We start from the raw sequence: 72,089 nt of genomic DNA on the forward strand, positions 1-72,089 counted from the left end.
TGGACAATGATCCCACACTTTCACAGGCCTTGGGTGGCAGGCCAGTCCTCGCCCACAGACAACCTGCCAACCTGAAGCATATTCTCACCAACAACTGCACACCGCACCATAGTAACTCTAGCTCAGGAACCAACCCATGCAACAAACCTCGATGCCAACTCTGCCCACATATCTACACCAGCAACACCATCACAGGACCTAACCAGATCAGCCACACCATCACCGGTTCATTCACCTGCACGTCCACCAATGTAATATATGCCATCATATGCCAGCAATGCCCCTCTGCTATGTACATCGGCCAAACTGGACAGTCTCTAAGGAAAAGGATAAATGGACACAAATCAGACATTAGGAATGGCAATATACAAAAACCTGTAGGAGAACACTTCAACCTCCCTGGCCACACAATAGCAGATTTTAAGGTGGCCATCCTACAACAAAAAAACTTTAGGACCAGACTTCAAAGAGAAACTGCTGAGCTCCAGTTCATCTGCAAATTTAACACCATCAGCTTAGGACTAAACAAAGACTGTGAATGGCTTGCCAATTACAGAACCAGTTTCTCCTCCCTTGGTTTTCACACCTCAGCTGCTGGAACAGGGCCCCATCCTCCCTGATTGATCTAACCTCGTTATCTCTAGCTTGCTTCTTGCTTGCTTATATATACACACCTGTCCCTGGAAATTTCCACTGCTTGCATCCGAAGAAGTGGGTATTCACCCACGAAAGCTCATGCTGCAAAACTTCTGTTAGTCTATAAGGTGCCACAGGATTCTTTGCTGCTTAGGCCAATGGACAAATTCTTCTGTTAGCCTAGCTATGGCCACAGTGGGATTTAGGTTGACCTAACTACTCACAGGCCATGAAATTTTTCCACAGTCCTGAGCTATGTAGCTAGGTCAATCTAATTTTATGTGTACACCAAGCCTCTATCAGGTCTATCTTAAACAAAGGAATGTGTTTCCCTCAGTGTACATATAAGTAGTAAACAGGGTCCTTGAGACAGCAAGAAGGAGACAAGGCAAATCTGCATTTCAGCAAACACAAAGGAGAGGAAAGAGCATGGCAGCACCTTCACCCCCAGACTCCACATAGCCGCATTTACTGTTTGAATAAAACTTTCCTCTGAAGGCTCATCCTCAGAAAAATCCACTGCAAAGGGGGACAGGACTATAAAAGTGAGGCGCAAAAACACACCAGGGGATCTCTCTCTCTCTCTCTCTCTTGTTCACTAAGAAGACAAAGCAACTAGCCTTGGGACTTTGTGAGAGATCCTAACTTGAAAATTTGGTCAGCAGTGTTGCTGGAGCCTGTGCTATAGGATTTCACCTTGAATGAAGTCTAGTTTGTTACATTTTCATTACTAGAAAGCGCTTTGTCTTTGTTTCTCTTGTAACCATTTCTGACTTTAATGCCTTATACTTGTACTCACTTAAAATCTCTCTCTTTGTAGTTACATAAACTTGTGTTATTCTTTAATCAAAACTATTCCAGCGTTATGTTTAAACTGAATTGTTTGGCAACTCCAATTAGAGTAGCAAACTATAATACATTGACCCTGTTCATGGGCAACAGATTTATAATATCTGAACTGCCCAGGAGAGATCTGGATACTGCAGAACATGGAGACTATTTTGGGGGGAAATGCAGGATTGGAAGTATATTGGGGTCACCCTGCTGGAAGCCAGAGTGTGGCTTGTGTGTTGCTGACAGGCTCTGGGGTCAGAGTTGCTGGACCAGGGCTTCAGCTATTCACAGACACTCAGAGTGTGACCTGCATGCTGTTTGGCTGTTTGTGAGAGGCCCAGGTTGGGAGCTACAGCAGCAAAGGATTGAGAGGCACCCAAGGTTGCAGGGCAGGTGGTGACACAACCCCTCACTGGTCTGGATTTCACCCCAGAATGTGATAACAACTAAAGGGAGATATGATAGAGGTCTATAAAATCATGACAGGTGTGGAGAAAATGAACAAGGCAGTGTTATTTACTCCTTCTCATAGCACAAGGGCTAAGGGGTCACCCAATGAAATGAATATGCAACAGGTTTGAAACAAGCATGAGGGAGTACTTCTTCACACAATGCACAGTCAATCTGTGGACCTTGTTGCCAGGAGATGCTGCAACAGTCAAAAGTTTAACTGGGCTCAAAAAAGAGTTACATAAGTTCATGCAGGATATTAGCCAAGATGGTCAGGGACACAACCGCATGCTCTGGGTGTCCCTAAAACTCTGACTGCCAAAAACTGGGACTGGACAACAGGGGTGGGGTCTCGGGGTGGTGGTTGGAGGTTCTCGGGGGGCGCTCAGGGGACAAGGAGCAGGATGATTCAGGGATTCTGAGGGAGGCAGTCGGGGGGCAGGAAGTGGGTGGGGGTCAGATAGGGGGCAGGGCCAGGCTGTTTGGGGAGGCACAGCCTTCCCTACCCTAAAGCTCATTCAGCAGTTTGAGGCTTGCAGACAGCTATTTAACACAAAGAGCCAAGCTGTTATCTTTTCCCTTAGGGCTACCATCCCTTTTACTTCTCAAATGTCAAATTATAGTCTACATTTAATTTCAGTGCCATAGGGAAATTCATGTCAGGAAAGGGTAGCTTCATTAAAATTAGCCACTTTAGATTAACAGTGATAGAGCCAAGAGAGCCTTGGGGGAGGGATCACATGAGAAGAGCAATATCCTACACCACCTACCTCCTTCCCAACCCTACCAAGGGAGACCCCCCCCCTCCCCTGCATTCCCTGAAGCTCCAGAGGGGTTAATTCAGTGGTATCAAACTTTTGTACTGGTGACCCCTTTCACATAGCAAGCCTCTGAGTGCGACACCCCCTTATAAATTAAAAACACTTTTTTATATATTTAACACTATTATAAATGCAGGAGGCAAAGCAGGGTTTGAGGTGGAGGCTGACAGCTTGCGACCCCCAGTAATAACCTCCTGACCCCCTGAGGGGTCCCAACCCCCAGTTGAGACCCCCTGGGTTAATTTAATTTTAGCATCCTGTGTCCATTCACATGCATGTGCTATTTTGAGCATTTCAGTTTTCACAACATAGGCTCATCCCAGATTCTGGAACAAGCTCAAATGCTCAGTTTGTGGAGTATGTACATAAGCTATACTAAAGACAAACCCACAGCAACCGTCTCCAGTTTGTGAGGAACCCCATGGAGCCAGTCTCTAGGAAACAGATAAATTAATGGAGGTTAAGTCCATTAATGGCTATTAGCCAGGATGGGTAAGGAATGGTGTCCCTAGCCTCTGTTTGTCAGAGGGTAGAGATGGATGGCTGGAGAGAGATCACTTGATCATTACCTGTTAGGTTTACTGCCTCTGGGGCACTTGGCATTGGCCACTGTCGGTAGATAGGATACTGGGCTGGATGGACCTTTGGTCTGACCCAGTAGGGCCGTTCTTATGTTCTAAGCTAAATGAACCCAAAGTTATGGAGACAGATATGAGTCAAGGAAGCCAGCAGAGTATCAGAAACCTGGAAAAATCTCTGGCTGGATGGGCTCAGGCGTTTGGTCACAAGCTGAGGTGGTTCAAAAGTTTTGGATTTTTTTTAAGCAGAATTTTTTTATTGTTTCTTTAAACAATCAAACACAGCAAGCAGCAGATATTTGGCCACACACTTCCGAAACCCCAAACCATGTTCAGGTTTTGGCAGACTAATTTCAGCTTTTCAATCAAAAAAACTGCAACAAATTTTGAAGGAAAGCAGACATTGTCCGTGATTTTTTCTGCTTTTTAAAAACCCCTTGTTTTCAATCCAAAAAAAGTTGTGATGGAAAATATTTGTCCAACCCTTTTAATGAGCTTTAGTGCCTTTTAGCGCTAGCTGATGATGAGAGCCAGTGATACCTTGTAAAGGTGACTTGAAAAAAAGTTTTCTCAAAACTGGGTTTGTGCCGAGATGTGGAAGGTTTAAAAACGTTTATTTTTCCCAGGGCTGCCTGGGGGATGGGGCAAGTGGGGCCCCCACGAGAATATAGTATTCTATAGTATTGCATTTTTTTTATGGACGGGGCCCCTGAAATTGCTTTGCCCCAGGCCCCCTGAATCCTCTGGGTGGCCCTGTGTACACTTTCAGCTGGCCCTCTGTACAGGGGTGAATTTCACCTACAAACAGCCTCATCAAAGTCAATGGTGCTACTCCGATGAGTAATAATTTGCAGAATCAGGCCCTAATCGTGCATGTAATTGAACAAGTGTGCATTCCCCATAGTCCTGTTACTGCTCTAGGATCCTTTTTACATTCACTAAGTAGTAAATAAAGCTTTCATATCCATCCAACTCTAGCATTGGAGCTCTATGCTGAAAAAAACCCCAAGGAAGTCATAATGTTCCTTTGAAAAATTAGTACTGGATCCACAGCAGTGGTTCTACACATTAAAAATGTACTCCAGTATTTTAAAGGAGTGATCCAAAGCAATGGTCTTACAGAAGTGTTATTGTAAGTGCTATCAGGCAACTACTGTAGAAGACAATATGTGGTTTAGATGGGTTAAAAGGCAGCATTTTTAAGTACTGATAGAAAGTATTACTAGTTATTGCATATTTACGGTAAGGCATTGACAGCAGGGAGGCTTTAGAGTCTCCTGTCTCCTACCATATTGTTGTTTTCTGCTTTGCTGCTTTATGAGTAAGAGTGTGAGAACATCAAACCACAAGGCAGGCAACTGACTTTTTCAAAGTCAAATTACAGGGCAAGGCATTTCAGAAAGGGCCAGGTTTTGAGATTTTTCTCCCAGGCAAACACCAGCTGAACTCAACCCAAGAACTCAGATTTGGCTTATAATGCTGTCCACATCATGCCCTGCAGCCAGTCAGGCTGCCTGAACTTCGGTTCTGCTACAGCATGTCTGTTTCAAGACATCTAACCACTGGCCTTTTAACCACTGTGTCGTCTCTCTAGACTGCTTTGAGCGGGGTTAGATGACAGGGTGGTTAAAACACCAGTGACCAACTGGAGACCTCTCTATGCTAGCACCTCCCTGCACTGCTACCACTAATGGAACTGCCTTGGTTATAGCGGTGATGGAAAGCATTAAGGAAAAAAGCCTACTGTAGACACAGCCTAAGTTTCACCCTATGAACCAGGCAGCTGTGAACTTCAGAGTTCAGTGAACATTGGTGTTACTCAGAAGGAAAGTTCGCACATTTAGGCTTTCCTTTTTAACCCTTCACAAGGGTTCTTGTCCTAGAGCTGACCGAGAAACGGAAATTCCCTCCCATGAGAACTTTTGATACTTCGATATTTCTTTTCATCCCAAATCAGTGTGAAAACTCAAAATACTAAATCTTTCCATGGAACTAAGAGTTCAGAAAAAAATGATTTGGAAATATTGAAACACATTGTTTTGGGTTGACATTAATCTGCATCTACTTGAACTTCCATGGTGCCTCATGGGAGTTGTATTTCCAGATCTCTCAAGGCCCCATTCTCTCCTCTTTGACCCTCCCCTGCCAGACCACATCTCCCACAATGCAACACAATCATTTCTGTGGTACAGTGCAGTCCCTCTTTCTTTCTTTCTTTCTTTCTTTCTTGCCCCTACCAGTTTCTACCATTTATTTCAGTCTTGTGCTGGCTTGTTCAGGCTACTGATTGTCATGTTGTTGTATTTGGCTTCTTTTTCACATTTCAAAATCTGATTTTCATTACTGATCTAGCCTTGAGCAAGGGACTTTTTGACACGTGGGCTTCGTTATGGGTTTTATCAACGACTGTTATGTTCTTCACATGAAGCTGATCTCTTGTTTGAGCCTGCTGCACACCGAGATGGCTTCTGGTGTTCGTTTCTGTAGCAAATCTGGTCTGACATGATAGGTTTACCAGCCTCATGCACAACTTTAGCTCCACAGCTACTTATTCATTATTCAGAGTTGTCCACATGTGGACACTCCTCTGTCTGGCACCTGGGGGATGCTGTTGGTAGCTTCAGATGCCCCAAGAGTCCCACTCTACATTGCTCATATTGCTAATTGGGATCAGGGATCCCAACCAGAACCTAGTTAGAAGGTGGAGAGGTGGGAGGGCTGGATCCTGGAGGGGTCCTGCTGTGGAAAATGTTAAGAATCTCTGGCTTAGAACACTGTATAGTTTCCAAGTGATAGACACTTGGGAATCGCATGTGGGGATCAGATGGGAAGCTGGTTAGCCTGGGACTTTGCATTGATTGCATTAGGAAACCTACTGTTAGGTTAGGAATGGGGTTGGATCACAGGTTTAGTCCAGGGAAAACATCTAATGAACACTCTATGATGGCTTCCTGATTGGATAGTGTATTCAGAGTAAGATTCATGCATAAAGCCCCACTCATAAATTTACTGAAAAAATTAATTTTGAAAGTTAATTCCAACCCTCCAGAGATGTACTTTTTTTGCTTCTATTCCTTGATGTTGTACTTCATGGGCCATATCCTCAAGTGGTGTAATTCCATGTTGCTCTGCTGAAATCAGTAGCATTCTACTCATTTTCACCAGCTGAGGGTCGAGCTCCATATGTTGTATATGTGCGGTTTACTATGTACTTCTATAGATTATTTTCATAGCCTCTGCCAGGCAGACAGAGAGTAGTGCACAATACTACAATATGTTGAACACATGTGTCTATGGGGTCAATCATATGCTATTGCATTGTGAGAAATAGTGTGCGTGCATGTAATTCAAGATGACTGTAATGCATATGTACATAGGGACACATTGTTTTCTTTATCCCCTGGACTCTTCACGTCTCTTCCAAGACCCTGGCCATCCAGGTCCCCTACTGCTGCAGAAGGCCTAAGATCCAAAGGATGGAAGCTCCACTTTAAGATGGGTGCAGAAGGGGAGTTCTATTCCTGTGGAGCTTCTGAGCGCTGGGGCTAGCTGGTGGAAGTGTAACCCACACACCTTCTGAGTGTGGTGTTCTGTCCCATCTAGTGGCACCGAGACTACTAAGAGAGTGAGTTAAATGAGTCTGCTCTACAGCCTTAGAGCTTATAGCTTTTAGCTCATGTGATAAAGGCCCATGCTTTAAGCTCCAGAGGCCCTAGGTTCAATCTTACCTGCCAATGACCTTAGTCTGTTGGCGTTAAAGGCACGTGCCCTGTGGAGCTTCTAAGTGTCATCAGAGCAGTCACCCTGGTGTAATGGAGCTTGGATCTCAACCAGGTAGTTGGCTTTTCCAGCAAGTCCAGTCCACTCACTGCAGCAGGTCTGCTTAATCATGAATTCTGGGAACAGCAGCAGATGGGGAGGGAGGTGCATGGATGTTTTTAGATCTGCATGATATGCAGTGAATGGGCAGGGAGGGACACGTGGGGATCTTTGTCATTTGGATCCTCTCACTTGCAGACTAAGGTGGCTCTGCAGGCAGTGATTCTGGAGCCAGTTCACTATGAAGTCAGCTTAGGCACCCATGCCCCCAGTGCATAATTCCTTAGTGCTCTGATTCAGGAAAGCCTTTAGGCACGTGATTAACCTTAAACTCATGCTTAAGCCTCGTTGACTTCTATGAGACTTAAGCACATACTTAAAGTAAAACCGGTGCTTAAGTGGTTTCCTGAATGGGGATGGTTTCCCGAATCAGGCCCTAGGAGTCCACTTAATGACCTTAGCAACAGTATCTGCTGAACGCGCGGCATATATCATTTTCAAATGCTCTTAATTCAGTCATAGCAAAATCACTTTCCTCTTGAAACAGCTTGTGCTCTGCTCCTCAGTGAGGGCCATTCCAATGCTAGATCAGGACAATCAACTGTCAGTCATTTGGGCTCCAAAAAGTCTAAAAGATATGTTTATAATGGGAAAAGTATATTTTTCCCCATTCTCTTCTCACTCAAAAATACACCTCTACCTCTATATAGCGCTGTCCTCGGGAGCCAAAAAATCTTACCGCGTTATAGGTGAAACCACATTATATTGAACTTGCTTTGATCCACCGGAGTGCACAGCCCCGCTCCCCTGGAGCACTGCTTTACCGTGTTATATCCAAATTTGTATTATATCGGGTGGCGTTATATCGAGGCAGTGGTGTAATAGAACCATTTTTGTTCAAGATGAAAAAGATAGACAAATGCCAAGAATGGAAAATTGCAACCTAAAGATCAACACTTCACCAAGTTCTGCCCATGTGTAATAGAGCTTGAATTTCAAATGAAACTGTTTTTCAACCTTAACTATTGCACAATGGGTTGCTGAAGCTTATGTATTATCTATGTGTGATGTTTATATACAGCCTTTATAGATAGTAGTTTTACAGTAAGGGATTGGAGAAGGTTCACACTCCTGGGAAACCCCAGTTCCTATGCTCCTAAGCACTACTATTCTTGCAGAGTTCCACCTTAAGAGTAATTGCAAGTGTCTGTAGCCAATATTTTAGGTCAGAGAACTTTTGCTAAACAATGACACATTGCACTTGGATCTAGATATGAAACATCTGGAAGCCACATGTTAGAGGCAATATAAAAGGGCCAGCACAACAAACCAGTGGGGCATTTCTAAGCCAGAAACATATTCAACATGGACCTTGTTATTCTCTGTGTGTTCCTGCCACTGGTGACAGTGGCTTGGGGCCAGTATGGGGATTATAACTATCAACACTATGACTACGGGGGTAATGATGGGTGGGTCAATGTGTATCGTCAGGGCTTCAACTTCCAGTGCCCCCATGGCCAGGTGATAGTGGCAGTAAGGAGCACTTTCAGCAAGAAGGAAGGCTCTGACAGACTGTGGAACTATGCATGCATGCCTACGCCCCAGAGTCTTGGGGAACCAACAGAATGCTGGTGGGAAGAGATCAACAGAGCTGGAATGCAATGGTAGGATACTGTTAAACTATCTTTTGAAAGAGAAACTGCAATGCTCAAAGTTGGAGGGTGCATATTAGCACAGTAGTGATAGTACAAGTGCACATTCATTATCTGCTTAGCCATTACAAATGACTGTCTTAGTCATATTAGTAATGATGCATACTGATGTGATAATGATCCTATGTTACACTTCTATAGCACTTTCCCACTGGAGGAGTCCAATGCTCCTCTGCGGCAGCTCGGTATTGTTGCTGCTGATTTTACAGATGGGGAAAGTGAGGCACAGAGAGGGTCTGTGACTTGCCCAGGGCTAAACGAGGAAACAGTGACCGAGCTGGGAACAGAACCCAAAATTCCTGACTACCAATCTCCAACCCTAATCATTAGAAAAAGCTCCTTCCCAGCATAGCGTTGTTTTTTCTCTATATCTTTCTGTTGCTGAAGACTTTGGCTTGTGCCCAGTATGGGACTGTTTACTACTCACATCGGTATTACAGGGGCCCAAAATGCATGCTAATCTATGATGATGACAGTGAATATTAATTATATGGGAAAGCCTAATATGATCAGCTGTAATTCATATTTAACATGCATATATGCTACTCTGCTTCTGAAAAGGACTTGACAGAAATGATCAGATTTTAGGCGGGGGATGGCAAAGTTTCATGGGATGATATATGGCATTTCATTCTGGGGCATTACATGTTCCCCAAATTTCATTTTCTCATGATGTTTTCATGAAAAGGAAAACAGACACATGTTGAAAATGTTCATGGATTCAGTTCAAAAAATTCACACATTTTAGATTGGCTCCAAAAAATTCAGTAAAGAACACAAACTTTTTCAGATTTTGCATGAAACAGGAAATTTTTCAAAAATTCAAAATGAAATGTGAAAGCCTTGATTTTCAAGGGGTTTGAGTCGTGTTCTGAATGATTCATGCTCCTCAGTTCACCCTGTGATAAGTTCCTATGGCTGATGCAATTGCTAAGAAAAAAATTGACTCTTTATGCTCACTTTGGAATAAGACTGAAAAGAAAAAGGGAGGGGTAGGAAGGAGATAGAGATGTGAAGATAAGCAAGAGATTTAGATCATTCTGGTAATGTATTATGCAGTCCTTTTCATACTTTGATGCAATTTGCATTTATTGCATAATAATTTTGAAAGAGTTCTTTCTATTGTTTAAAAATAAAGAAAACTTTTTTTCTTCTCAAACAACCCTTGACAGTAATTGCTAAAGTCATTTCTCACAATCAGGATATTGTGTAATTCTATACAAAATGTTTTCTTATGCCATCGGAACCCTCTAGAAACATTCATCATCAGAACTATATGTACCTAGGAAGTCTATATCCTCTGCATGTCATCTATGCCTTATTTCTTTCTCATCTCTTAGATCTTTCTACCTTGTCTCTTGCACGTTCTTTCTCTTCTCTTTCTTTTCTCTCTCTCCTCTCTTTTTTTCTATCAAATACCTATCTTAGATATTTCTCTCTCTCTTTTTCTGTGTTTACCTATCTTATCTCTCCAGCATTTATTTATCTTGGATATTTTATTTAACTGTCTTTTCTGTCGGCCTTATCTATTTTGGATGTTACTCTCTTAACTAACCTGTCCTGTCTAACTCTTTTATCTGTCTGTTCTATTTATCTTATCTCTATATTGAGCATTTTCTCTTTTCCTATATGGATCTAATTCAGGTGGGATTTTCAAAAGCACCTAAGTGACCAGTGAAAGTCCTTGGGACTTGTGCTCCTATGTCACTTTCTTAGGGCTTTTGAAAATCCAATCCTTCTGTCTTCTCTTAATTTATCTATCTGCCTCTCTTTTCCAGCTCTCTATCAAGCTCATCACTGTGGTATTTGTGTGCCTGACAGTATTCTGAAAATACTTCCATTCAGGAACTGTGTAGGAACACAAATATGAATAATAATCTGTAGTTAATCTGTAGTACAGTGAGTCTCTTTCTGGCCATCTCTGTGTCCCTTTTGGACTCCTGATTGATCAGTTCTGCTTGTGAGGGACAAATTAGATGAACTTCAGTTGGCAAAGATCTCTGCTGGATTATCTAACCCATTTCTCATTGTGGTGAGATGGATTTTATTATCCTTACATCATCCCTGACTGATGGGTGTCTGGCCTCACTTGGCATATCACCAACAACAGAGATTCCACAGCCTCCATTGGCAGCCTGCTCCATTCACAAACATAAAGCTGCAAAATTCTTCCTAATATTTAATCTACATTTTCCCTGATGCAGTTGATGCCTGTTACTTCTTGTCCTGCCTTCAGTGACTAATGAGAATAAATGTATTGTTGTCTGCATGACATCCCTTTAGCATATTAGCAGGTGGTTGTTGTCACAGTTTCAGGGTAACTATACATGTATTCCCCTCTGTGGTCCTTTGAGGCCACCACTTCAGGTTTCTGGCTCCCAGTCATCACCTCTCTTGGGCAGAGACCCACGTCTCTTTCCCTTCGGAGCAGGGGTTTTAAGGCTGCAGAGCTCCCTGCCTTGTACTGAGATATCTCAAGCAAGCCAGTCTGCCTAAAGGCCAGCATCTGTGCACTGCTTTCTTGCCAAAGGCTATGAACAGTGTTTTTCAAACTGTTACACATTACCACACAGCTCTTTCTAAGCAAGCATATTTATTCTTAGAGTAAAAGCATCACAGAGAAAACAGATCAAAACAGTAAAAATTCCTATGCAAATGCTAAAAGCTTACCAGAGGTCACCCATCAGTCTTCCCAAAGTCTTTCCAATTCTTCTGCAAGGTTTGGGGCCCTTAGAGAGAAGGTCCTGCCCATTTGCTAGATTCGAAGGAAAGCCCCGAGTCAGTTTAAATGCAGCCTTTTTATGCCAAAAGCCCTCTCTTTGTCTGTTGGTCTCTGGAAAACCCAGTTTGAACCAGTATATGCAGGCCTACCCATGGTTGGTACTTCTCTGGAGGTGTTTACTAATCACCCCTCACTGTTTTTGGTTCTGGAGGAGCTGTGATAACCCGCCCCTCCCCACACCTTGCCCCCCAGAGTGGCACACAATCCCTGCCTCACGGTGATACATAAAGGTAATACAACATGGTCCCCACAGATATTAATGTGCAGTTGCAATATCTGTCACAGTTACCATGCCCTCTCTCTGTCTCTTTGCTTTCAGCCTGAACATGTTCTCCATTTGCTTAACTTTTCCTTAGAGGTCTAATTTTCCCAGCTCTTTAATCAACCTTTGATCAATTTTGCTGCTCTCCTTTGAATTCTCTCCAGTTGCTGGCTATCTTGTCTAAAACATGCATCAGAAACCCCATTCTGGTTGACACACCAAAAAGAGACCTTTGACCAATAACTCGGTATTGTCTAGTTGTGTTTTTTTAAGTAATTACCATCTCTGTACGTTGTGCAGATTTCAAAGCAGAAATGAACCCAAGAGACAGTCTTTTGAAAAAACACATGAGAGAGAAAATGGAGTGGGGATGTAAAGCTCAGAGAGGAAGAAATATTATGACTTTTCACCGTTATGACCCTGATTCAGCATGGGTTCACTTAAGTACAGGCTTAACTTTAAGTGCTTTGCTGATTAGGGGATGAGCATAAGCATGTGCTTAAAGTTAGGTATATATTACGCGCTCAGATGAATAGAGATGGGCTTAAACACGTTGCTGAATGGGGCCAGACATAAGCACGTGAGTAACTGGATGAAATTCTGCGGCCTGTGATATATAAGAGGTCAGACTGGATGATCTAATGGTCCCTTCTGACCTTTGAATCTATGAATGTGTTTAAAGTTAAGCACATGTTTAAGGACTTTGCTGAATGGGGGCCTATTTTTGAAGGGAGAGATTCTGACACCTTTAGTCACGCTGAGTAGCACCCTTTCTTCACAAGTGTCTCCACTGGCTTCTCGGAGACTGTGTGGGGAACAAGATACTACTCAATGTTAGGGCAGCAGAATCTGGCCCTTAATGACTGGTGGGTAAGCAGTGGCGGGGGATTGGAACAGTGAGAGGTCTGGGGGACAGTGTCAGTTTCTAATAATTTATAAGATAAGCCCTGGTAATGATGGCTTCGTTGTGGCAGCTCCACAGTGACCCGTTTTGAACAGGGATGTGTAAGCCAAGGAAGGGTAATGGATGTCTATCCCATTCCCTTTACAATGGAGGGGGCCTGGGAGTTCAGTTTCAAACTTTTCCACCCGAATGAAGGGAGAGTTTGGGTGATTTCTCTGCCTCTGGTGAAGTTCATTTCTTCTGTGGCCGCTGCTCAATTATCTATGCCAGAGACGATTTAAAAATATATATTTAGGAAGAACAACTGTGGATGGAATGAACCAAATTGCACCAAATGGAAGGGATTAAATAACCAAACAAACAACTCTTGTCCAAAAAAGGATGTCCCTTTATGACAGGGGTGGCCAACCTGAGCCAGAGAAGGAGCCAGAATTTATCAATGTACATTACCAAAGAGACACAGTAATACGTCAGCAGCCCCCCATCAGCTCCCCCGCCCCTTGCGCCTCCTGCCCATCGGCTGCCACCGCTGATCAGCACCTCCTCATCCCTCCCCGCACCTCCTGATCAGCTGTTTTGTGGTGTGCAGGGAGCTGGGAGGGAGGGGGCCGAGCGAGGGCATGGCAGGCTCAGGGGAGGGGGCCGGAAGGGGTGGAGTGGGGGCAGGGCCTATGGCAGAGCCAGAGGTTGAGCAGTGAGCCCCCCGTCCTCCCCCAGCACATTGGAAAATTGGCGCCTGTAGCTCCAGCCCTGGAGTCGGTCCTATACAAGAGTCGCATATTAACTTCTGAAGAGCCGCATGTGGCTTCAGAACCACAGGTTGGCCACCCCTGCTTTATGAGGTCTTCATCCCCCAGGCCCTCTTCATATTAGATAGACTAATGCTGTGCCCTACCCTCAACAAACTGTTTATTTTTCAGACACAATGTATAAACTTTTCTAACAAAGTGCGGCTTAATGTAAATTTATTGTCTCTTTTCCTTGGCTAGGATTCTGAGAAAGTGCTTTGCTGGAAGTGAGGAAAACAGATTCTGCAGTCTCTGAATCATTCTTTCCCTCTCTCTCTCTCTCTCTCTCACACACACACACACACACAACCCTGGGACACAGATTACATCATGGGCTAAGGAAGCAAATGTGTGTGGGAGTTACCTGTTCACATGTTGGAAACACAGCCCAGTACATTTGTGGAGGACTGTTCTTGTGCAGACTCTATGACCAACACTGGGAAAGCATTACACAAACCTAGGAATCAGGCTGACTGCTTTTTAGACTGCCCTTTCCACATGTTCCCATTTGTGCTAGCTGCCATAAACAAGCTGGTTTTCCTTGCAGTTGTAGGTTTATTTTAAAGGGACAGCAGGGTGCATTTTTACACAGATCCACTGTATTGAATCTAGTGCATAGATGGAAATGGAAGCAGGGCTGCTTAGGTTGGTGTATAGTCCTCACCAGTCAACCTCAAGAAGAAGTGAGACCCTGGGGAAGAGGAGCTAGCCTCCTGCAAGGACAGAGAGGTTGTGTGGGAGAGGAATGGGTCACTGCCAGTGACTCGTGTGAGGGAAACAGGGTTGCTAGTGGCATGAGCCAGATTGGACAGCAGGGTTGCCTATGGCCACAGGGAAGTGGGTGACAGGATTCCTAAGGCCCTGGAGTAAATGGATGGTGGAGTTTCCTGCAGCCCTGGCAGAAGCAGATGACAGGAAGTTGCATGACCTCAGTGGAGCTGGACATTGTGAGAGCCTCCCTTGGCCTGAGCTGAAGTGCTTTAACTGCTTTCAGCTTTGCCTCAAGCACTTACCCTTCCCTTCTTGTCCTTAATGGGCTGATAAAGAATGATGTTGGGCTGTATCGCTCAGGTAATGGCATTCTGTAAAACAAGGACGCCATCAGCAAAACCAGCGGGCACGCACTTCTGTCTTGCTGCTGCACTTGGAGGAAATTTTGCATGGAATATTAAAAATAATAGATCTTTGTGCAGCGCCACTGCAGGAAAGAGTTTTACAGGAAAACAAAATTACCTAGGACAGTCCTTTTTTTTCCTGGGAAAATATTGTGCTTGATGTTTCATTAGCAAAGCTCTGAAGAGAGAGCTTTGTGGTGGTATCATACCATAGGCTTTTCAGGCATTATTTGCCCTAGAAGGAAAACTGAGTTTTTTGTAACCCCAGGTTGTTGGTGGAGGACCTCCCTCATAACTTTTAGCCTAGTGGTTCAGTAAATTTAGCAAGCATTTCATTTTGCAAATCCAAATTCAAAACCTTGGGCAAGTCTTTTAATCTGCCTCCAAAGAATGTCTCCGTTTCCCCAAGTACAAAATAATATTGTAATGCTGTTACCAACTCTTGGGACTTTATCCCACAGTATTTGATGTTTTTATTAAAGCCCCAGCTCCTGGATTCAGGTGATTACATGAGAAACTCAACTTTCATTTTCATCAAATCAGTTTCTAGCTCACAGGATTGCAGAGAAAAGCTTGAAAATGTGACCCTAGTGAACCCTAAATGCTCAAATACCAGAGGGCAAAGAAAAAGAAGTGTTAATATAACATTTTAAAGCCAATCTTTGCCCAATTCATGATTTTTGAATATTTGGGGTTGGCAACACTGTATCATTTCCTTGCCCAGTGCTTTGAAGATGTAAATTGCTATATAAGTGCTGCTTTCTTCTTTAAAATAATACTTAATAATGTGTTTTATTTTTCCCTCCCTTTTCTCAGGTATCAGACCTGTTCAAATAATGGACTAGTGGCAGGGTTCCAGAGCCAGTATTTTCCATCTGTGCTTGATCGGGAGTGGCAATTTTACTGCTGCCGCTACAGCCGGAGATGCCCATACTCCTGTAGGTGAGTTCCACAAGATTTACTACAGCCCAAATCTACTCAGTTCTTGCTGCAAAGTGTTCAGAATTGTTATCCTCCCAATGTAGCATAACTGACCATTGGGCCTGAGAAGTTCAGTGCCCTATTGTCTTATGCATTGAGAAGAAGTTAGTCCTGTGTACTGAGGTGAAGCATGTATATTTCTGTTCTGGCCAAGCAGTATCACCTGGCGGTTGCCTGGCTTAGGGGATTTGGGAACAGAGTAGGGAACTTTTCACCTCTAGTCATCTCACACAAATCATTCTCCAATTTTTTTGTAGTACATAGGCTGTTTGGGGGCCTCTGTGGAAATGAATTAGTGATCATAGTCCAAGGCCTGGTGAAGAGATGTCTGCATCTCAGAAAAGATCATCACAGTTGGCACTTGTTGGTCTCCTTGTTGGCAGTCTCATCAGGGAGGCTAAGGACTAACTGGGCCATGGGTACTGAGCTCCTCTGCTGCCCTAGATGTGGTCCTTCTAAATCAAGGAGAAAGTTTATTAGCAGGATATTAGAAGGCAAGCTTGCATTGCTCCTGCCTGCTCTGAGGTGAAACAGGGGACTTCAGTCTCCATGGTTGTTAATCCAGCATTTTTTTCACTGGCACACTAAATAATTCTCTTACACATTTTTAAGGAAACAATGTGCTTATAGCTTTGTGATCAGAACTAGTTTTTGAAGTGCATTCTTCATTGAGATGCATGTGAGATGTTCACATGCCTGCAGGCCTTATTGTTTGGCTGGCTGGCTACCAACCAAATGCAACAGCAGTGCATTAATTTTCAGAATCCAATCTCCTTACAGCCAGGAGGGAAAGAAACTGCATTTTTTAAAGCCTAAGTAAAAGGAGCTATAGCAAAATCTGTAAATGCCCCTCTGTGATTTTCCCACTTTATGTGGTCTGCAGATGCTCCGCATTTGCAAATTGTACTGACAGACCGGCCAAGTCTCCAGCATGTGAGGGAGACTTTGTTTGGATCTCATTTTTAGGCAGATTTTAAAGTCTCCATCTCTTGTGAGGCAGGAATTTGCGTGTGTGTTTCAATGAAACAGTTAAAATCATTCGTATATATATATATATAGTCTTTACTATATATATATATATATATATATAGTCAAATCACTCTTGTTCAGTCTTGGTATTACCACTTGGCTATGCCCTGAAAATCTGAAGGCAGATTAGCACAAGATCTAAAATAATAGTCTTGGGTTCATCATGTCGTGTGGTTCTCTCCTACACTATACGCAAGCCTGAAGACTGCCCATCTGTTTCAAAAAGACATGGCATTCTCCATTTCTTGTCGTCAGCTGTTGTGTAGTGTTTGTTGCATTGTTAAAGAGCAGCGATATTCCAACACAGAAGTGGAAGCATTTTAAGGAGGGTGAAGTGCTTCCTCCATAAGCAGGGTTAAATCCTGCTTGCAGATCCATGCAACAAATCTTGGGCCCTCTGTTCTACTCTCTGTGCTCAGATTCCCCAGTGACTGGGTTAGAGATCCATTCATCTAAACAGAGCAGGACACAACAGTGGAGATCCACTGGGCAGATCTGACAAGATTTTGCCCACAGTTTGTTAAAGGTCTTTAGGATCCTCCAGGGGGTTAGGGACATTATAAAATCAGCTCTGCACTGTCTAACTTCTGCTTGACTCTGTGCTCTCATCTCTGGTCACTCACTCCAGGGTCCAGTTTGCTCTGTTCAAGCTACATGTCTAACCTCCTGCTTTCATGTCCTTCTTCCAGTCCTGTGCCATTTCCCATGTGGCTCCCTCAGCCTGGAACCCCTCCCTGGCCCAGTGTGTGATGCCCACTGACACTCTCCTCCTTAAAGTCCCTCCTTAAAATGTGTTTCTTCCAAGTGGCCTACAACCCCTAGTCCTCCCCTCAAAGTAGTGTTAGCCAGACAGATACAAGATATAGTAGTAGAAGAACCCTACTGAACCACTGCAAGGGCCTTGGACATTGATGTACTTCGATACCTCCTGTACTCTGCCTGTAGCACACAATAGTTTAGTCTCCCGAGAGCTGTAATACTTAGGTCTAATTCTGGTTGTTGGCTTGGTGTGGGGGTGGCTAGGTGGGGTTTAGTGGCCTGTGCTATACAGGAGGTCATGATCTGGTGGCCTGTTGCTACGCAGGTATACCCCGTCACCCCTTTGGGGGAAGTTATGGCCCTGCAGTCAAGTTAATTGGGGTGCCTTTCCATGCAGGACAGTGTGTCCTAGTGGCCAGAGTTGAGAGGGCTGTCCTCCTGTGCAGGGTGGTAGGGCCTAATGGCAAGAGTCAGTGGGCCCATGCTTTGGTGCAGGGCAGCACAGCCTAATGGCCAAAAAGCGAGGTGGGCCACCACCCATGGTTGGGTTGGCAGCTTGGGCAGGTGGACCCTGGCCATCCCTACTCCACCAGGGCCCTATCAGCAGCGAGAGTATCCGCCACTGGGTCAGCAGGGATCTGTCCAAAACACACTGACTGTGTTCCCGGTTCCACAACCGGATCAATGTCTGCTCCAGAGTCTGCAGGCCCTCTGGTTCTCTGGGGCACTTGGCTGGCGCAGCTCCTGACGACTCCTTCTCATGGGCTCCCATGGCTAGCCAGGTATTCTCCTAGGTCTTGGCATGCCTGGCCTCTACAGTCTGGGGCTCTGACAGTTCCTGGACAGGAACTCGCAACACATATTTTCTTCTCGGCGGTCAGAGCAGACTGAGCTGGGCTGCTCCCTTTTATAATGTGGTTCCAGTTAGAGCATGCCCGGCAGGGGAGAGGGGGCCTGGCTTTGTCAGCCCATAGCGTAGGCTTAACCTCTTCTTGCCCAGTGCAGGGCAGGTGTACCCCCTCACATGACCCATTCTGGTCTTGCACTCTGTGATTCCAACAGAAAATATGAAACTAACAAGACTGCTAAACTTCACTGCTCAGCACTTGTTTTTCCTTTACTTCTCATCCACCAGCTATTAGCTATACATGGTCTATTTAGATGCAGGGACCATGTCCTTTGAATTATCCATGAAGCATCACATCCACTGTTGGAGCTACTTAGGTAATAATAATGATAATGCAAGATTAATTATTTATTTCAATACCTGTCCAATTCTGATAACCTCTCTCCCTCTCTCTCCCCCCACACCTCTCTCCCTCTCTCTGTCAGAGGCTCCCAGACTGTGGCCTAGTCTGTGGAACAATTTCTGGTTGTCTGTGGAGAACTAGCTGTTCACATGGTGCTGGCTTCTCCTTCTTGCTTCCAGCTGCTCAATTACATTAAAAGGCCTGGACCAATACAGGCATATTTTCCTAATATTACTTTTCCATGTATGCAGTTACTGTAGTTGCCCCATGGACAATGTGTGAGCCACAAGAAAATGTGCTTCACACTACCAAAATGTTTGCGAATCCCTGATCTACTCTCATCTAAATCAAAACAAGCCCATCACTGTGGTATCTGAGTGTAGGGAGATTGCTAAGGAAAACTGATAGGAGCCAGAGATTCACAGAGTAGTTTGAGAATTAAGATTTTCGTATCACATTTGTCTGACTCGCTTTCCCACTCAAAATGTTTTCATGCCCGTTTCTGCATCTTCTCTTGCAAATCTATAAGCAATATATCTATCTCTTAGATTTTGGGTTTCACTTTAGATTGCACATGTATTTCACCTGAAGGCTCAATTATCTTACTCCAATGCTCCTCATGAAATGAGACGTTCCTTCCTAAGAGACAGAGTCTTCCCAATATACAGCGGGCCAGCATACAACTTGTTAGAATCTTTTCAACTTCTCAGCCTAAACATAAAGTTCATTTACCTTTCACTTCTTTGGATTATATATACTACTTATTAGAATACTTTTTAAAGGCACCATTATATAACTAAGACCAATGCTTAAGTGCTTTGCTGAACAGGGGTGGACTTAAGCACATGCTTAACATTGAATATATGTTCTCAGCACTAACTCCCAGGGAAATACTCTATACGCACCCCTTTGCAAGCTACAACAGTAGCCTGTTCCAGTCTCAGATTTTTGAACTTGATGTTTTTTGGGAGTTCTTGTTTTTTTCCTACCATGATAAGCCTTGTTCTTGAATTCCATAGATTTCTGCCATACCAAAGATTGTTAAATGAATTACAGGAGAGGGAAAAAACGCAATACTTTACCTGCCCGGGGAAATGCTACACAAGTAAAATACTTCTGGTGGTGGGAGACCAGGTGTCCGCCATCTCTCTGGAAGGAACCAAATCTAATTTAATTGGAAAGGCAACAAATTCCTTGCAGATGTGGACACGTCATTACTAAATAACCCCATTAGACCTCATATTTTTCTTTTCGTAGGGGAAGTGAAAAGCTTGACTTGATGCTCTCAAAAGCAAACACATGTCACCGGAGCAGCCGAAAGTCTGCACAGACTGTTTATGATTGTTTCCCTTCTCCAAACAACCAGCATTGTTGAGTGCCAGAAGGTCTGGCTTGCGCTGTGGCTGCTTTCTCTCTCAGTTAGATTGTCCAGGCAACTACACCATTTTCCAAGTGTTTACAGTTTATTGGACCTAAAGGAAGTGTCTGTTTCCTTTACCCAAGATGCCATCAAAACCATATTATAATCCATGGGAGCTTCAACTGGCACCTCTGAGATTATGAGCAGTGCAGTTACAGAGGCAAAAAAGTAACTGCAGAATTGGAAACCCACATTTACACTCTCAATACCTTCTGGTTGAATGTGGTCGTTTTAAGGCAAAAGTGAAGTTTTGTTGCTGAAATATACCCCAGGGAACACAACCCGACGAATTCAGTCTCCATGGCTATCAGTTAGCCACCTTGCAAGAGATCCTAATTCATTTAATGTTGAAAAACTACCTAACACTATTTCAGTCCTTCCCCTTTGCAGAATGGACAGCAGCTCCCAGATCACACAGAGATTTGCATCATGCCAGCATCTACAGGCCTTCAGCTGAGATTGTGGCACATTGTGTTAGACACTGTGCATGCACATGATAAGACATGGTTCCTGCACCAAAGAATTTATAGTCTAACTAAGAAGGAGAGGTGAAGTGATTTGTCTCCAGCCACCCAGCAGAACTGGGGATACAGCCTAGGACTCCTGATGCCCAGTCCAGTGTCCCAACCATGCTGCCCCTGTAAAAGGCTCACTGCCTTTGCAGCAGCTCCAGACGCCTTGTAGCTCTTGAATCCTTAGCAGCATTCCTCTCTTGGAGCTCTACTAAAACCATGGGCTAGGCTAGAGCCTCTCCCAAAGCATTACTAAAAGGAGCCCTCCCTTCGCTTTTCAACACAGCCTGCTTGCTAGGAGGGGATACCCATCGTTCCCAAAAGTGTGATTAAACAAACAATTAACTCCCATGTGCTGCAAACGTGCCACATGAAGCCATCACCACCGGTAATACAAAATTCCCCTTAGCGAAACCACATTCTTTACACAACAAACGGCACCTGAAGCAACATGGCCACCTGTGGGCCACTGCGTATCCTGAGGGACCACAGGTATAAGGTCAAAGTTCATGTGCCCTCATAGAATAGAAGGCCCCAACTTTTGGTCATGGCTCCATTGGAGGAAGTGCAGCATGATGATGAGGAAAGACCAGGTTAAAGAGCAGCTTCTCATCTCACTGGCCATATGGTTGTGTAATAAATCTGAAATTTACAAGCAAGATAAGGCATCGTTAGCAATGCAGCCACTACTGGGGACGGGGGACTGTTCTACTGTGTCTCAGAAAGTCTCATCTATGTACCTCTCTGTCTCCCTTAGCTGCTCTAGCTCAGCCACCCAGCTCTTCAAAGCCTGTACATGGTCTCTGAGGGCCCTGCGCTCCTTGCACCAAATGCACACATACGCCACCTGCCCATAGGGCAGGTAATCATACATGCTGCATTGGGTGCAATAAACAGGATAGCCCCCACTCTGTAGCTGCACTTCTGCCTGCATTTTCTTTTTACTCCTGAAGTTAGTTCCTTTGCTGAAGTTTTGTTTTTATCAGGGGGTGTTTTTTGGCTTAAGTTTAAAGAAGTTTAAGGAATGGTAAGTGTATCTAGCCCCCCTTCACACTCCCCTTCTGTAAACTCCCTCACAAAACTCCCGTTAGCCGTTTCTGTTTGCTAGCTCCTCTGGTCCCTTAGGAGCGGGCTTTTCAAAGGATTTTAAAGGACCCTTGTTTATATTCCCTGCTTATATTAACTGACTCTGCCATGAAATCTCTGTGTGAGTTTAGGTGAGTCATTTAAATTCTCTTGCCCTAATTTTCAAAAGATGCTGAGCACCTGCAGCTCCCATTGACTTTGCTGGGTTTGTGGGTGCTCAGTACTTCTGAAAATCAGGCCTCCACTGCCACAGTTTCCTCATCTGTAAAATAGACATAATGCTACTGACCCACCTTGGTAAATTGCTCTGAGATCGTGGATGAGACATGCTACTAATTACTGTTTATTATTACAGACCTCTCCCTGGGTTGAATAAAATAACGTTACCTATATTATTAACCTCTTATGCATTTATTCTTCCCCAGGAAGAACAGATCCTCCTTCCAAACTAAAATAAAAATCCTGTTAAAGATGCAGAGCCTTTAAACACATTTTTTATGCAACACATATCCTGGCCCACCCTAAGACTTGTAGAATTTAAGTCACGATACACCAAAAACAAACAAACAAAACTCTAGGAAAAATCTATGTGCCAACATGAAGGACAAAGAGAAAATTCATTACAAAATATATATTCATGTACTCCTGCCATGCTCCGCACACACACAAACTGACACCTGCTTTTCTTTTGTGCATTTCTACATTCGAACCCAGTCCTGGAGATGGATTCCACCCCCCATCAGCTCAACAAGCACAACCAGGACAGTGGAACTTTCAAGTTTCACCCCCAGGGGTGTGCTCTGCTCTGCTAATGTGCCTCAACACTGACTGAAAAGGAGATGGTAGTTCACATTTATATCCTTGGCCTTGCTTCTGAGACTGCTGCCAAGAAGCAGTGATGCAGACACCTGTTCCTGGACTGAGACCACTGAGTTATTCCACATAGGCCACTGTACAGCATTTAGATGGTAATAACTTAGATTCACTACCAGCCTGGTCTGGACTTGAAGTAGCAACCTCCAGCAATGGTGAAAGGCTCCATATCTATTACCAATGGTGAAAGGCTCCATATCTATTATCTATTACATAAGCCAGTCAGCTCAGTTTAAGAGATTTTTAGCCATTTATGTACATGACATCTCTGTTTCTGGGAGAAAGACCTGGGTACTGAAAAGGACCAGTAGTAATATGCAGAGCATGATCTCTCCATATTTTGGCTCCCAAACTCCAAAAAGGGGTGAAAGTCAAAGGGAGGATAATAGCACACCGCCCAGCAATAGGATTAATTATTAGCATCTTTCTCTAAAGGATCACATGCAATCAGGCTGACCTTGAGACATATAGGCTTACGGGAAGAGTTACATAAACGAGCACAGCTAACGTCAAAGAGAATAGAATTAGACAGACAGCCCACAAAGACCTAAGTGAACTTGAACCATGCTGTCCTAGCCCTATTTATAACATTCCTCTCCAGAACAAAAGGGGATCAGGAGTATTTGTATTCATAATAAAGCAAAACTCAAAGGCTCCAGCCTACATCTCATTAGTTTTGGTAGACTCATGGGATCGATGGTAGGGGCTTGATTCTCATTTACTCCATTCCCATATTTGGGGCAGGAAGTGTGGAAGGGGGAAGGGCAAAGGTAGCTTTAGATGACCTTTGCACTCCCCACATTCTGATGTGGTGCAAGGGCCTCCCTAGCCCATAGTGTAAGTTAGAGCAGCCTCAGGGATGTTCTGTCTTTCACTCAGCTTCCCATGGCCAGTTATGGACTCTGGGTGTAGAGAATAGTTATTGTGTGGTGTGGTGTGGCCTTGCCCCTGATGTGCCCATTCCACCTCCTATGCCGGAGCCTGGGAACTCTTATTCCAGCTCTACACCAGGGAGACTTCCTGCATGGGGATACCCTCAGGGAGCTGTTTACGTCTACTCAGGGGCTCCTTTATACGGCTAGAGTGGCTTCCTGTAAGAGTCCTTACTGTAAGTGAAAATCAGGCCCTAGATAAGATAGTAACATAAATAGTCAAGCTGATTTGCCCATGCGGCAAAGTCTCTGAGGTTGCTTAAAATAATACATATTTAGGGCTTCTGATTTTTGGTTTTAACCAATAAATACTGATAAAACACCCCTGACACAAAAAGAGAAAAAATAAAAAATGGGTATTTAGCCAGTAAACACCAAACTCCCCATCCTGAAATGATGGTATCTAAGAACTTAGCTACACAGAGCAGGAATGCAGACTGTGAGGGTGTGATTTTGAAAGCAAATCTTCTGGGAACAGCAGTAAGAATACTAACAAATAGTTTGGACTTTTATAGCAACTTCCATCCCATGATCTCAAAGCATTTCCAAATGTTGCTCAATTTAGTCTCATAACCTTCCACTGAGAGGTAGGTAAATATTATTGTCCCCATTTTATTGATGAGGAAACTGAGGCACAAAGATGTTGCGCATTAATTCCTCTGAGTAAACCTCACTGGTGTGCAGTAAAGGTTCCCTCGTGTGCTTTAACATAGTTCTGTTGGAACCTTTCAGAGAGATTACTTATTACAGCATGTACTATTGTAACGAGTAACATATGGATAGGCTAGGAGGTTGGAATGGACGTGTCAGGGCCAAGGCCAGAGCACGCTACACGTGACTATTCTCTACTGCCAGGGTCCATAATGGGCCAGGAGACGCTCAGTGCAAGGCAGAGCACTGGTGCAAGATACATTAGAATTGGAAAAGGTACAGATGAGGTCAACAAAAATGATTAGGGGTATGGAGGAGGTGGCATAGGATGGATAACTCAATAATTGCCCTGTTCTGTTCATTCTCTCTTGGAAGACAGGATACTGGGCTAGATGCACCATTGGTCTGACCCAGTATGGCCGTTCTTATGATTTTATGTGATATACGTTGCTTATTACAGTACATTCAAAGAGAAAGCCCTAAAAATCCCCAATGTTTGGACATCTACTTAAAACTCAAAAATTGCTAAAAATTCCCTGCCAATGATATTAATAAACCCTGAAAAACAGAAGCTCTAGATATATATATATATTTAAGAGCGTGAAGGCAAATGTGTCCAAAGCAGATATAATATAGTGCCAGCTATCAATCACAATAATACTCCAACTGAGTTTGCCTCAGTTTAGAGGACCGCAAGTCATATCACAAACATAGTCTAAGACAAGCTGCCATCTCATTTGGGGACAACTGAGAAGAGATTTTGCCACGTATGCCACACTTGTATTTGGGATGGATCAGTGTTCACGTCGCACTCCCTGTCAGTACCTGGCCCAAGCTGGGGAAGCTAATGATCCAATCAGCGGACCAAATTCGGCGATGAATCCTAGTCACCTGAGTAGGATTGCTAATTTCTAATCGTACAAAACCAAACACCCATACCCCGCCCCCACCCCGCCCATTTTCTGAGGCCCCGCCTCTGCTCACTCCATCCTGCCTCCCGACATTGCTCACTCTCCCCTACCCACACTCACTTTCACCGGGTTGGGGTTGTGGATTGGGAGGGGGGTGAGGGCTCTGGCTGGGGGTGCAGGCTCTGGGGTGGGGCTGAGGATGAGGGGTTTGGGGTTCAGGAGGGGGCTCCGGGCTGGGGCAGGGAGTTGGGGTGTGGGGTCCTGGTGGCGCTTACTGCAGCTCCCAGGAAACAGCCACCAGGTCCCTGAGGCTGCTAGGTGCATCAGTGAAGCTCTGTGCGCTGTGGCTACCCTTGCACCTGCAGTGTGCCACCACCCTGCAGCTCCCATTGGTCACAGTTCCCAGCCAATGGGAGCTGCTCAGCCGGCACTCAGGGCTCAGACAGCGCATGGAGCCTTCCTGGCTGCCCATGCACATAAGGGCCGCAGGGACGTGGTGGCCGCTTCCGGGAGCCACACAGAGCTAGGGCAGGCAAAGAGTCTGCCTTAACCCCGGACCCCTACTGTGTCACCGACTGGAGTTTTAACGGCCTGGTCAGCAGTGCTAACCAGTGCAGCTAAGGTCACTTTTTGACCGGGCGTTCATCGAAAACCAGGTGCCTGGCAACCCAACACTTGAGGCACATTGTGCATACAGTAAGAAGACGACTCTGGGCCTGATCCAGATCTCTTCAGGGACTTCAGCGGGAGTTGGATTGAGGCCTATCGCCCAAATCCTCTCATCCACAGAGGACATCTCTGTCTCCTTCCTTCTATCAGAAAACCCAGCTCAGTGTCATCCATTCCCCTGGCTGTGTTATTTCTCCCTTCAGACAGGTGTTCTGTTCAGTTGTCTGCAGCAGTTGCCTGTATCAGTGATGAAATGTTGTTGTATGTGGATCATCACTTAACAACACAGCACCGCAGAGACTGGGTTGATCGCCAGCTCACTGACACGGATGCTGTTACACAGATCTCATCACACACTTCTCAGATAAGACCAGACAGTGTTGCACTCATGCTGCAATCACTAATTTGTTTGATGCTGGGGTACGGTTAGGGGATAGGTGGCAGAAGAATGCCTGTGGGGTAAAAAGGAATCAGCTCCTGATGCCTTTAAGGTCTTAAACAGCAGCATCAGAATTCTAACCTGATTCTCATTTTCATTTGCCCGGGAATAATATTTTGCCAACTGTGATGTTGCACTGGGTGGTCTTTTCCTTTCATTTTCAAGAGCAGAAAATGACCTGTAATTAAGTCACATCTGCTATGTACAGAGAAAATAAACAGCTCAATAGTATGGTAAACAAAGTAATGTAAAATGCATTTAATCATACAGCCATTGGTGGTAATTTCAGAGAATTTTCACAGAAACAGTTCTGGTATAAAGCAGCCTAAGATAATATGTAAATATGATCTTTTTGAAAAATCAGATACATTTGCCTGAAAATATTCTTTCAGTTTCTGATAGTTCCCATAGTTACAGGTTAGGGCCCTGATTCACCAAAACACTTAAGCATGTGGTTAATTTTTAACATGTAAGTAATCCCAATAATACTACCCCTAGTCAGCAGAACATTCAAAGATGTGCTTAAATCCCATTGACTTTAACAGGCTTCAAGCGCATAGTTGAGTGCTTTGCTGAATAGGGAGGGGGCTATTTGTGTGTGTAAGAATGTCCTTAAGGTCTTTGCTGAATTGGGGCCAGGGGCGGCTCCAGGCACCAGCACGCCAAGCGCGTGCTTGGGGTGGCATGCTGCGGGGGGTGCTCTGCCGGTCGCCGGGAGGGTGGCAGGCAGGCAGTCTTCGGTGGCGTGCCTGTGGAGGGTCCGCTGGTCCCGCAACTTCGGTGGAGCCGCAGGACCAGTGGACCCTCCGCAGGCATGCCTGTGGGAGCTCCACTGGAGCCGCGGGCCTGGCGACCGGCAGAGCGCCCCCCGCGGCATGCCGCCGTGCTTGGGGCGGCGAAATGTCTAGAGCCGCCCCTGATTGGGGCCTACATCAGGGAACTGGGAGTTAGAACTCCTGGGGTGAAGTCCTGCTCCTATTAAAGTCAGGGGTAGTTTTGCAATTGACTTTGATGGGGACAGAATTTCCTCCTGAAACCTGATTCATCGCTATGTTATTCCAGATTCACGTTGATATAACTCAATTTACACCTGCATAAACCCAGTGATGAATCCAGCCTCTTGTCTCCATTGCCAACCTCCACCAGAGTCTTGATGGATGACCTTGGGCAAGCTGCCTACCCTCTCTGTGCCTCTATTTATTCATCTGTAAAATGGGAATAATACTACTTGCCTCCTCCCCAGGAGGGTTGCTTGTAACTATTATTTAATTAATGTTTGCAGAAGCACTTTGAGGTCCTTGGATAAATTACACTGTACACATTTAATCCAGATCATTCTTTCTTAAAGCCTGAATACAAACCAGGAGGAAAGAGAAGAAAGAGGAACACAATAGCTGTTATATTCATACGTATAAGTCATAAATAGAGACATGGTTGTATTTATTTGACTTGGAAATATTTAGGACACTTTGCAGTAGTAAACCAAACAAACTGATACTAGGAGAGTGAAAATACTTGCAACAGAAACAGAAGAAATAGACAGGCATTACATTCTTGTTCAGATAGCAGCTACTCTGGGAGCAAGGCAATGTTTAATAATCAGACCTGCTCTACACAAGCTAAATTCTTTGTAATTACCCAAAGGATTCCAAGAACAAATTGCATGCAAGAGAAACAAAACCATGTTATGTGTAGGACTCTGCATTATTATGTTGTCAATGGATAAGAACTTTCAAAGAGTAAAGACTTTCAAAGAAACAGAGGTGAAGATTCTGGCACTTGATCTGCATTCAGTCAATTCTATTTCATTCCTCGTTTCTTCCAAAAGGTAAATTGTGTTTTCTTTTCCCTTGACAAAGTATGACAACAGAACAGCCAGGACACTATGGAGAAGATATGGACATGATGATGTACACTTATGATCATTACATCCGGGGAGCAACTACTACTTTCTCTGCTGTGGACAGGTTTGCTTTTTGCTTTGTGGTGTTATTGGAAGTGGGAGAAAAAATGGGTATTTCCCCCCCATCTGGAATATAGGATTGCCCTACTGGATCAGACGATGGTCCATCAAATGCACTATCCCTCATCTGGGTAAGTCCATCATGCACCTGGGTAAATGTTATGGGCTGTACATGGGGGAGGGGAGGAATTACCCCCCTATCCTGAGATGAGATTTGATTAGTAGGCATAGCTACAAGCGTTATTAGCCGTGGGCCTCAGCCAAAAAGTTCACATGTGGATCTGCGCTCCCCCCAGATTTACTGGTGTTTGGATCTAGAGTTTTGGCTCTGGCCTACCTCTGGATACTGTTGTTTATAAAATTATCCAGATCGTTAAAATTCCAGCTTGACTATCCCATACTCCTGGAAGGACAGAGGTGCTCATTTCAGCCCACCCTTCATGAAGGCAACTGGGGAGACAGCAGGCGTGTAGAGCGCCTCAGGCCACACAGGACTGCCAAATGCTGCAAACTGTGTGCGGCGAGGTGGAGACGCATCTACTGCTCCTTCTGCTCACTTGCATGCTCAGTCTGCATGCGCCACACTGTATCAGCCGCAGGTGATCCACATCACATGTATGCTGCTTCCTGACAAATTAGAAGCCCCTTTCAGGGTGAAGTCCTGAAGGATACAATGCCCTCAATCCCCTTACGCTGGCATCAATTACCATAGCCACAGAGCCCCTGAAGACGGCATTTTGCCATCTTTAGCTTGATTAAGGTAGACAGTTGCTAGGTGCTATCACTGGGGTACAAGGAGAAGAGGACTGGGACTCCCCTTCCACTCCCACCCCCGAAACCCCGTCATAACAGTAGATTCATTCCCTCTGAAACCTCACAGCAGTCCTAATTTAACACCACCCCCCAGCTTTTATATATGGCGATTGTATGATTATTTTCTCTGACCCAGTGAGTAGAGCCTAGTGCTGGTGGCTGGCTGCTGGTTGGAACTCCTTTCAGCGGTGTGCCAGCAGGGACAGATCATTGGTCTGACCCTGTACAGTAATTTCCATATTCTTATAGACATGACTTCAGATTATTCCCCATGCCAGAAACCAATTCTTATAATTTACAGTCATGTAAAAGGGACTGTGATAAATGAAGTGGGGGGAGGGTAGCTCCCTTTAATGGACACCCATCAGCCTTGACAGGGACTAAAATGGCTGTGTTTGTGGACATTCCGGGAACTGACATTAACAATTTGAGGGGATTTCAGTTACAGGTTTTTCCATATGCAAAGAGCAACACTATATATTCAGTCTAAAATTGTTTCCCTTTGTCTAAAAAATAAAAGTAACAGAAAGGAACAAAAGTAAAGTCTTCATGAGAGAAGACAGACAGTATGTGCATCTCCACTGTTCAGGGTGATGCATAAATATATGAGTTATGCTCACAGGGAGAGTTCTTAGTAATTTCATAGAATATCAGGTTTAGAAGGGACCTCAGGAGGTCATCTAGTCCAACCCCCTGCTCAGAAGGGGCCCAGTCCCCAGCTAAATCCCTAAATGGCCCCCTCAAGGATTGAACTCACAGCTCTGGCTTTAGGAATCTAATGCTCAAACCACTGAGCTATCCCCCCCAACTTAATGGTGCAGAATATAGAAAGCAAAGGCACAACATCTTAATGTGACTGACTAGCCCCACCCCTTCAATAACTTAAAAATGGATTGGGCCAAACACTGGTGACTATTCTGTACCCTAGGTCAAGCTGGTGCATTAGCGTAAGAACCTATTCACAAACAGCTCGATGAATCAGAAGCTGAGTTTCAGGCAGAAGGACACACAGAAAAGGGAAACCCTATTAATCTACTGCGGAGTTGGATGGGGGTCTGCAAAAGCGGCCTGTAGAACCCGTGGTGTTTCATAAGGCCCAATATGGAGTGGTTTAAAATAGAGAATTTTACCTATACTGGGCCTGATTCTTCCACCCCTTTGACACAACATAAATGCAGAATAACTTCACTGAAATCAACAGTGACACTGATATAAAACAAGGCGTAAGTGAGCAGCTTCAGGCCCTGTAGTTTGAAGCATGCTGGAAAGTCAGGCGCAGAGAATTAAGAGTAATGAAATATAAGACCGATTCCTTTCCAGAGAATGAGTTAATTACTTTGTATTAATTATGCCAGGCCATTATTTATCATTAGCATTCGTTACCGCCTTAGGAGCAGGGCTCTGTGTACAATGAGATTATACAGGCATGCAAATGGATATCATTGGTCTGTTTTTGAAATTGCTGCATTATTGTGCTTCCAAATCTTCACCTTAAAATAAATTCTCTCTCTAGCCATCATGGTTGCAGAGATAACCTTCAAAATGTGAACCTAACGTAGAACAATGCAGTGCCCTGGTAACTATTTCACTGCTGGATATTTTAGCAGCGACACCAAGCCAATTTGCTAACCCACCATTATGGGATACCGTTGTAGATAATGAGTTGGGGTGTACGGAGGCAGCCAGCTGTTGCCAAGAGTGGCTGGAGAGAGGAGAATTAGGAATTCAAACGCTTTTCCCGCCCACCCACATTTACAGTAGGAGGAAAAGAAGAGCTGCCTTGGCCACAGTGACCTTCCCAGCTCCCTGGCAGCAAACCAGGGACTCCCCCTGGCCAAGGTTGTCAGCGCAATGCCACGGGAGTTGTGGATTTGCAGAAATGATAATAAATTCCCAGGCTTTAATGGTCCCAGAAATGATAGTTTCTGACAAAATTACATGGGGCTGATGATTGCTTACTGGCAACCTTGTAGCACAAATTATTCCTACCAGAGGCAGGAGTAACCGATGCAAGAGACAGGCAGTTGGATCAGAGGTGCCTCGTCTCCTTTGGGGGAGAGAAGAGACAAGACAAGACTTCAAGGTCATGGCTACACTAGGTTTTTCCCTTTAGCATTTCCCACTGCCGCTATCCCCATTGATAGTAGCCGTGGGAGCACTAGTGTAGTGTAGACAAGGCGCTGGCTGCTGGTTGGAACACCTTTGAGCAGGGTTCGATGACATGGTGCTTCAAATGCCAGCTACATTCAGGAGCCCCCTGTCCCACCAGCACTATCACTGGTGGAGCTGAACCTATGATAGCAGCAGTGGGGGATTTTAGAGAAAAAAAGGGCTAATGTAACACAGCCTGGGAATCTTTAGGGAGGCAGCTGGACACAGACAGACCTTGCTGTTTTTTCCAGCTCTCCAGTTGCCAGAATGACTAATCCAGGCTGTTCGGCCAAGTGCCACTAGTCCAGGTCTCCCTAAATCCGGGTTTGGAATCTGCAGCCACGGAGTGGGCCTTAATTATACTGTAGGGTGTTCATGTTAAAATGCATGGAGCATGCCCTCCTCTGCAATCCTTTGCCACTACAGCCTGTGTGGGAACCCAGCAGGTTTTGGCAGTGCAAGTGGTGGGACACAGAAGTCACTCCCAGCCACAGCTTTTCTGGAGCGTGCCTTATACAAAATTCAATAATTTGGTATACAGAGATTTTTGTCATCTGTTCTTCTGTGTCTTTGCTTGAGTGAACTAAATAGTGAGAAATCTCTTAACTGCTATGAGAATCATCATTAAAGACACCATTAAAGACAGCTACCTGTGTGGTAAGTGCAATAGAAATGCCGAGGAAGACACTGACTACCCAGATAGATTAGCTAAACTATCAGGTGTTTTAGGCTCCCCATTAGGTTTTGTATTTTTAATTTAAATGGAAACAGGTTATCTGAGGATTTAAATATTTCCCTGCAGTGTTGGAAACCCAAATACAACAGAATTAGATACACGAGAACCACAGCGTGAAAGTGACCAGTAAAGCTTTGCTTCCTAATTAAGCGCATGTCTACACTACAAAAACAGATATGTTCTTAACTCAGGTTAAGACACAGAAACTCAGCTTTAACTCAGGTTACAGGAGCCTGGGATTGAATTTGAGTGGCTGACTTGAGTTAGAAGCCAAGTTGCTATGTCCTCGCTGCTGCTTTAACCTGAGTTAGCTAACCTGAGCTAAGAACACACCTTTTTTTTGCAAGGTAGACATACCCTAACAGAAATGCAAGAGATTAAACAAACAGCATTAAGGATACAAAGTAAGCCCAGAATCATAGATGCCGATTCCGTGGGCGCTCCGGGGCTGAAGCACCCATGTAAAAAAAAAATAGTGAATGCGCAGCACCCACCAGCCATCCGCAGATCAACTGTTCGATGGTGGGGAGGAGGCTCTGGGGGCAGGAGGCAGAGCACCCACCCAGAAAATTGAAAGTCGGTGCCTGAATAGTCCCAAATAAAGTTGATGGGGCTTAAAATTAAGTTTGGTTGATGGATTGAGGTCTAAATTAATGTTTCAAAACTCTTTCTGTTTTAATATCACAGACAGTATTATTAATACACGAAGTAAAGAACATTTCTTTTAAACGTGCTTGATTTTTATCTTGACAATGTCTCTTAATGGCAAAGTCACTGTATCTGAGCTTTTGAGCTTAGAGCCTCCATTACAACAGGTGCTACTTTAATAGACCATAATTTTGATCTGTAAAACCTTGTTGAAGCATGATGTATCTGTATCTCTGGGTATCCAAGCGACCAAAGGAGTAACACATCTGTGATCAGCACGCATGTACCACAGATGATGATTTCTTAAACTGAATCTAAAAATAAGTTTGAAGTTATATTAGCCCTTGGCAACATGCATGTCAGCAAACAACAATCAAAACTAGCTAGCCAGGCAAAAGTGTCAGAAAAAGATTAAACCCTGCTGGTTAATGTGAGAGATACACTGTTCTAAATAACACTCCATTCAAATGTGGAAAACTACCATAATAATATGTACAGTAAATTAAAACTGAACTGAAAGGACTTTTACTTATAGAGTCCAGGGGGCAAAATTTTTCTCTCATGTACTCCAGTGTAAGTCAAGAGTAACTCAGCTGAAGTCAATCGAGTCACATCCCAGCAAATGTGAGATCAGTGTCTGTCTTCCCTTCTCTACAGCACCTCCTGTCTTTCCTGAATGCACAGAGGCATGCACCGTATGGGGCTGCCAGCAGAAGACAGACACTGTGCATGATCTGGGAAGGAAATCTCCCCTTCGCCTGGACTAGCTCTCACAATGTTACCAACCCAGCGTTCAGACTCAAGCTCAGACAATTAGCTGTATCAGAGCTTCTGGAAACCTCCAAACTTTGGAGAGCCACTCATTACTAATTTAAATCACAGTTGCCATCTGCCAATATTTTACTCTACATCTGAATTCTTTAGTTACCCAGTGCCATATGACAGCTGAAGCCAACCAACCCATTTCATGTACCGCAGATTACAGAGTGACTCATCGCCTGACCAGTGACTTTTGATCATAACCAGCCTGGCTTTTCTCCTCTAGTCCCTGGTTTGAAGCTTACTGGAGATAGATCATGATCAAAAGTTGATATCTTCTAATGGGTAATTCAGTGGCCTTATGCTCTTAAGTTTGTCAGGGGGCAGGGCAGGGCATTATTAATCTTCTGAAATATTCAGCTGCCTTCCGTAATGTAACAACACGCAGGTAACACTTGGAGGAAGACTGATTGGGCTAGTGGCAGACAGTCAGAGTTCACTAGCTGGAGGCACCTTTAGTGCAAAGTTGTTCTCATTTGTATAATTTTGTCCTCTGCGGTTGCCCTCGCATCATTAATGTCTATCTCTTGTCTCTCTTCCCCCGCAGGGATCGTCAGTGGAAGTTCATCATCTGCAGGATGACAGACTTTGACTGTCAGTTTCAAAACCTTTAGACCTACTGCCTATACCAGGCGTGGGGAAGCTGGGGCGGGGCGGAAAGGGGCAGTTAAACTCACAAAGACAGCATCAAGCAGCACCAGCTGGCGGCTGAAGTTACAGTTCTTCTCCTTTGCCTGTGGAGCTGTTAACCACAGTACCGGCCTACGGCACCTTTTAGCCTAGTCACATGATTGCAGCTTCAACCTCGGAGGACGCCCTTGAACGTTATGTGTGGCTGCATCTCACAGCTAAAACGCTTATGATATACAAACATTTTATTAGCAGTTATTTCTTTTTGTATTTATCCACTTCACACATTATTTTGCATCGCGCCTTTATGTCAAATGCCTCCCATCCCTGAACCACTGCACACAAGGTTAAAATACAGTAGAAGCTCTCCCGTGTGCACTTCATTACTCTTTCATGCCTTCTAATTGGCACACCATCCCCACTGGTCTCTCCCCACTTCCCAGTGTTTAATAACTGAGACTGTTCTGTAGAGAGATTTCACATATCCAGGATCTTGGCATTGTCCATATTGGGGATTTTCCACAATTCCAGCCGTTGGTGTAACTGCACTAGTGCAAATCCTTTGCGTTGACACGCAAAGCCACTATTTGCATTAGAAGAAGTTATTCCTGTTTGACATCATTCACCAGTGCAAATAGCAGCTTCATCTGTTTATATTAGGAGCCTGAATCTCCTTTAGACTTAGGGTATACCTACACTTAGAGCTGGGACTATGATTCCCAGCTTGAGAAGACATACTGGTGCTAGCTCTGATCTAGATAGCGAGCTAAAAATAGAGCTTAGCAACAGCAGTGCAGGCCATCAGAGGGTCAGAATCCTGGATGTTCCTAGTCCACATCAGAGTCCATGCGGCTACGTCTTCTAGATTGGCCATGCTCGCTAGATTAAAGGTGGTGTGAGTGTGCCCATACCAGCTCCAGTCACAACCTCCAAGTTCAGTGTAGACATAGCCTCAGAGTGATGTTTGGAAATGTTCACTTTCAAGTGTACGTTTTCCCTTCCCCATGTAGTCAGCAGTCCAGGAGCCTATCAGATTTCAAGAGCGTCGCCCAAAAGAATACTTGTACAGTTGCAGTCCAGCCAGACGACCTTCTGATGACTGCTGCCAGAAAGGTCAAATATGGGCTTTTTCACACATGTTTAGGGTTTGAGCCTTTGCCAAATGAAATCAAAGAGAAAGTTCTCACCATCTTCAGTGGCAGATGATCAGGCCCATAATGAAGACATGCACCAAACTCAAGATTCTAAGATCAAGAGAAACACAGACATGAACGGAGTCTATCATTCAGTTACCCCATCACAAGCATCTCTCTTATACTAGGTATCTACTAGCATACTATGAAATGTTATCATTAAAACACTTGTCAAATAAATGAATTAAGTACATTTTGCAATGTGGTAGCCTGGGTCTTTTTTAACCTGCTTGTTCACTTAACTCACTAATCTGCCAAAAACCCAGTCATTCACAGATTGCATCACCATCATTAGTGAGGTTCTGTTCTAGCCAGTTACTAGGCCAAATAATAAGTAACAGAGGGAAAATGAAATTTGAGAGGCACAGGAAAGGGAGAGAAGATTTTAGCTGACATTGGAAGAGATGGAGAGTTGATGAAACAAAGAGTGTAACACACAAAAGGCACTGCAGAGGAAAAGGCCCTCACACCAGAGTAGTGACGGGAAAGGATATGGAGTTAAATCAAACTCATAGAATTCTTGGTTTTCTACAGGAAGATCTCGCCTTGAGAGACACCTGTTACTCTCATTTATGTCAGCCCTCCTTCTGGCCACCTTTGTCTGTCTTGTCTATTTAAATTATAAATTCTCTGGGGCAGTGACTGCCTCTTACTATGTGTATGTACAGCAACTAGCATAATTAGGTCCTGTGCTTGTGGCCCCCTCTTAAGTATTTCTGTACTACAAATCATCATCATCATCATCATCTCAAACTCCTACAGCTGTCTATAGTTACAGACATTTTAAACGGACACGAGCATCATACATTTGCAGATAAAAGGTTTGCAGAAGCCAGTGCAAAGAGTAAAATGAATCACTGTGCTGCATATAATACCTAGCTCTCACATAGGGCTTTTCGTCAGCAGATCTCTGTGATGGGGTGCCCACCCAACACAAGGCCTGGAGGAGCTGAAGTGGCCAGGCAGGCCAATTAATGGCCCAGGCTGCACCTGAAGGAGACAGGGAACAGGCCATTAATTGGAAATGGGCTCAGCCAGGCAGGAACAGGAGGGGCCTGTATAAAGCCCAGGAGCTGTGAACAGCAAGGGGGTTGTAGGGAAGAGGTCTATAGTACAGGTGCTGGCTGCTTGTTAGAGGGTCCCCGGGCTGGAACCCAGTGTGGTGGGCCTGTGTTCCCTACCAGCCACTGGGAAGTGGTGCAGGGCATAGGAGTGGATAGCTGGTCTGGAAGGTCTTTGACTTGCCTAGATAGGGAGGGCTTTAGTGACCTGGCTGGAGAGCCAAGTCATGAGCAGGAACCTGCAGCTCTGGGAGCGAGAGGGGCTGCAGGGTGAAAGAGATGGCAGGTAGCGATACTGCTAGAGGAGGGAAATGCCTGGCTGGAGCTAAACCTCAGAGCCATCAGGAGGAGGTGCCATGTACGATGAGTGGCCCCCATGACAATCTCAAAGCACACGAGAAAGGATGTTGATATCATTATTCCTGTTTCACAGATGGGTAAACTGAGGCACAGAGACAGGAAATGATTTGCCCAGGGTCACACAGCAGGCCAGTGGCATAGCTAGGAACACAGCCCAAGAGGCCTGAGTCATAGTTTAGTGCCCTACCCACTAAGCCATATTCTCCTTTCTTTTTTAAAAGCTTCTAACCTCTAGCCTGCCTCATGGAACTGACCTCCCTCTACGCGCCTGCCAGCTCCCTCTGTTTGTCTAGCATTTGGCTTCTCTCACTCACTTTGTGCAATGGCCCCCAAAGCCTTCTCTGCAGGTCTAGGACTGCCTAAAGATATTCAAAAATATATTGATCCTGATTCGATGCTGCCTTGTAGCTCATGCAATCAGTTACACAAGTGCAAAATGAGGTTAAAACACTGGCCCTGAAATCTGGCTAGTCCCAGCTGGTGGACTTGCCCCTTGGGCCAATGGTCATCCAGGTGTAAGACAGAGCATCCTAATGCTGAAGGCTGAACTGTTTGTCAGTAAAGGCCATTTTTGCTTCCTGCCTGGGTCTTAGAAGCAGTGTGGTTACACCCAGGAATGGAGTCTGTAGAACACTCTGAGGTTCTTTGGGATCAAAGGTGCTATGCAAATTAATGAATGAGGGCCGTTTAGGGTTTGTCTACATAGCACTGCAGTGCAAACTAGAGGGGTGTGATTTCTGGAGCACTCTGACGTGTTGTGCTCTAACTGCCCCAGGTGGACCCCGTTGGTGCACTCTGACAGGTGCCCAGTGCACACGGATGTTGTCACATTTCACACAGGGCTATGTTAATGTGCAGTTGTGCCTTTTTAGAGAATGCTAGTTGGGTCTACAAGGGGAAGTTAGAACGCAACAAAAACCACACACTCCCTAGCTCACATTGCTGTGCTGTGTAGACAAGCTCTTAGTTGGTGATCTTGCTTCTAGTCCCAGCTCCACCACTAACTTTGCAGTGTGACCTTGGACAAGCCACTTTAACATCTCTGTTAGTGCTGGTTGGGAATTTTCCAGAGAAACAGGGTTTCACTGGAAAATGCTGATTTGTCAACCCCAAAATGTTTTGTGGAAATGAATCAGGTTTGACAAACTTCTGACAAATCAAAGGCAAGTGTCTGTTGCACATCTGCCCAGTTTCCTGCCAGTTCGCCTAGCGAGCTGCTAGAAAGCCTGGGCTTCACAGGGCTGCAGACTGCCCTGGAACTGGGCCCACTTGATGGCATCCCACCTGAGACCATGCAAGTTCTGGCACCTGCTGACTAAAACTGATATGATTCTTTTCAGCTTCAGGGCTATTTTTCAGTGGTGGGCAGCTGTGAAACTGAGAAGAATCATGCCAATATCAGTCAGCAGCTGCCCAGGTCTGGGGAGCATATTCTGTTTTGGAAACACCCTGTGCTGGTGTTTCCAAAACAAACATTTTCGAGAATTTCTAGTTCATGCGGAATTTTGATACATTGGTTTTGTTCTGAATGAGAATGAAACTAGATTTCAAAATGTCAATTTCCTGTGAACCGGAAGTTCTGAGTTTTAACCAGCTCTACTCTCTGCTTTTCATTTACCCCTGCTACATAACGGGGATAATCAGACTTAGGTGTCCTACCTCAAGAGGGCTGTGAGAGGAATATTTACATATCTATAAAACATATGGATGGATGGTGTTACCAATATGCAAGCTATTGTGTCACCGCTTCGTTTGATGCCTTGCAGTAGCTTTGGGGAGGCAAAGTCATGGGTGGGAGAAAATCCACAGGACAACTCAGAGATATAATCTCTTATTATTACTTCTGCACAGGTTGTATTCTTCTGTTTCTTGCTAGGGCAGTGGTACAGACCATGAATGACTAGAGCAGTGCATGAAGCACTGTCAAGGCTCTTCCTAGCCAGACTTCCTAGGGTAACTGATAAATTCTGAACGCTATCACACATTCCTCGGCGGGGAGAAATAACTTAAAAATGCTAGGAACCAGCAAAGATACCTCCCTGAAGTCTTTCGTAGCCAGGTTTTGTTCACAAGCCAAATGCAGATTCAGCTTCTCTGAAAGCTCAGTTGTCCCCATGTAATTGGGGGTCCTGTGTTTAAATAGGGGCCAAACATTAGTGGAGGTGGATGGGATGGTTTCCTCTGTAGGACAGAGACTTTGGTAGAGGTGCAAAGTGTCTGGTAGTTCTGTGGGTCAGTGAGGGCATTTGTCATGGGAAAAATTCCTCGATGATCCATTCACCCCCATCCTCATGGACCCAAATGAGCATTCTTCTAACCACCTGCTGACAGGCCTTGAAATCTCCTCTCCTTGTGCAAGGCCTCTCAGCTGTCCCTCCATTTCCCCCCCTCACCCACCCACAATAAGCTCACTGTGAGGTTATACCCACCTTGACCTCTTTTCTGTGTATACTTCAGGATTGAGATCCTGTGGCAACAGGGTCTTTGTTTCCAGCCATCCTTCTCCAGGACTAAAAAAGTCTTTGATGCATTCAGTATCCAGCTGTGGGAAGTGGCAGAGAGTGTCTCTTGTGGTATTGTTTTCACTGCAGAGATAACTCAAGTTATAGCTCAAGTGTTGCCCATAACTCAAGTCCCACCTCACTTTCAAACTCTTGGATATGGGTACATAAGAGCAGCCACACTGGGTCAGACCAATGGTCCCTCTAGCCCAGTATCCTGTCTTCTGACAGTGCCAATGAGGGAATGAACAGAACAGTGATCACTTTAATTGAATTGTCTCTTTAGAACTGATCCCCGACTTGGTAAGGCAACTCCCATCTTTTCATGTACTGTGTATATATCTCTTCCTACTGTATTTCCACTCCATGCATCTGATGAAGTGGGTTTTAGCCCACGAAAGCTTATGCCCAAATAAATTTGTTAGTCCCTAAGGTGCCATAAGTACTCCTCGTTGTTTTTAGTGATCATCAGGTGATCCATCTCGTGCCTATTAATTTCATTTGGTGACCCCTAGTTCTTGTGTTATGAGAAGGAGTAAATAACACTCCCTTATTTACCTGCTCTGCACAAGCCAAGATTTTATAGACCTCTCTCATATCCCCTCTTTTCCAAACTGAAAAGTCCCAATTTTATTAATCTCTCCTCATACGAAAGCTGTTCCAAACCCCTAATAATTTTGTTGCCGTTTTCTGTATCTTTTCCAAATCCAATGTATTTTTTTTTGAGATGGCGTGACCAGATCTGCACACAGGTTTCAAGATGTGGGCGTACCATGGATTTATAAAAATGCAATATGAGATTTTCTGTCTTATCTATCCCTTTCCTAATAGTTCCTAACATTCTGTTCGCTTTTTTGACTGCCGCTGCACATTGAGTGAATGTTTTCAGAGAACTATCCACAATGACTCCAAGATCCTTCTTGAGTGGTAACACCTAATTTAGACCCCCAACATTTTATTTGTACAGTTGGGATTATGTTTTCCAATGTGCATTACTTTGCATTTATCAACATTAAATTTCATCTGCCATTTTGTTGCCCAATCATCCAGTTTTGTGAGATCCTTTTGTAGCTCTTTGCAGTCTGCCTGGGACTTAACTATCTTGAGTAGTTTAGTATCAGCTGCAAATTTTGCCACCTCACTGTTTACCCCTTTTTCCAGATCATTTATGAATATGTTAAAGAGTACAAGTCCCAGTACACACCCCTGGGGAACACCACTATTTACCTGTCTCCATTCTGAAAACTGACCATTTATTCCTACCCTTTGTTTCCTATCTTTTAACCAGTTACTGATCCATGAGAGCATAGGTGCCGAGTTTCCAATCTGACCCCCCAGCTCTGCCCAGGCCCCACCCCCACTCCACCCCTTCCCCCAAAGCCTTGTCCCTGCCCCACTTCTTCCTGCCCCCGCCCCTTGCCTGCCAACTTCCTCCCCCACCCTCGAGCATGCTGTGCCCTCGTGCCTCCTACCCCTCCCCCAGTGCCTCCAGACACTGCGAAACAGCTGATCCACAGCAGGTAGCAGGTACTGGGAGGGAGGTGCTGATCAGCCAGGCCCACCAGTGGGCAGAAGGCACTGGGGGGAGACTCTGGTAGGGGCTCAGCACCCACCATTTTTTTTTCCGTGGGTGCGCCAGCCCCGGAGCACCCACAGAGTCAATGCCTATGCCTGAGAGGACTTTTTCTCTGATCCCATGAAATTTGGTGGTGCTTTTAACTCTATTTGGCTAGCCTACCAGAGGCTATAAGCTGTGACCCAAGTTAGCAAAACTCGTCAGCTGCCAACATGACCACTCTGTAGTGCGGATGCAAGCTAGCACCACTCAAGTGAGGCTACTCCTCCAATGCCTTCCCACAATCTCCCCATCCCCATGTGCCTAGAAAAGACAGACAAGTTCTCCCACAGTTCATCTGGGAAAGAATTTGTAGAGTAACTCATCTTACTGCAGTGCAAAGAACCATGGGACATGTCCCTAGAAGTCTTAGTGCCACACACGAGCAAGTGCCCTGCCAGTGTGGATGCAGCCGTTCAAGTGTGTGTGTTTTTGTGTGGCTGCTTTCACTTGAGTTAGGCTAACTCAAGAGCAGAAACTCTAGTGTGGATAACGCAAGTTAACTCTGCACTGACGACGTGGCCTGTTGTGACCCTCAGCAGCACAATGCCCCAAAGACCTACGCATCCACCTTCTGGGACTGGCCCTGAGCAAAAGAAGCCTACTGCTGTTCTAGCACAGTGCCTTTTGGAGCAAGCTTGCAGATGTCCGAGTGGTGGAGCTGACACAATCAAACTCAGAGAAGTTAAACTCTTATGAAACCACTACTGGAAGGGATGACTTGGTTGTTTTGCAATAGTCACTCCTCAGAACTATACTTTTAAATTCTACCTGGGTCCCGCTCAGCCCTGTGTCATGGTGAGGCCAATGAATTGCTTCCCACATTGTTTATAGGGAGTGAGTCTTTTGGGTGAGACTTTGAAAACCAAAATCTCTCCATGGACAGCTCCCCTTGTACTTATTTGTAAGTTACCCCGATCCTGTGCTTGGGGCAGGATTAGAGGGGCACAAATGGCTTTAAGCCACCTTTGCAATCCCAGGGCCAGGTCCTTAGCTGCAGTAAATCAGCATGGCTCCATTGACGTGAGTGGAACCGCACTAATTCATACCAGCTGAGGGTCTGGCCCCTGTATTCTTGGGCCATGAACAGGCCTGTCTGGCCTCTGGGATAAGTTAGAACAGTTGTAGGGCTACTCTAATTTACCCTCTGCTCTCCAGTATGGGCCCTGGGAAGGAGAGAATAGCTTAGTGCAGTGCATCCCAGCCACACTCCTGACATATCCCTGATCTGCCAGGGGCTAGGAGCTAGGAGCAGGGCCAGGAGACAGCTCTCTTGCTAGTTTTACACTGGCTAAGGAAATCTTCTGCACAGGAGCTATTTCCACACACTTTTGCTGCCGGGGTGGTATAAAAGGCCCAAGAGATTTTTACTGGTTCGGCGGCCCCTGCCCTGTTCTATAGCCTGATGGCTACTGCTCTGCTCCCCAGAGGTAGCTATAACTCTGTATATTGTGTGGCAAGGGCTTGGGAAGGGACGCTGCCGCAGTAAACAGAAAAGCGTATTGTACCATATCTTACTCCATTACCCTTTATTTTCTTGGAGGCCATGTACATTTTAAGGTGCATTTTCCATTTGGTCCCATCTTTTTATAATAATGGTTAGCACACCTCATCTGCAGATCTCCAAAGCAGCTACCATTATCCCCATTGCCTAGCTAGGAAACTGAGGCTAAGATGTAATGACTTTACCAACATCACACAGAGAGCTAGGAATAGAACCCATTCCAGGACTGAGTCCCAAGCCTGGTCTACACTAGGCGTTTAAATCGGTTTTAGGAGCGTAAAACCGATTTAACGCCAAAACCGTCCACACTAGGAGGCACCTTATATCGATTTTAATGGCTCTTTAAACCGGTTTCTGTACTCCTCCCTAACGAGAGGAGTAACGCTAGTATCGGTATTAACATATCGGATTAGGGTTAGTGTGGACGCTGATCGACGGTATTGGCCTCCGGGAGCTATCCCACAGTGCACCAGTGACCGCTCTGGACCGCAATCTGAACTCGGATGCAGTGGTCAGGTAAACAGGAAAAGCCCCGCGAACTTTTGAATATTTCCTGTTTGCCCAGCGTGGAGCTCCGATCAGCACGGGTGGCGATGCAGTCCGAAATCAAAATAAAAAAAGAGCTCCCGCATGGACCATGCGGATCTGATCGCTGTAAGGGCAGGCAAATACGTTCTATCAGCGCTCCGTTACAGAAGATGAAATTCAGAATCCTTTTTTAAAAATCTCCAGACAGACGCCATAGCAGGGACTCAGCGCACTGCAGCGTGACAAGCGTAACGGAAAGCCAAAGAATCAAATGGATGCGCATGGACTGGAGGACTGAAGCTATCCCACAGTTCCTGCAGCCTCCGAAAATTATTTGCATTCTTGGCTGAGCTCCAAATGCTTCTAGGGTCAAACACAGTGTCCGCGGGTCAGGGCATAGCTTGGCAATCTACTCACCCACCCCCCACCCACCCCCAGAAGCGAAAGGTAAAACAATCCTCTGACTCTTTTACATGTCACCCTATCTTTACTGAATGCTGCAGATAGACGCGATAGTGCAGCACTCAACACCAACATCCTTGCTCCCCCCCCCCCCCCGCCATAGGCGGCTGATGGTACAATACGATGGAAATCCATCCTCATCATCAGCATAAGCTGATCGTACAAAAAGATGGAAATCCATCCTCATCATCAGCCTCAGCTGATGGTACAAAAGGACTGGTAACCGTCCTCGTCATCAGCCTATTGGCCCTAATTTTTTCTGGTGGATGGATGGTGCAATATGGCTGGTAACCATCCTCATCATAGCAACAGGGGGCTGAGCTCCATCAGCCCCCACCCTTCATGTGTAAAGAAAAGATTCAGTTGCCCCTGGACTAGCAGTGGGATGCTGGGCTTCTCTCCTACACACTGCTTAATGTCCTGTCTGGACTATCATAGCAGCTGGAGGCTGCCTTCCACTCATTTCTCACTAACAAGTCAGTGTGTCTTATTCCTGCATTCTTTATTAATTCATCACACAAGTGGGGGGACAATGCTACGGTAGCCAAGAAAGGCTGGGGGAAGAACGGAATCAACAGGTGGGGTTGTTACAGGAGCACCCCCTGTGAATAGCATACAGATAATAATTTCTGCAGGCTCTGACACAGAGCAGCTGTGCTCTCTGGTTCTATGATACGGTGGTTCTCTAGCACACTTGCCTATATTAGGCAGCACTGATTCTATTTTTAGATACCAAAAAGGAGGGATTGACTCAGGGAGTCATTCCCAATTTTTGCTTTTGCGCCCCTGGCTGATCGGCCAGGGGCACTTATGACAGCAGCTAATGGTACAAAACGATGGAAGGTGCAATATGGCTAGTAACCAATCTTGGCTTTTGTGCCCCTGGCTGATTGGCCAGGGGCACTAGCAGCAAATGGTACAAAAGGACTGGTAGCCATGATCATCCTCAGTTCCAATTTATGGAAGGATTTGGATGGTGCAATATGGCTAGTAACCATCTCTGCTGTCATGCAAAAGCAAAAGCATGCTTCTGTGTAGCGCTGCTGAATCGCCTCTGTGAGCGGCATCTAGTACACATACGGTGAGAGTCACAAACGGCAAAACAAGCTCCATGATTGCCATGCTATGGCATCTGCCAGGGCAATCCAGGGGAAAAAGGCGCGAAATGCTTGTCTGCCGTTGCTTTCCCAGACGAAGGAGTGACTGACGACATTTACCCAGAACCACCCGCGACAATGATTTTTGCCCCATCAGGCACTGGGATCTCAACCCGGAAGTTCCAAGGGGCGGGGGAGGCTGCGGGAACTATGGGATAACTAGGGAATAGCTACCCACAGTGCAACGCTCCAGAAATCAACGCTAGCCACGGACCATGGACGCACACCACCGATTTAATGTGCTTAGTATGGCCGCGCTCCACCCGATTTTATAAATTCTGTTTTACAAAACCGGTTTATGCACATTCGGAATAATCCCGTAGTGTAGACGTACCCCCAGTCACGGCACTCCATACTTAGCTGATACACCTGGGTGGGGAGAGGCCTCCTTAAAAAGAGAGATGGGATGATGGTCATGGAGAAGGGCACCTCGCTGCCAGGTCTCTTCAGGTATGTCTACACATGCTGCAGTCACACCTCTGATTGCAGTGTAGACATACCCTGACACAGCAGAACTGGGGGCAGCAAATAGATTGTGGTGTCAAATCCATGGATACCAAGATGATGGGCTTGCTACAGGCACCCTTCAAAAGGTGCAGACATTTGGTTCAAATAAGCACTTGAGGTTTAATTGAATTTTAGCTGAAGTACTTATGGCTGCTGCTTCTAGTCGCGGCTGGAAACTGCACAAGAACCACCTCTCCCAAGAGAGATTTCAAAGCTTTGCATCCAGCTAGAACCAGTAAGGGCAGAGTGACATGAAAATGACGCACAAAACAAGGTCATTATCTGACTTCAAAAACTGACCAGGTTTGCTGGGAGTTCTAGGTGGCAGTGTGGGAAAAGACGGGATTTTACTGTCACAATCACAGCTGCTTAGCCCACTCTTATTGTACCCACCCAGCCTTGTTCTCCTCTCACTAACACTTGTAATAATCAGGAGTAATTCCACTGAAGTCAGCAGAGCTACAGTGGTATAAAGCCAGTGCGCATGAGATCTGAGTTAGGGTTATAGAGTGGGCCAAATTCTGCAACCCTAATTCAGACTAAATTCCATTGCAATGAAATGCTGTGCACACCTACGGTACAAGGGGTGGAGTTTACCCGTGTGGAGGAGCAGCCAAGACCTATGCATCACTCAAGGCCCACTTAATCTCATACAGTTAATATGTGTTTAAGCCAAACACTTGGGAGAAAAGCAGTCTCTGTTAAAGACCCAACACCATTATCCCTTCAGCTAAGGGCTGAGAAAGCTCATAGCCTGCATCTCTGGCAATTTCAAAACTAGGGAAGACCACCCTTTACAGACCTGCTGCTTCTACTGTAAGAAACAAGCGGGAGGGTGGGGGAAGGGGGAACCCCACTTAATAAACAATCAAAAAAACCTTTCAGGCATTTTTAAATACATTACAAAGAGGTAAAAATAATGTTAAAGGTGCAGGGAGGCATAAACCAACTTTTCCCCTATGTAGGTCTCCTTTAATTTGAGATTGAATTGAGTTTGTAGCCGAACAAACCCACTCTTCCTAGCTGGTGTTGTCCTCATGAAGACAGAGACAAGCGAGGTGGCAGGGGTGGTTGGGGAGAGTTTGAACAGTATTGCCAATCCCAAAATAATGAGTTGGGCCCTCAAAAACTCATGAGTTTGGCTTAAAAATCAAGAGACTTTTAAAAATTAATTTTGGATTCTTTCCTTTTGCCTTCTGATTTCTGAGCCTTCAAGGTGCACTCAGATCATGCTTGTCAGGCTTTTCTCTGGAATCATGAGAGCTTGACACCTACTTTTTTTTAGTAATAAAAGCTGATGTTCTCATGTAATCACCTGACTCCAGGAGTTAGAGCTTTAAACAAAACACCAAATATCATGAAACTAGTGATAAAATTGTACAATGTTGCTATGTGTCACATATTTAACCTCCACCCCACCCCAATGTTCAGTAAACCATGCTGAAATAAGGCACATTTCCTGAATGATCAAGAGGGATTTGAAACCTCTTTCAGTTAAGTGCCTGGGATTTCGTAACACGAGATGACCTTGGCACAGCAACCTCAAAGCAGAGAGACGCCAGCACAGCTGAAGGGAAACCAGTACATAGTATAAGGAAGTGCTCTGGCAGGATATCAATTGGCTCTCAGGATAACATGTTTAAATATCTAAGGGTCTTGAGCTTGCAGCCAGTGAATCTTTCCATTTTAAAATTTAAGTCTAGCCTATCTTTATCCCATCAGCCATGGGTTATTGTAGTGGTCTGCCCCTTTAAGACTACCAGACTGTTTTTAACCCGAGAGCCTCAACTCTACTGGCAATGGAATTTTGTGCCTCAGCTGTTTGCATGTGCAGTAGGCAGAAAGAGCTCTGCTAATAATACCCCAGACCTGTAACTCTGAGTGTGCCTGGATTTGCCTTCCATGAGATGGTACAATGATACAGGAGGCTATTACTTTATTCATGCTTATGTATGCGTTTGTAGTTACTTGCCACCACAGAAATCCAGGGTTATGCTTTGAGAAGCTTAGAAAAGGCTATGAGGCTGCTCACATGCTTAAAGTTAAGCACATGCATCCATTTTTCCAGGATGAGGGCCTACAGGGCTGATTCAGGCCCCCTGTCCCCCTTACTCACGTTGAATAGTACTGTGAATTTAGAAGGAAACAAATTAAGCAAGTGCTTGTTAACCCAGCATTTTTTTTGCTCATGGAATACCAAGAAGAGGAGCAAAGAGAAGAGAACTATCAAGCAATCTTATGAATTTTCAGTGGTGAAATTCTGTAAAATAACATACAGTATGGTACACTCAGATTCAAACAGCTGCGATGACCAACTTAAGTTTGAAGTCAATAAACAAGTCAAGAAATTGGCAATAATATCCCAAATAACTTTCCAAATTAAAAAGCCAACACCGTAAATTAAATATCTTCCCAAAAGATAGGCAATGTGCCAGGTGAATCCAAGCCAATTGGTAATGTTGATTTAGATTTTTTTTTTAGTCTGTATTAAGAGTGCTTGGTCACAGATCAAAGCAAATGGATAGAGAAAAGAACAGACGGGAACAAGGCAATGAAGAGGTATACATACAAGCAGGAAGAATGATCGTAAATAAGAAATGGAGACATGAATAGATAATAGAGAAATGAATTAAAGTGAAACCTTCTACCAAACACCCCAAGCAAGCAAAAGAAATGGACCTAAGCTACAAAATTGGATACAAATCTGAATTTCTATGTGTGTATGAGGCTGGCTCCAGGGTTTGATTCGGTCCACTATAGATGTATTGGCCCAGCTACAGAATTCAGATCTAGACCTGGAGCCAAATGTCTTCAAAGTTTGGAGTTGTAGAGGGCTGAGGTTTGGGTTCAGGCCCATCCCTGCTGAGCAAACACTGACCCAGCAAACTGATGTGTTCAATCAACCAAAAGAGCATGTGATAACAGCACAAATCATTCACAGAATAGTAGGGTTGGAAGGGACCTCAAGAAATCATCTGGTCTAAGCCACTGCTCAAAGCAGGACCAATCCCCAGACAGTTTTTTACTCCATCTCCCTAAAAAGGCTCTGCAAGGATTGAACTCACAACCCTGGGTTTAATAGGTCAATGTTCAAACCACTGAGATATCCCTCACCTTTGTTAGCTTTATGCTCATGCATCTGGTATCAGGTCCCATGGCTGGGTTCATGGAGAAATGCAAACCCCACCCCCTGATGAAATGTGGGGCAGTATCCACAAGGGGAACCTCACTGAGATTTCCTCTCCTACCCCAGGATTTATTAGGGAACGCAGTACATTAAATATGAAGTCAATTCCTATGGGTCTTCTTTCAGGAGTCATTAGCTGGGAGAATAAGCAGCATTCCAGACCCCTACCTGAAGGGCAAGCAACCTCTTCCTGGTCTCCAGTCAGTCTTCTTTTACTTGGCTTCCCAAATTTCTGCTCTGGAACCAGGGCCGGCTCTACCATTTTTGCCGCCTCAAGTGAAAACAAACAAACAAAAAATGCCACCCGGACTGTTCTGCCCCAAGAATGGATGGAATGCCACTCCTTAGCATGTGCTGCCCCAGGCACATGCTTCCTCTACTGGTGCCTGGAGCCAGCCCTGTCTGGAGCTGCCTGCACCCACCCTCTCCCTGGGCCCTCTGTTTGCATTGTATGTAACGCTGATTGCAAGGCTTCTGAGGCAGTGGCCTTGTCTCCACTGCCTTGGTTGCCAAAAGCCATGTACACCTACTCTATGACGCTATATAAGTAATAAAAAATTACTTACTATATAAGTAATAAAAAAATAATTTGGGACTCAATTCTCTACAAATGTGTCCCCTCTGCCTGAAGGTCTGATCCAGAGACCGCTTACCTCAGTGGGAGACTTTCCCTGGACTTCAGTGGGCCTTGGGTGAGGGAGCAGAGCCATCAGCCATGGAGAAAGTTTCCCCCTCACCCCAGTCTGCTCTGGACCCAAGTTCTCCACCAGTCCTCTAAGACTTCAGGGTATTCTTTGGTTTTCGAATGGAACAGTCCTAACCATGCACTGGGATATTGAATTCAACTATATTTGTCCTACTAAGCAAATCATCTGGGCCCTACAGATAATTCCTTTATTTTATTGTACATGTTTGGAGTGAATTCAGCACAGGTGAAAAGGTCAAGATGGACAGGCATGACATTCTCATCCCCAGAACAGGTACAGTGTGGGCAGTTGTACTATGTGCTTTTCATATGGTCCATCAGTCATACCCTTCAAGCCTGACCTGGAGAGAACCCATAGGAGCTGAGAGGACAGTTGAGTCCCTATGGATCATTCACTCATCAACTATTTTGCTGATGCTGGCAACAAAGGGACCAATTACTGCTAGTTGTTGTGGTTTCTTCACTGGAAACTGGCTTGAGACCATACATTTATTTCACATGGGCCACCAAACAGCCATTGAATGGTAATGACTTGCAGCTATTGCAGGTCTTAGGCTGGATATGTAGCATGAATGCTGGGTTTTTCAGGGATTTTATTTGCTGTGTTTCAGCACTGATCCCAGTGTGCTGGGTTTGGAAATGTTATCCAGTCTAATTCCTTTTATGACGCCCCAGGCACAAATCTGGAAGACAATGTCATTTTTTCCCCATTTGGAAACTGTTTAAAGTGGCTTCCCTGGCCGCAACATTGCTGTCTCTGATTCCACGTTATCAGCTGTGTACAGACTCTTGCAACTCCCATCGGCCATTGCAGACAGGGACTAAAACATTGCATCAGAGTCTGCGCTTAGTATTCCAGCATGACACACAGAGCACAAAGGCATTCAAACATTACACCAATAACAGGAGCTATCATTCTTGGTTACTCTCAGTGTTATTTACAGGGTGGGTTGGAGGAGGCCGGGGAGAAATGAAAAACAGTTTGGCAGCTAGAGTAAATGCATGGATAACTGTGGCATTAGTCTTTAACAATCCCACTTTCTAAGGAGGGAACATCTGTGCTCTGAGATTGTTCCTTGGGCACCGAGCACTTACAGGAGCGGGCTATCTAGAACGGAGATTCCACAGGGATTAAATGGCACAGAGGCATTGTTCATTAGACTCTCACTTCTGTAGTCCTGATTTACACCACAAAGGACAATGAGTCAGATCCTCAGCTTACTGTAAATGTGTGTAAATCCACTGACATCAATAAAGCGATCCTGGTTTGCCCTCGCTGAGGACTGTCCCCTTGACCTCTCTGAGTCTTCTCTTAGTTCCCATTTGTCCACATCACAAAGCTGCTACGTGGCTAGCAAGGATCCAGGACTGGAATAGCCAGTGATGCTGCAGGTCAGGAGTGAGTGCACTGGTAGAATTGTGAGGGCCCAGGACTGGAATCACAGGGGAGTGGTGATCTATCGATTAGGTATATTGATGTCTCTGTATAGGCAAAGCAGCTGCCTGACTCAAGCCGCTGCTATGTGCTCATCACTTTCCTGAAGCGTGGCCTGATTTCAGAGGTAAAGAGCACGCGTGGCTCCACCTAAAATCAGTGGGAGCGTGGCTGCTCAGCACATTCACTAAAGGGGATACAAATTCTGAATGCAGATATATTTTGAAGGACAAACAATTAAACCCACTTCTGCCTTGTTGTTGGAAAGCACTGCTCATTTGATTCATCCAGGAGCTGGAATGTCTTTTGTCTATGGGAGAGGTCACTGATGGGCTGAGTACTCATCCTTCTGCTCTCTATCCTGCTTGAGCTAGTTACTTGTGTTAGGTGTCACCAGCTGTCAAGGTTCCTCCCCCCACTCTGAACTTTAGGGTACAGATGTGGGGACCTGCATGGACACTTCTAAGCTTAATTACTAGCTTAGATCTGGTAACACTGCCACCATCCAGAAATCAGTGTCTGGATCACTTTCTGTCCCCCCAAAACCTTCCCCTCCCTGGGCAGCCTTGAGTGGCTTTTTCACCAAGTTCCTGGTGAACACCGATCCAACCCCTTGGATCTTAACATAAGGAGAATTTAACCATCCTCCTTCCCTTCCCCCACCAATTCCTGGTGAGTCCAGATCCAATCCCCTTGGATCTTAACACAAGGAAAAAAATCAATCAGGTTCTTAAAAAGAAAGCTTTTAATTAAAGAAAAAAAGGTAAAAATTATCTCTGTAAAATCAGGATGGAAAATACTTTACAGGGTAATCAGATTTATATAGCCCAGAGGAACCCCCTCTAGCCTTACGTTCAAAGTTACAGCAAACAGAGGTAAAATCCTCTCAGCAAAAAGGAACATTTACAAGTTGAGAAAACAAAAATAAGACTAACACACCTTGCCTGGCTATTACTTACAAGTTTGAAACATGAGAGACTGATGCAGAAAGATTTGGAGAGCCTGAATTGATGTCTGGTCCCTCTTAGTCCCAAGAGCGAACAACCCCCAAATAAAGAGCACAAACAAAAGACTTCCCTCCACCAAGATTTGAAAGTATCTTGTCCCCTTATTGGTCCTCTGGTTAGGTGTCAGCCAGGTTTACTGAGCTTCTTAACCCTTTACAGGTAAAAGAGACATTAATCCTTAACTATCTGTTTATGACACCAGCTCTGCCTCCAGACGCCGCCAGATCCATTCATTTGCAATGGGATCTGCAAATACGAGGTGTGCTTACAATAAAATGAATACCATATTTACATAATGAGTCTTATGAATGCATGCAAAGCCCAAGGCCTGCTGCTGTGGCTTTATGAAGCGGCCGTTTATCACAGGAATTGGATTAACTCTTCTGATGCCCCCCAGAAAAGAGACAGAGACTAAAAAATGCTGAGTCTTGGCCTGTTCTAACCAGTATAGTGACTTCACCCCTGGTAGGCTTCCGAGGGGACTGTGTCATATTAGCCAAGATGATGACGATGGTGGTGATGTAGTGTTGGGGAAAGGGTGGTGAGCAAGGCTCATTCAGAGAAAAAGACCCTGGGAAGTGAAGATGTTTTTGTGGCCAGACCCTCAGTGAAAGGAAAGGTGGTCCAGTGGCTAGAGTACTAGCCAGAGCCAGGGGAGACTGGGGCTCAGTTCTGTGTCCCTCTGTACCTCATTCTCCATCCATAAAATGAGGACAATAGCATTGCCCTACCTCACAAGCATGCTGGGAGGATGAATACATTACAGAGTGTGAGGTGCTCAGATACCGTGGTGATGGGGGCCATACAAGTGCCTGAGAGAAACTGGGGTAAATCAGCAATGTCCATCTACAGCATATCAGGAGCTAGTTCCTTGCTGAGGGAATACCTGTGAGTTTATCAGTGCCACTGCCTCCAAGGTTACCTAGGTAGATCAAACCGTGACTGCCTATGCCCCAGGAGGGGCATGAGACCTGGAGGGGATGAGGGAAGCCTGCCAGTGGGGGTGTGGCAAAATCTGCATCAAGGAACAAAATATAAGTGAGGTCAAACTGGCTGTAGGAATGGATTTAATATTGGCTTTAAATGTCTCACCCCTGGAGCGTGAAATCTCCAGTTAAAACCAGATTGCAGAGGCAGATTCGTCACATGTCTTTGTTAGCGAAGCTTTCAATTGTCTGAAGCTTAAGAACTGAAGAGCACTTGTGTGGGTGGAGGGTAATGAAAGTAAAAAATAATCAGAACTTGCTGTTACCCAAAGGTCAGAGGCACCAGGTCCTTTTTTTGCACTCTTTGCCTGGGCACAAGGGCTGCAGGTGATTTACCCTGGCAGAAAGAACAAGTCCATTATTCTGTCAGAGGAGCGTGTGACTACAAATGTTCAAGCAGCATTTTGTGTTCTGCATGACAAGCAATGAAAATATATGTCTGAGTCATGCCAGAGAGCGCAGGGAGAAACTGCTGTAGAAAGGAACACCCCTCCCTCCCCGCAGTCAGGGATTCCTAGTGGGCAGGCATCTGCAATGGCACTGAGAGATGATTGTTGTCCTGGAAACAGCTCAAATTGATCCCCCTGACCATTCTCTTTGTTAATAGCCCGCCTAGAAAGGATGATCCCTGGGTTAGAGCACTTGCTTGAAACGTGACAGATCCCGGGGCCATTCTTTGCTCTACCACAGCCTTCCTGTGTGACTTAAGCCGGGGTGGCCACACCGTGGCTGCGAGCTGCATGCCGCTCCTTTATAGTTAACACGCAGCTCGCAGAACCTTTTCCACCTACCAGACTGGGGGTGGGGTGAGGTGGAGCTCAGGGCTTCTGCCCTGCGATGGGGTGGTGCGGCTAGGGACAGAGATGACTGGTGCCTGCTAAGAGTATGGGGCACACTTTAAAGGTCCCCCCCAACAGCTTGAGTCATGCCCCCTCCAGAACCCCCCATCTTATGCTCAGTGGCTCCCCCCTACAGCGCCCAGGCGTTAGCTCTGCATCATGGAGAAGCAGCAGCAAACAGCTGGGAGCTGCAGGGAAGGGCCGCTGCTGTAGCTCTGCAAGAAGAGGAAGCAACAAAAGCAGTTATTACTCCCTGCATCTCCCAGCTGTTTGTCGCTGCCGCTCCCCATGGCCGCAGCTCCCAGCTTGCTGGCTCCAGCAGCTGCCACACAGGGAGGGGGCCCAGCAGCTCCATGGGACCGAGTGGGGCCAACAAACCCTGGCTAAAATCTGGGAGGGTATGTGACCCCATGTGGCCCCCACATGTCACCTCTGGCTTCTCCCAGTGTGTGTGGGGGCCGGTGGGGGGCAGAGCTTGGAGGCTTCAGCCCCACCACATATGCCTGCCAGGGCTCAGGGCTTCAGCAGGAGCAGGGCTTCAGCCCCAAGCCCATCAGGCCCCTCCTGCAGGGCTGAGGCCCAGAAACTCCTCTCCCCGCTGGGCCGAAGCCCCAAGCCCCAGGATCTTAAACTTCTGAAGATTGTCCTATGCGGCTCAGAGGCCAGTAAGTTTGGCCACCCCTGATTTAGGCCGCTCACTTAGTCTCTCTGTGCCCCTATCTGCAAAATGGAAGCAATAGTCTTCACCAGCATGTTGTGAAGATAAATGCATTAAAGACTGTGAGATACTATGGTAACGGGGGGGGGGGGGGGTGCTGAAGATAGACAGAATTAATCTCCCAACTTCTGGGGAGAAAGGTTATCCATGCTGAAATGTTAGCAAGAAACCATAAGTGTGGGGGTAATACCAACAGACCCCACTTGTCACCGGGCAGGATCAAACCTAGGACCTTGGGAACTTAATGCAGGAGCCAGATGCAGCTCCAGGCATGTGCCCGGGGTGGCAAGCCACAGGGGGGCACTCTGCTGATTGCTGCAACAGCGGCAGACAGGTTGCCTTCAGCGGCATGCCTGCAGAGGGTCCCCTGGTCCCGCGGTTTTGGCGGACCTCCTGCAGACGTGCCGCCGAATCCGCGGGACTGGTGACCTCCTCCAAGCAAGCCGCTGAAGGCAGCCTGCCTGCCGTGCTTGGGGCGGCAAAATACCTAGAGCCGCCCCTGGCAGGAGCTGCTACCACATAAGCTAATAGCCAACTGGCTGTTAGCTGAGGCTGTAAAACAGACTCATTTTTTTTCTCTCTCTCTTTAAGTGGTCTCTGCCACTAGATGGGATAGAACACCACACCCAGGAGGTGTGTGGGCATGCGAAGGGAGTTTAGTAAATAAATCAGAGCTCTGCACTCTTTCCCAAGTTTTTGTGGTTTTCCAACAGAATCTAAGATTTCCTAGTCCACGAGAACAGTTCCTGCTACCATTTGGTCCAATGTCATTTTAAAGGAACTTTATAGCCCATTGTGTTGGGATTTTAGGCTTTTCCAAATTGGGGCTTGGAAAAGAGGCCAGGAAAATAGATACAGACCAGGATCCTGATCCTCAAAGGGATTTAGGTGCCTAACTCTCATTGACTTCAACAGGGTCTGGGCCCTGGGCTGTTTGAGGTCACTGCAACTGACTAAATCCCAACATGGTCACTTGTGGAGGAGTGGACTCAAACATGTGATGATGTTTGTGTTGTATCATCACATTCTCATGCCAAGTCAGTTCTCTGGTACTTTATGCCTGGAGTATGAATAGCAAGCAAATCCTGCCTCATTTCTCAGGCTTTCTCAGCCATGCAGGTTTCTCTTAAACTGACACTGCAATGCGGTGGCATCCATACCACGATGTAGCTCAGTATTCAGTGCAATGTGTCGCACAATGCAGTGCTCCCTACTTATGTGACAATTCCTTGAAGATTAGCTCCCAGATCATGCCCATTTCTTTTAATAATGTTTTAAATAAAACAACCCATTTATTTTGTATACATTTAGTGCTAGTGAAAGATGCCCATTGATGCCTTTGTGCCTCTCTGTATTCTAAAGCAGGGGTTCTCAGGACAAAATTTTGGTGGCCTCAAAGAGCGGCCACCAACTCTTGCTGGTGGCTACTCTCACACTTTCCCCTAAAATACTTAATTAGCTTTAGGAAAAACAAAAAAAACACGTCCCAATCATTGTAATGTATTTATCGCTAGCGAGTAAGTCTGTTGTGAAAAGTGATATTAACAAACATACAAGTATCACTTTTCACAGCTGATTTACTCAGCCCTGCCAAGCCTGGGGACAAATTAAACCCTGGATGGAGGGTTGGGGGAGGCAGTGGAGGCCAGGGGCAATGGAGTTGGTGGTTGGGGGAAGGCAATGGGGGGTTGGAGCCTGAAGCCCTGTGACCAGGGCCAGGGGCCTGCTCCTGCACAGCTGGAGCCCAAACCTCAGCCAGAACCTGCCACCCTGCTGTCCCAAGGCTTGAAACTCACTGGCTGCCTGCTCCTCTGGTGTTATGCCCCAGCTGTCTCCAGAGGGGGGTAGGGCCCAACCCCTGCTGGCAGCCCCAGCAACCAACATCAAGGCAGTGCATTCAGGAGCAACAGGGAGGGGGAGGGCCTGCTATTTTGCCCCCCACCCCCACTCCATTCCAGCCCAGGAGGCTGCAAGAAAACCCCCTGGTGGCTGCATGTGGCCACTGTGGCTGCATTTGAAAAATGCTGCTCTAAAGGCCAGCTGAGGACATGCCTGTGCATTAAGGCTGCTCTAATCTTAACCTTTGCTCTCTGTGGCTCCAAGGGGCCATGGTGACAGCCAAGAGTAGCTGGAGAGCAGCAGTGCTCTGGTCATGCCCTGTTCTTTTCACCCAGCCTCTAGGCCAGGAGCTGCAAGAACAGTGGTATGGAGCTACTAGGCTGCAATCAAACTATTCCCCTAAAATGGTGTGAGTGGCTAACCCTTCTGAGGGTTTCAGACAGCTCAAAGTATAGACATACCCTGTGTTACCTATGGCAGGTATATTCCCCAATGGCCAGATCCAGTTTTTATATACATATTGATGTGCCTGGAGTTTGCAATCTGGCCCTAAGGTATGGTAAGAAATCCCTGTAAGGTTCCTTTATCTGTAGAATATCAGGGGTGAAAAGGATCTCAGGAGGTCATCTAGTCTAACCCCCAGCTCAAATCAGGACCAACCCCCAGACAGATTTTTACCCCAGTTCACTTAATGACCCCCTGCAGGATTGAGCTCACTACCCTGGGTTTAGCAGGCCAATGCTCAAACCATTGAGCTATCCCTCCCCTGCTGATTCTGTTAATCAGTCTCACTTAGTGCCTCTCATCCTGGGGAATTGAGACTTGCTGATGTCAGTATAGATGCACTCTAAACAAACTCAGACTGAGCTAACGTGTATTTGTTTTTAGTAAGGAGAGGAGAACAGGTACATCCATTAAGGAAGGATCTTTTTCTGGATCTTCTATTAAATGGATGGCTGCTAAAGACATAGTGTAGCTGAAAGTTGAATCAATCCAATCATGCTGGAAGCCTGCCAACACTCTTAGGAATTCTGCTGAGTCACAAATTGTGCCTAAAAGACGGCAACAGGATGAGCAAGGGGAGTCACAAGCCTAAGGATAGCAACAAAAGAAGTGAGGCCAAGCTTTAAATGCAGGCCCACTTTTCAAAAGGAAAGGAAAGGATCATATGATTTATAGAGAAACTTTGATCCAAATCCCTTTGTCCACCAGTAAAATGCAGCCACGGCTGGGGTAGGATGCAGGAGCTGTTTAACAGTTGTTAAGCAAATGCTGTTTAACAGTGCTGGCTGGGTGGGTGAACGTTTCATGGCACACTCCCCCACAGCTCCCAAAGTGTGTGACTCCTCCTATATGGGAGAGATCCTTGGCCTAGGAAGCATTTCTGAGAGGAGATTCAGGGCTGAGTCTGTTCTTCTGGCCCTCAAAAGAGAGGAAGGCTGAGTGATGGTGGTTCCAGCAGGAGATGTGAACTGCCTTTGAATCCAATTCCAGCAGTAAACAGATGAGGTTCTTTAGCATACTACATAGTGCCTGCGTCATTATTGTGAGGATTGTGCCTTCTCATGCTAGTCCACCAGTTAAAAAACCATGAGGGCGTGTAATGTTGGTACCAGGTGTGCATGCACCGCACCACATGGGGGACAGGAAGGAAAATTGTATCTTCCAATGGAGTATTGCTGGGACTTTATAACAGCAGCAAAGTTTCAAGCAAAGCCTCTTTAGTAGTGAAAGGAGCAAGAGGCTTCTTGTGGCCATGAGATCAGAAGCTGGCCATAAGAATCCAGCTGTAGTAATCTGATGAATTCCACTCTGGAAAGTTCTGAGCCAGTTAGAATCATAGATTGCCAGGGACCTCAGGAGATTATTTAGTCCAACCCCCTGCTCAAAGCAGGACCAAATCCCAACTAGCCCCCCTCAAGAATTGAACTTATAATGCTGGGTTTAGCAGGCCAATGCTCAAACCACTGAGCTATTTCTCTAGCTAATGTCAAGGCTGGTGTGATGTGAGGACATTGACATAAAGCTGATCGATTTGGCAGTCAAGAACATTTGAGCTTATTTTGCTTACAGTTTTCAACGTGTCTGTCTTCTCTGATAGGTAGGAATGGATGAGATTTGTCCCCCTTTCAGTGACCAGAGCACTAGATTAGGCTTTGGGGATGCATTAGGCAAAACTGAGACCTATTTACTGAGATATGGGCACTAGTTAGTGGTTAATGGTAAATGTCTGAAGAGTAAGTCTAAGTGTATATAGTCAGTGACTCTATATTGAATCATATTCTTCAGTGGGAGAGTTTGCCATGTTCTCATATGAAGGTTTTCTACTTTCAAACCATGGAATATATAAAAGAGGATAATGTATTTAAAAAATAACAATAGACCCCCGGGGGTTAAGTAGCAGCACTGGTCTTTTAACAAGCCAATCTATGCAGATATTTCCAGTATTTACTCTTCCTACACCAGGAGGCCATAAAAATGTATCCCACATACAGCCATAAAATGAATATGCTTAGAGACGCTATTGGGTCCAATCCGGTGTCAATGGAAAGATTTCAACAGGCATTGGATCAGGCTCAGAGGATCTGGGGATTACAGTGGACGAGAAGCTGGATATGAGTCAACAGTGTGCCCTTGTTGCCAAGAAGGCTAACGGAAGTGGACTTATTTAGTCTGCAGAAGAGAAGAGTGAGGGGGGATTTGATAGCAGCCTTCAACTATCTGAAAGGGGGTTCCAAAGAAGATGGAGGAAGGCTGTTCTCAGTGGTAGCAGATGACAGTACAAGGAACAATGGTCTCAAGTTGCAATGGGGGAGGTCTAGGTTGGATATTAGGAAAAACTTTTTCACTAGGAGGGTGGTGAAGCACTGGAATGGGTTACCTAGGGAGATGGTGGAACCTCCATCCTTAGAGGTTTTTAAGGCCCAGCTTGACAAAGCCCTGGCTGGGATGATTTAGTTGGGAATTGGTCCTGCTTTGAGCAGGGGGTTGGACTAGGTGACCTTCCAAACCTAATCTTCTATGATTCTATGATTCAGAGTGAGTGCATAAAAGGCAGAGCCATAGCACTGCAAGTGGTGATCTGGGCTGTTTCTGTACTGTACACTAGATAGTCAGACATGTCCAGACCTTGTGCAGGAGAGCTCCAAGGAAACCCCCGGGTGCTGCAGGAATTGTGTCGGTGATTAGGATGTTATGGCCATAGTTTTCAGACCTGAGTGCCTAAAACTAGACTCCTAAAGCCACACGTAGGGCTTGATTTTCTGACGCATCTGCTGCTCCTAAAGGATTTAGTGGGAGCTTCTGGGTATTCAACTCTCCTGAACATCAGGCTGTAAATATGGATTTTGGCACCTAACTTTAGGTAACCAAGTTTGAAAATTTGGGCCTTTGCTTAAAGAAGCAGCATTATTAAAAGCTAAGTAAATGGTCATCAGGGCAGGTGGCCACTTACTACCTGAAAAGCCTAATTCATCAGTTAGTGTAGTCAATCATACCTGTGCAAACAGGGCCGGCTTTAGGAAGTGCGGGGCCCGATTCAAACAGTTTCGACGGGGCCCCGGCAGGGATGACTAAAAAAACACGTAAAAAACCACATGGGGCTTGTACTCATCGGGTGGTGCTCCTAGTCTTCGGCGGCGGGTCCTTCACTCACTCTGGGTCTTCGGCGGCACTGAAGGACCCGCCGCCGAAGTGCTGCCAAAGACCTGGAGCGCCGCCGGGTGAGTAAAAATTAAAAAGGAGCCTCTAGCCAGGGAAGGGATTCTCGGCCACTTGCCCCCTACTTCCCCGGCGGCCCTGCCACTGGGCGCGGGGCCCTCTTAGGCGCGGGGCCCGATTCGGGGGAATTGGTGGAATTGGCCTAAAGCCGGCCCTGTGTGCAAAGTGGGTTTAAACCCCTTCCAAAGCAGAATGGAAGTGGTTTACACTCACTTTGCACAGGGAGTAAATGAGTGTACTAGAGAACCATCAAGCCACAAGTGCTAGTTCTCAATCTGAAATAGGAATCCCTCTGAATTATGCAGAAAAATAATGGGCCTGATTCTCACTGACACAAAAGTCCCTTTATACTGTCAAGGTGTTATAAAGAGGCCTTAGTGTAAATGAGAATCAGGCGTGGTGTATCGCTATTCCTTTCCGCACATAATGCTTCACCTTTCTCCCACCATTGTATTTCCAGTAAAGAGGGTATAAATAAGAGTAGTGGAGACAAAGAGGAAAATTTAGGTTGCAAAGCAGTAAAACTTCGGCTTTGGCTACACTTACACTTCAAAGCGCTGCCGCGGCAGCGCTGCCGCGGCAGCACTTTGAAGCGCTAAGTGTAGTCAAAGCACCAGCGCTGGGAGAAAACTCTCCCAGCGCTGTCCGTACTCCACATCCCTGTGGGGAATAACGGACAGCACTGGGAGCGCGGCTCCCAGCGCTGGGGCTCTGACTACACTGGCGCTTTGTAGCGCCGCAATTTGCAGCGCTGCAGAGGGTGTGTTTTCACACCCTGCTGCAGCGCTGCAAATTTGTAAGTGTAGCCAAGCCCACTAGTGTAGCCAAGCCCACTCAAGTCATTGAGATTAGACTGTCTCAAGAGCAGTGTAGGAAGCTCCATAGCTGGGATTTTAAAAACAAGCCTGATCAAGAGAAAACTACTGTAAGGAACAGTCTTCACTGATCCCTAGACAGACGAAATGACTTTGTCTTTGTTCTCCACCTGTGATGTCCATGTTTTTATGTCCATTTTCAATAAAGGGTGTCGCCACTCCCTTTTCTAGGGAAATAAATGATCCATTTCTTGGTTTTGTTCTACTTGCTGAAATGTCTCCTGGCCACTAGATGGGCAAAATTCTTCTTGCACATTTGCTTGACTCTAATAATCTGTTCTTCCTGCTTTGGAATGAGATCTAAAGCCCATTTAAGTCAATGCAGAAAGACTCCCATTCAGTGGGCCTTGGATTAGCCCATTTGTATGGTTGGTGTATGTAGTTAAGCAAATTTAGGAGAGATGCTATGAATCTGATTTACATGTATTGTGTCTTTAAATGCAAGATGTCTCCTATGGTTTCTAGGGACATAGGTGCTGGAACTAGGGATGCTGGGTGTGCTGCTGCATGTCCTGTCTTGAAGTGGTTCCCATCCTATACAGTGTTTACAGTTTGGTTCAATGGCTCTCAGCACCCCTACTATACAAATTGTTCCAATGTCCCTGTCTGGGGGCAATGCTCTGAGATAATCCAAGATAGTTATTATCGAGAAAGAGAGTAACACCTCTCTCTCAATCTCTCTCTCTCTCACACACACAGGGAGTCCTATTGTTTGTCCTTTCAGTGTTTGTCTTCTTCTGAAATAGTAAACGATTTGCTCATTGTGTAGAGAAAACATGACAACAGGGGGCTTGCTTTGATGGACATCGATTGAGCGATCACGTTGGCTGGTTGTGCTGCAGACCCAGAGAGAGCAAAACCGCTGAGTTGTGCTGTGTGGATGCGAAAGGAATATTTTGTCCGTAGCTTGGAAACAAGGAGAGAAAATGATCTGTAATTAGAATGAGCAGAATTATGAGAAGTCTTGGGGCTAAACAAGGCACAGTTTTCCTGTACTTCAACATGAAGAATAATAATTAAAATTATTATGAACGGTACAAAGTGTACATCGGGGTTCCCAGACTGTGGACTGCGGCCCGACGTAGTCCCAGGTGGGCCGCCGGCGCAACTGCATTCCCCAGCCAAGCTCTTAGTTCGTAAATCTTTAACTCCATGTGACTCATGTAATCAAAGTAAAAGCTACATAGATGTAGTGTTTTGAGCTGTGTATGTTTGACAGAGTATAGAAAAAAAGTTTATTTATTCAGTTATTTTAAAAAACCAAGCTGCAATATGTCAAGTTTAATTTTCACGAGTACAGTGCTGCGTTTCACTGCAAGGTAACCTAGCAATATACAGACAGTCTGCCATTTACAACTGTAAAAAATGGCAAGCAGTATTTCAATCTGACATGGAATGATATATTTTTTGAAAACAAGAAGGGTGCACTGGTGGAGAAGATAATGAAAGTCCCAGACCATCTACAGCTACACAAAATGAGCCAGTCAAAAAAAGAAAGTGATAAGAAAATATGATGATACATACTTGAAGTTTGGATTCTCCTTTGTCAGACAACGGAAGAGGGGGCTTTTGAGTGCAGTGGGCTTTGGACCAGACGCTAGGAACCCAGCTGGGAAAGCTGATGGTGACGTCAGAAAGTCAAAAGGCAAACCTGGGCTCTCAATCTCCCCTTGCAGTGACTCATATCTTGTGGAGGGAAGAACTGGGCCCCTTGATCCAGCTCCCACTGCAGTCAAGGAGCATTTTTCTACTGACTTCAGCTGGAATTTGATCTGGCATCAGGTGAAGACCATATTGTGTTGGAGCCAAAATAGACAGACAGAGTCTATGCTGAGGGGCTTCCACTGGGACACAGCCTTGGCTACAACCCAACTTAATCCACTGTACAGGGGGGAAACTCGGACACCGAGATGTTAAGTGACTTGACCCAAGAGGCAGATATAGACCCCAGATCTCCTGACTCCAAGTCACATACTTTAGACCATGCTGCCTCCCATCCCTTGAGCATAGAGATCCTCAGTAATCCAGCCAATGCAGCACGGAAATGGACTGACAAGTGAAAGGAAGGCAAATTATTTTGGTCTTTCTTTGAAACATGCCTGAGAGTTTTCTCAGTACAATAGTTCTGCTTTAAGCCAAAAGCAGGCTCCATACATTGATCCCCAGCTGCAGCTTCACATGTTTTCCATATTAGAATAGCCTGGTGATGCAGGAAAAATGACCAAGGGATTTTTTTTCACACTCTACGTGGAATCTCAGAATGATCACCTGTCATCTGACTCTGTTGTTACAGAAATGACTAAAGATGTCACTTTCCTAATCTGGGCTCTGATCCTGCAAAGAATGGCGTCAAAGTGACTCCAAGGGAGTATCAGGGACCATTTGTGCAGGTCACCTTTCAAGAACCAGACCTGGCCATGGACCATTCTTCCTATCCCGGGGTGCATTAATTACTACATCAGCATGCACTATGCTGCAGGTAGGAAAATACTGATGCTGCTGATTCAAACAGTTCCCAAACCTGGCTGAAAGCAGATGGGATCTAAATAAGACATTTTTTGCTGATGATCAGCATAAAGAAATATATACAATCAGCAAGTCACCTGTTTGCGTCTTTCTTACAAAAAAAAAAGAAAAAAGTAGATGACTCTATGGGCCAGAGTCACTGGTACACTCTTTTTTCCAAACCCACAGGCCTGTTGAAGTGAATGGAAAGCCTCCCGCTGCTTTCAATGGGCTTTGCATCAGGCTGCAATTCACCTGTCCGTAGCAACTGCTACTCATTTTTTTTGCAATACATTGCGTTAAATAAAACTTAGCACCATCCCTCCATGCATTTCACAAGCGTTAATGGATTCCCTGTATTAAGGGAAGTATTATACCAATTTTTAAGCTGTTGAAAATGAGTGCAAGAGTGGCAAAGGGATTTTGCTGGAGGTCACACTAAGTCAATAGATGGGCTGGGATTAGAACCCAGGAGTCCCAGCCCCCTGCTTTAGCTACATTTAAACTACGCAGTAGTGGAGAAGCACAGCAGTGTTGCCACTCATTCAGCTGGAGGAAGTGTTTTCTTGATGCTATAGTTAATCCACCTCCCCAAGAGGCAGTTGCTAGGTGGACAGAAGAATTCTTCCATTGCCTGACACGGGGACTCAGGCTATGGCTGCACTCGAGAGTTTACAGCAGCAGTGATGCAGCTGCACCGCTGTAAGCTCTCTAATGTAACCGCTCTAAGCCAACGGGAGAGAACTCTCCCAATAGCTTAACTACTCCAGTCCCGTGTGAGTGGGAGCTATGTTGGTGGGAGATTCCCCCTGACACAGCATTGCCTACACTAGTGCACACGTCAGTGTAACTTACATTGCTCAGCAGGGTGGCTTTTTCACAGCCCTGAGTGACATAAGTTATACCGCAGTAAGTGCTTGTGTAGACATAGGCATCGGGGGCTTACCTATGTTGCTCAGAGGTATGGATTTTTCACATCCCTGAGGGATGCAGCTGGGTTGATCTAATTTTCTAGTGTAGTCCCGCCCTTCTAAGCCGCATTGCCTGAGGAAGTCATTTTCTATGCAAGAACATCGTTTCATTTTGAAAGTGATTAATGAGGGTAATATGCAGTCTGAACAATTTCTGCTTTCCTCAGATCATTCCTCTTTGTATAACACATTGCAGATGATTTTATGAAATTGTATCATGAAGCCTACATGTATGTGGGTCCACGTGAGTGAGCAGGATTGTGTCACATCATGGAGAAGCCAGAGACACGGGCAGGTGATTAACGCTCAATGATTGTCTAGTCTAAAGTAAAACACCTTAAGACAATGGGTTTGCTTTAGCTGGGAGAAGACACTCCCTTCTCTTGCTTAACAGGATGGGGTGTTGGGAGCAGTAGGAAGTTATCAAAAGGCAGAACAAAAGAAGCAGGTGACTCCAGCAGGAGTCTATAGGGGGCACTATAGGGAATCCCATGGGAGAACTGGGATAGAGAGCCATTTTGCCACAGATTAAGATGAGGGAGGCTGCTGGCTGCAGGAGTAGGGTAGGCAAGGAGGTGGGTGGCAGATCTTGCCTGCCTGCCTGATGGAACACAGATGATCACCCAAGGATTCACAAGAGAAGGGGGAGTTAGTGAGGGAGAATGTGGTTGGGATGTTTTATTGTTTTTCTCTATGATCTGTGCTTTATCTGTTAAGAGCAATGGTGCTAGAATCGATGCCAATTTTGTCTACCAGTATGTGTTCAGTGCCTGCAACTGCCACATTGCCCCTGAGAGAATGAAATTGTAGACCAGAAGGTTAATATCTTTTTGGCTGAGAGGGGGTGTGTGTGTGTGTGTGTGTGTGTGTGTGTGTGTGTGTGTGTGTGTGTGTGTGTGTGTGTGTGTGTGTGTGTGTGTGTGTGTGTGTGTGTGTGTGTGTGTGTGTGTGTGTGTGTGTGTACGTACACCCACACCCCAGGGAGCCAGAAACATCAGTGCTGTGCCCTGAGGAACTAGGGTTCAAAACTCACAGAGGGTTGCCAGCGAGAAGATCTGTGCCCGATAATGTGCCTAGAAACCCCAAGATTGTGGTAGTGGCTGGACTCCGTTCAGGCTCCAGGACCTTAGCGCACCTCAGGGGCTCTAGAGCACGGAGGCTTGTATTCCCTTCACAGCAGCACTAGTGGGTGGCCAAGAAGAGGCTCTGGCTAGGATCTGTGATACTTACACATTGTCCATCATTGTGGTATCCAAGCACCAAGTGCACTTTTCAGCAGAACAAGGAGTCAGGATTCAGAAAGGAATGGCTAACGGGGTATCAGTGGGGAGTCAGGCTGATCCTAGAAATGGTTGGGACTAATTAGCTTAAGGATAGTTCTAAGCATAATTGTGTGACATTTAAAATGTAAATGTGGATTTAAATTGCTCCCATCTGTGAAGAGGAGAGTGAAAAACTGTTCTGTTCCCTTCATTCACATGGGTATCTGGTCCTATGTCAGTTTAAGTAGTAAACATGGGGCTGGATTGTCCATGGCATAGCACCCTGTTTAGTCATTTACCTGTGGGCAAACCGGATGTAAACCTGTTAGGACACTTTGCATAGGCCTATGACTGCACAGGGCACCAAGCAATGGAGAATGAGGACCAACATTTACAGTTGCACTTACTAAAGTAAAATCGCAAGAGAATTAGGATGATACCTTGTGTCTCAGGACATAAATTGGTCAACTGAGGTCAAGAAGAAACTTTACTCTTCTCCCTCAATATTAGTATGACACAATAAAGTGCACTGGCAGAGGTTTACACCTTCCTCACCATCCAGCAATGGCACTGTTGGAGACAAAACACTGAACTAGAGTGACCATTGGTCTCCTCCAGTATGGCACTGTCTTTGTTCACATTGAGGATTTCAGTAACTGAGCCAGATGTTAGGGGGTCTATTAATGGAGTGGGTGGGTGAGGTTCTGTGGCCTGCAATGTGAAAGAGGTCAGACTAGATGATCCAATGGTCCCTTTTGGCCTTAAAATCTGAGTCAATGGTGAAATTTGTCCATTGAAATTTTTTTTATGGAAAACAGATTTTTGTTGTTGTTCTTGAAATGGAAATTTCCATGGAAAATGTCTGTTTTTCACACATTTTGTCAGGTTTTCATTGAAAAAATGAAAACTGAAATTGTTGTGGTATTTATTTGTTGGAAAGTGAAAAACAATGACAAATTTTGACTCCTCCCCTTCATTTTTGTCAAAAATATTCATAAACATTTTCCCCCCCAATTGTCTCTATTCTCATGCCCATGATTACATTATTTAACCCATATGACTACAGATGTTGAATTCAAGCTGCAAGAAATCTTACTACAGAACAACAGTTGTTGTGCTGCAGTTTCTGATCAGACTTCAGAGACTGGCTCTAGCTGAATCGGTGGGTGTGATATTTCCCATAGGAGTTGGAGAAAGGAGAAACAGGTGTTGAACTGTTTATGTGATGTCGCTATTAGAGGAGTTATGTGACATGATATGCTGCAGTTGTTTCATTGGCTTCTCTCTCCATCCCTCTTTTATTTATATATATACACACACACACACACATACACACAGATTTCAGAAAAAACTGTTATCTGAACTCGGGTTAATTGAAAGTCTGGGGCCCAGTGGAATCATTCCCCTGAGCTATGTGAAGGTTGGATCTATCCCCTGAAATTTCAGTCCCATGGAGCTCCTGTACTAAATTCTGCAGGACGAGAGCTTTCATCTTGGAGAGTTTAGTCCTTTGGCTCTCCTAAACTGCACAAGATCTTCAATCCTGCATTGTATAGGAGCTCTGCAGGACCAGAGTTCTTGTTCAAGTGAGCCCACCGGAGCTCTTAAAGTCTATATTACTGCAACTCTTACATCACAGAACTTCTAAGCTCTGCAGTACTGAAGTAAACTTCAGTAAGCTTCTGAACACTGCAGGAGCAGAGCTACGGAGCAGCTCCTGAGTTGCTTTCATCATGACCCTGAGTACAGATCTCAAAGCCTCTTGAAAGTCCCAAAGACCATTGGATAAGTGGCTATCTACTGAGTAGTGTGAGGGTTTGGTTGTTTTTTTTTTTAAGATAAAAATGACAGTCGTAATTTGATATGTGAGAATGGTCAGACTTAAGCCCTTCTTAAACTGTAAGAAGTTGAAGATCACTCAGTATGTTGTTAGGTTATTTGCCCCTCGATGTGGAATAAACTGTAATGATTTGGTCTATGATCTCCATCTCGCAAGGTATTTAAAGATCATTAAACAGGTAATTCACAGACCAGACACAATCCTGACACTGTTTGTCCTCACTCTTCTCCCCAGTTTGTTTTTCTCCATCTTTTGTGTAAGCAGAGTCAGGATGAGCTCTACCCTGACCTCTGGTGGTAGATTATGGGGAGTGCAGAAAGAAGTTTCAAGTATTCGCATTAGCAATTCAGTTATTTGCATTGGCACACCCACCCCCACTTAGCATACCGCACAGCAGCCTGGGATGGTTATTTTCACAGCTGTGGGAGCCCCAATTTCGTTGTTATTGGGGCAGGAGCAATAAAATGTTGTCACCCCGATTAAGTAAATGAGGAACTACAAAACTGTCTTATGATAGAGGGTTTCATTATCAATTAAATAGCACTTGCTAGACAAGGGACATGGGTTCCAAAACCCAGTCAAGGGAGAGAGACTGGGGACAGATATCTGTACTGGGTGGTGCAGGCGCCTTGTGTGAGCCAGAAGCACCAGTTCCACCTATGCCTCTCTCCACTGTGGAATGTCAGAGTTAATTTTGATTCCCTTAAGAATCTAGATGCAGGTTACTGAGCTGAATTCACTGGTACTGGGGCTCCCCTACTATGAGCTGGAATCACTAAGAGCTGAAATCACTGAAGAGCTGGACTTGCTGAGCTGAGAGCACTGTGCTAATGAGTGGGGGAGCCTGAAGCAATACTGGCAGAGCGAAGTGGAGCAGTTTGTGCAGCCACTGGGTGCGTGGAGCTGAGCAGCTCGTGAGGACGGCTGGAGCGGATCACAGGACAGCTGGTGGACCAGAGCAGCTGGCAGAGTGGAGCAGCCCACAGAGCAAGCGGAGCTGAGCTGTTTGCGGGGACGACTAGTGGAAGCAGAACCCCACGAAGAGGCAGGGCAGTTGGCCCCGAACCACGTAAGGTGCCTGTAGTGAGGCGGCCTGGCTCCCGGCAGCCCCTGAGAGAGAGGAACCGGAACAACCCCCTCAGTGGGCGGAGCCACTGTCACCTGTTCCCGCCCCCTGGAAGTCAAGGGGCAGGACAGGAAGTATAAAAGCCCGGCCTCAGCACTCAGTTGGAGCCCAGCGGCCGGAGAGGAGGGATGCTCCTGATCGGGCTCCCGCTGGACCGAACCTGCCCCGAGCCCGGTACCCTGACGTGGACGGACCGAGCCTGCGCCGAGCCAGGTACCCTGACATGGACGGGCCGAGCCTGCCCCGAGCCAGGTATCCTGAGGTGGACTGGCCGAGCCGGCCCCGAGCCCGGTACCCCGAGGAGCGGCCCGAGCGTCGCCCTGACCCGCGTCCGGAGGAGCAGCCCGACCTAGACCATCTTCAGCCCGCTGAGGAGCCTATGGTATGGGACCCCACTGCCGCGCCCAGCGGGGAGCAGGTATCCGAGGAGGGGGAGATGGAGTGTAGCCCGGGGGTAGCCGACCCCTGTCCGGCTGAGGGCACTGACGTGCCCATGTCAGTGTGTTGCGGCCAGGATCCCCACTGACTACAGCGGATCCACGCCGCTGTTAGGGCCCCGGGCTGGGACACAGTGGAGTGGGTGGGCCTGTGTCCCCCCTGCCACCCCACTCACGGGTGGCAGACTCCCCCTCCTACCAGCGTTCCGGCCGAGCAGCCTGCACTTACCTGGGCTTCCGGAACTGTTGTTGTAGCTCAGCTCCTGCTACAAGGATCTGGGCCCTGGGACTGTTATTACTGCTCAGCTCCTGCCATAAGGACCTGAGCCTGGAACTCTTGGTTATTGCCCCGCCCTGACTAAAGGGCCTGGGCTTCCTGAGACTGATGCCGCTGCTCAGCTCCTGAAGTAAGGACCTGAGCCCTGAGACTGGTGCTACTGCTCAGTTCCTGAAGCAAGGACCTGAGCCCTGAACTGGTATTACTGCTCAGCCCCTGCTAAAAGGACCTGAGCCTTGAACTATTGTTTCTTGCCCCGCCCTGATTGAGGGTCTGGGCTTCCTGAGACTGGTGCCACTGCTCAGTTCCTGAGGCAAGAACTTGAGCCCTGAACTATTATTACTGCTCAGCTCCGGCTGTAAGGAGCTGAGCCTAGGACTGCTGTGTTGCTGACCCGCCCTGATTGAGGGCCTGGGCTTAGCTCATTAACTTTGTGGTGCAGCCTGCCGGAAGGACCTGAGCCTCTTGGACCCTTGTGTGGTGCCCAGCCCTGAGCTAGGGCTCAGGCTAGCTGACTTGGTGACTGCTCAGCTCTGGCTGCGAGGACCGGAGCTGAGAGCCGGTTTGACGCCCTGCCCTGACTGAGGGCCGGGGTTTATTGACTCTGTTACTGCTCAGCCTGCAGGAAGGATCTGAGCCTGGAACTCTTGTTGCTGCCCCTCCCTGCCTGAGGGCCGGGCCCATTGCAGTGACCGTGTGCCTTCTGTTTCAGCCCCTGCCTGAGGGGCGGGCCCCTGAGACCTTCAGAACCCGAAGGCTGATCCAGGCCGTGTAGTGAGGCGGCCTGGCTCCCGGCGGCCCCTGAGAGGGCACGGCCCCCGTACCGGACTATTACAGTGCCCCTTTCTACCTAGGCTGGGGAGGGGGACCTCTGCAAAGAGACTCTTGAACTCTGGGGCTGCACTGACCCCGGACAGAGACTTTTGAATTGTGGGACTTTTGGGACTGTGGGTGATTTGGGGGGTTGCTGGACTCAAGGGCCCAGAGAGAAGGACACGGCCCAATTTGCTGGGGTGGGTCTTTGCTCACGGTTTGACCTATGAACTCTAGTTGAGGTATTTTCCAAATTTAATGCTTGTTGTTTATCTTATGTGATTAAACTTTTTCTGCTACACCAAGAGTCTGTGCTTGCGAGAGGGGAAGTATTGCCTCCTTGAGGCGCCCAGGGGTGTGTGTAAGATTTTCCCAGGTCACTGGGTGGGGGCTCGAGCTGGTTTGCATTACGTGGTAGGGAAGGGACCCCTATGTATTGAACCTGGCCCTTGCTGCTATCGTTTCAGCCTAGCAGAGGGGTTATATTTGTGTATCATCATATGCTAATATTGTAAGCTCTCTGGGGCATGTACTGTCTCCCACCCACACTCATTTGTACAGAGCCTGGCACAATCCTGTCCTCATCCTTATAGGGGGCTTTAAGTGTTACCACAATACAATTGATAAATAGTTAACATAATTTTTTTGCTCATTTACAAGGAGTTTATTCGTTTGCAAGGATGAACTCAGTAACACCTAGAACTCATTACATTCCAAAATGTAATATTTAACTTTAAATATACTAGTTTATTGGTTGGGGTGGTCATGGATAAAGATTTTGATTTATGGAGACAGCCAAGTGGTCTTCTGGTAACTTGACTAATTTAACTTATTCCTTGTCGTTCAAGTCCATGTTGTTATTTGAAAGAATAAACCTATTCTGTATACTTTTTATGGGTTTTATACAATAAGCAAGCAGATATTAACATTTAAATGAATATATCACTAAGGCTAACACTACTAAAATTTCACTAACTTAATTAGGAATTAAGCAATACAATGATTAAATCACAATTGCAACAGAAATTGAATCAATAGATCAACGGGTTAAGAACAATATTGGAGTAAGTCATCAAGTGGTCAGATTATCAAATTACTACAGCAGGTAAACAAATCACGAGGTTAATATCACAAAGAATGACTTTTTATTAACCCAGCATTAGGAGACTGAAGGAGGCAGCTGTTTGGCTTTCATCTAAAAACCCCACAATCAAAAGATCTTGAAATGCATTTAGCTGGTGAAGGACATCGCTGTCCATTTTGGTTTTAGACCTTTACCAAGAGATATCACCTGTAAGAGCACAATCAGTTAAGTTATTCTTAAGGAAGTACAGAGACCAAAGTGGTTTCTTAAATCACATCCTCCATGTTATTCCATACTTCCTCCTTAAACCTCATGTTGTTATAGCAACTAATATTCTCTTCTTATTATTTACCAACTTATTTCAGAACAGAACAGAGGTAGTTTTACTGAGCAATGCTTACAGCTTACACTATAGCAGCTCTGGATAACACTTTTTCTTAGCTGAGGAAACACTTGGAATATTTGGTGGCAAAATTGGGATTTTCAGTTAGGGAATCTTCACTGGTGCTGTTCCCTAACACAACAATGGACAGGGCTTTCTGTAAAATAAAAAGAAAAAAGAAAAAAAGGGGGAAAATAAGATACTTAAAAGGATTTGAATTTCTTCTGTTTTGTGCTCTTGGTGTCACATGTTGCAGGATTGTGGCTACAGTTACTGGTGATGCAGGAGTGTGACTACAGCCACAGATGATGTAATAGCTTCATTGTAGAGCTCAAAACTAGCATAAGTCTGTGCTGGTTCTCGGGGCACCCAAGACTGTGAGTCATCTTGTTACTCTCCTGCCTCCCGAACGAAGGACACTTGCTTGGGCTTAACTGGGTGTCAGATTCCTGACACCGCCAGCCTATGAGCCACCCAAGCACTCTCCTCTGGGCTATGCCAGCCCTATTGTTGTCTTGCAGATTAACAGTAGGTGCGGCCCAGTCCCCGAGCTCCTGCAAAGGTTCCCCTGCAGTGTTCAGCACCTTATTCACTGAACACTCACAGACATAGCAGGTCTGCTGTCCCCAAGGAAACAGTGCATGCACCAGCTTGTATGATCCAACTCCGGATCAGCTCCTTGTGTAATACCACAGCACTGAGATATATTTATAGTGAAATCAAGGATAAGTTTAATCCAAGATGCAAGAGAGAGTGAGTAAGGATAATGGAAGCAAAAGGTTACATGTAAAAACAAAATCATAACACACTTTCTAGAGACTAAACTTAACAATCTAACCTCCTCTCTAAAGAAGTTTATCTCACCCCCAAAATCACATGCAATATTTCAACCAAGGCTGGTTGAGCTCCTGTTTTCATGAATGTAAATGCACTGCCTAGTCACTTCCTAGGTGAAGGATTATGGGGTGTCTTCTCTGTTCCTCAGATATAGTCCTGCAAACCTCCCCTTGCTGTGTGCTTCTCCTTGTTGACTTCATATCATTCTGTAGGCTTCGTGTGTAATGTGCCCACATTTTGTTAGCTTATAATGCTTAATCTATATGCCATCAGGCGAATCAACATATTTGATCTGACAGGAAACCTGTTTGTCGATTCTGCTTTGATTCAGACTTTAAAGCGTTTTTTGAGTATATGTACATAACTCCCTGCATAGTACCTA

General features: G+C 45.7%; 1 protein-coding gene across 1 annotated transcript; it reads left to right on the top strand.

The window, feature by feature from the left end:
• The first annotated feature begins 8,458 nt into the window (after positions 1-8,458).
• Positions 8,459-35,359, top strand: DPT (dermatopontin). The gene is made up of 4 exons (XM_045001843.1): positions 8,459-8,802; positions 15,518-15,643; positions 28,073-28,180; positions 33,891-35,359. Exons 1-4 carry the CDS (start codon positions 8,504-8,506, stop codon positions 33,955-33,957), a joined length of 600 nt encoding a protein of 199 aa, XP_044857778.1. The 5' UTR covers positions 8,459-8,503; the 3' UTR covers positions 33,958-35,359.
• Positions 35,360-72,089: the final 36,730 nt, after the last annotated feature.

The sequence above is a fragment of the Mauremys mutica genome, chromosome 1 (assembly GCF_020497125.1).
Source record: "Mauremys mutica isolate MM-2020 ecotype Southern chromosome 1, ASM2049712v1, whole genome shotgun sequence".
NCBI classification, from domain to species: domain Eukaryota; kingdom Metazoa; phylum Chordata; order Testudines; family Geoemydidae; genus Mauremys; species Mauremys mutica.

What these genes read in the sequence shown, in the direction of transcription:
- DPT (XM_045001843.1), top strand. Translation starts at nt 8,504, where the DNA reads ATGGACCTTGTTATTCTCTGTGTGTTCCTGCCACTGGTGACAGTGGCT. An exon ending in AACAGAGCTGGAATGCAATG is followed by an intron (nt 8,803 to 15,517) that starts GTAGGATACTGT and finishes CCCTTTTCTCAG; the next exon opens with GTATCAGACCTGTTCAAATA. An exon ending in ACTTTCTCTGCTGTGGACAG is followed by an intron (nt 28,181 to 33,890) that starts GTTTGCTTTTTG and finishes CTTCCCCCGCAG; the next exon opens with GGATCGTCAGTGGAAGTTCA.